Source organism: Aricia agestis, chromosome 18, assembly GCF_905147365.1.
Source record: "Aricia agestis chromosome 18, ilAriAges1.1, whole genome shotgun sequence".
Taxonomy (NCBI): Eukaryota; Metazoa; Arthropoda; class Insecta; order Lepidoptera; family Lycaenidae; genus Aricia; species Aricia agestis.
Window position 1 is genome coordinate 9107494 of NC_056423.1, and position 57866 is coordinate 9165359.

Here is a 57866-nt window from a genome sequence, read left to right on the forward strand (position 1 = left end):
AACTAAAAAGTATTAAATAATTTTTCCTATCTAATAGTGCCTTTTACCGAATTCGGCTAAACCTCAACTATTTCTGTACGAGCTCAATCTTCATAATTTTGAAGTCGGTGCCAGTTCCAAAAGTTTCAAATATTCTGTCAGAGAACTAAAGATTCAGCTATCTGGTACCGGAATTCGGAAAAAGGCACTATTAGATAGGAAAAATTATTTAATACTTTTTAGTTCATATTAATATAAGGATGTTATTATTGTTTTTACCTTGGAAGTCGGTTATAATTTTTTGTTAAAAATAATAATTGCATATTTTCAAGCTAAAAATTAGGTTTTTGTGACCAAAATATAAAAGTTAAAAAAATAAAAACATTGACATTTTGAGTTTGCCGGGAATGTTCAGAAAGAGTGATGTTGTGTTTTTGTATTATATTTTCCTAAAATTGTGTTATCTGGGTTTTTAATGTGTAAAATTGGTAGGATATTAACCATTAGATATATTTTGTTATCGTGCACAAGTGTAGGAAGTATTACCTCAATGCATTTGACAGTTCGCAGCTGTTTGACAAATGACAATTGACAATGACATTCGAATTTCGGTATGATTTTATGAATTTTTGATTTGAGCATGAGCACAAAATATTTGTAAAAACGTAACATAAATATATTTTTGAGTGTAATAATGTATTAGACAATAAATCTCCAGTGTAAAAACCCGATATGGCATTAAATTTAAGTCGTTACATATTGCGGAGGTCACGTACAACCTCTCGAAATTATTGCGAATATAAGTCGCTATACGAAAAACACGAAGCTGGTAAACAGCCGAAGAAAGTGTTCGGTCAAGAATACCCCGAGTGGAAGAAACCTTGGATCGAGCGGGAAGGGGAATGGAAAAGCAAGTTGTCTTTATTCGTCGAAAGAAGCCCTCCTATGGAGATTATGAATACTCTACAAAAAGCGCCGTACGTGACTACTGACGATGTGAAAGATTGGTGGAAAAGCATGCAGGTTATGCAGGAAATCAAGAACCAAGAGTTTCTACCGGAGAGAGTGGCGGCGTTAGGCTATAACCTGGCAGCTGTACATTTCTTTACATATCGTGGTTGTGCAGTGAGGTCAGTCTGTTATGACTTTAATAACCTAAACTAATTAATATTTTTACTTCTATTTTTCTATCAACTCAAGTATGTTAGACATTCTTGACAAAAATAGAAGTTAATTCTGTTTGTATTGCATTTGAATGTCCCCAGTAAAGGAAACTCCTTTACACACTCAAGAAGATTATATTTTATACATTTAATTCTTTTGTTGCAGACTCAAGGACAGCAATCACTGGATAATAGGGGACTTTAACACACTAAAACTACCAGATCAGTATACTGAGGGCTATAACGTAGAAGCAGTAGACTGTAGTAACTTTAATAACAAGGGCTTAAGGTATGAAGGCGTCAAAAACTTAACAGGACTGACATGTCTCAAATGGTTATCTTTGAGAAACAACAAGCATATAGACGTATGGTGCTTAGATCGGATCGCGGGACAGAATGGCAGATCGTTAGAATTTCTGAACATAACTGGATGTGACTTATGTGTGGGTGGCGTCCATGCCATTGCAAGAATGACAAATTTAAAAATGTTAGTCATAGATGACCCTGGAGACAATATGGACCTGCAAGTGGCCCTCGCTATGCTCGAAGAGGAAAACCCTGAACTGTTAATATGCATAGACAATGAACAAACTACTGAAGTGAGTAAAGAATAATTGTCCACATCTAGTGCAAATAGATAAATTATTTTATGTACATATTAGATTAAATGTATTTTCGTTTTTGAATATAATATCTTATTATTTCCAGTAAATATCTTATTATTAGGTAAGGGAGGTACAAAATAAAAAACACTTATTGTTTTCCTGGTTTTTATGTTTTAACATAAGTTCGTACAATGATTCAATATCCAACAGAATGACTATTACCGCATGGTAAATTGCGTCGGGGTTTATATTTTGTTAAAATATTTCTGGTGTTTGGTCCTTGACTTGGATTCTGTCAGGTTCTATTCATTGAATACTTAAATATAAGTCGTCCTTCTAAACAAAATATTTACATGTACCACATTGACTAAACAATTTAACTAATACCTTATTTAGAAGAAATAAATAACAAATATGAAATGCTCAATTTTATGTCCTTTTAATTTCTATCTTATATAATACCTTGTCTTAATCAACCTTTCAGTCAATATACCTATTTAAAGCTGAGTTGAGATTACCGCAGTAGACACCATACACCAGCAGGGCTAGCATAACAACAGTAGTCATGGGAAAGAATCGACACAATGACAGATTTTATCGACAAAATGGCGTATTTCCATTGTCTAATTAATTTCACTTTGTATATTCTTCTGTAGAAATAAATTGTTTCTATGCTGACAATGCTACGTCTGCACTGATGGCGAACTAATGGCGCGCGTGCCAGAAGTGGCACGCGTCATAAAATTTTGAGCATGCAACTGATCACAAAATTATTATAGTGATTTTTCTACAAAAGCGCCAAGTTAGGCTTGGGGTATTATATTTTTAAATCGCGTCAGGATTACAAAGAAAAATATTATTTGATGGCACGTCTATGACATCACTAAAGAATTCTTCAGTAAAGTAGCACATTGATAAGGAAAGGCTTGCCATAGCTGCACTATTTCTTTCAGGTCACAATTTCTATTCAATTTACAGCTTGGTATGGATCTCTGAGTATGTTATTTCTCTATTGATGCATATCAATAAAAATAATATATATTTTTAGTGTCAAGTGAATTCAGGCAAATGCTAGCTAGAGATTTAAAACCACATGACAATTTAATCTCACTAAGCGGAACCATAATATTGAAAATCTTGAAAATGGTGAAACAGGCCCTAAATCTTGATGTCTGTTTCACCACTTTCTGATAAAGTGCCGAATAGGCTATTCACAGCTTTTTTGAAAGATTCTCCATACTACATCTGACAAGTTAAGTGGTAGATAGCCTTATCAGGAAGTGATGAAACAGGCCCTAAAAATTGTATTTGAGTGTTTGTGCGTGATTTCTATTGCCATAGTCTCAACTTAGCATTACTCCTTAAAATATCAAGCTTTTAGACAATAAGGTACAAATATTTATGCATTAGACACCAAAATAAGTTTGAATATTTAAAAAATAAACCCTGGATTCTTATCAAAACTTTAACTGAAATTTCAAAATGTAATGGCTTAAAAAGACGAAATCAGATGATTTAATATTACAATAATTAATAATCATACTGTTCTTGTAATTAAAAATGTAAGATTTAAGTAAAAATCCTTAGGCTCTATACTCAAATCACAATCAGGAAGAAACCATTCAAATAAGCTGAATAAAACTGAACCTTAATGGTCTGAAAAATAAACAATTGATTAAAATACTAAATATATATTGATTCCAATAAAATAAATACAAGCTACTCAATATGATTCATTTTAATCACGATGACACAATCAAGACTTAAAATAAAATACAATCACTGATCTCGAATAAAATAAAACAGGGCGCCTAGCCAACACGTTTTTTTTATCTCTTCCTTATAGAATCCCCGATGTATGGAATTGACATAAGTGTAAGATAATATTATGTACTCGAAATTCGACTCATGTCGGTGATTAAGTAAAGAAGAGATAAAGAAAACATGTTGGCTAAGCCCCCTGTAGATTAAATCAATCGTTGTACTCACACTGGAATATAATATATTATATACAACTGAGTCTTAAAAACAACTTACTAATTTCTCTCCTAATAAACTTAAAATTTAAGCTTGATATAAGGAATAATGTAATTTAGGCATTTATAATAACGTTGCAATCTATAGTGACTATCCAACTGTAAAGTCATTGAACAGGTAAAAATTTAAGAAACACCTAACGCTTCTCTCTTTCCCTCGCGCACCAATTTAATGCTGTTAATACGGAACAGCAATACTGTCGTCTGTAGCATGTAGGCAATTTTTATCAAATATTTCTCATATTTGGTGGCTCGATTTAAACAAAAAAAAATCATAAAATATATTTCGCAGACGTATTTAAAAAAATCTCAGTTGTTAGGTACTTTAATTTGAGAAATTAATTATTTTTAGTACAAAGACCTATTTAGGTTACCACATCCCTTTCGTTCTTTGTATGGATTAAAGAGAAAGCATGACGTTATAGAAAGAAGACCACTATAGAAAGCACTTAATACTTCGTTAAATCGATCGTACTTTCGCCAGTCGATGTTTTTCGTTCGTGCGTGCGAAGACTCGGGGCTTAGCCGACGATATGAAAATGATAATAAAGTTACAAAGAGTTGTGGAAATTGAAGTGACACTATCACAAGTTATTTTTGTTTCAAAAACATACCCAACGCACTTGACTAATTAAAAAATGTTGGGTTGACATACTTCATAGCGGAATCGTATTCTTGTAACTTCGTTATCGCTTCGATATCGCCGAGCCCCTGTGATGTAGACAGTACTATGGTAACAAGACAACAACATGAATTGACTACGGTACGGCTCAGTGACTTAACTATAATGCTCCGACTATACGCGTCGAAATTACAAAGTTACGGGAATATTCACACCATCGAAATTAGAACTCTGCGCTAATAAAATAGATTTAAAAATCGAATGGCAATGCCAAAAATAATTGGATATGAAATTTTCAGCTTTATTATTCTGACACAGAGTTCTAATTAGAATGCTGTAAATTCTGTAACTCAGTATTTTCGGCGCGTATAGTCCTAAGCTAAGATTTAACAGTGCGAAAATATTTCTTACATTACTTTAATAAATTCTCTCGACTTCCCCACTCCTAAAGCAATTATTCTAAGCGCCAAAGAGATCAATAAAAATACATTATCTTTTGATATACAATCAGTTTTGTATTGGCCGAATTTTCAAGTACAAATACCTATTATTAGCATTCACTAAAATAAAAAAAAATTACTTTGAGAGCCGGGAAACTTAACTACGTAACTATGTACAGTGAGATTGTTAATATATAAATATGTAATTATCTAGTGTCGTTAATGATTTGAGCTGAATTATTATAGAACTGTTTACCTTTCGGTAGCGTCGAGCGTGGTCTAACACGCCGTAACTTCACACCGCAAAAACCAGAGTGAGGTTGGCAAGAAACGGAAGTAACCTTAAAGATTTCTCTAGTAAAGACTGATATTTGATTAATATTTTGTCAATGATCTAACACCATTTCTCACTAATTAATTAATAGCTAAAATATAAGAAAATTATAATGTTAAACCACGCTTGACGCCTCAACATGAAATACAACTTAACAGAAAAAAACTTAAGCTCCGTAACAAACTATCATTATGAACTTACGTTTAATCACAATAGATAAAACATGGCAACATCCCATTCGCTTATCTATTCGCTACAATATTAAATAATTAGATATTAATTTTTTATAAGACTTTTTTTAAACTTGTGGAAGACCAACATCACAACAAAAATAGAAAAACGATACAAATAAAGAAACTAAACGCACCAAATGTTAACCACCCCTGATGCAGGCGAGGGGCCTCTCTATTGCAATTCCCATATTTATAAATGCAGTCGCATTTCCACCATACCAGATGAGTAACTACCGTCAACTTGTTGCAATAAAGACAGGGAGTATGACAAAAAAAATATACTAGCTACGGTAAAATCAATAATGAATATTTGAGCAGATGATCTTCTATGTATAAAGGTTTAGACGAAAATTATTACTCGAGAAAAAAGTCTTTCTGTATATAGACAAATTTGCTTTGATTGGGGAGTCCCCCATACATGAGATGATTTTTATCTTGGATATGACAATTATATTTTTCTTAAACCTCAATAGCAGTAGAGCATGTGCTAAAAATATTTCTACTCGTAGTTGACGCCACACAATAATATGTAATTTTTTGTAAAAAATGTTGATAGATTTTATCCCAAATCTTACATTGCAAGTTTCATTTGTCCACTCCCTGTTTTTAAGAGAACGAGTCTTAAAAAAATATAAATTACATGAGATCGTGCCTATATGAGTAAAGTGCTTATTTTAGTTACTACCAACTTGATGAATGAAATAAATACGGCCAGACGTCACCGACCAAAGGCTTCGAATGAAATTAGTAATTTTAATATTATAAATATTAATATTATTTCAATGTTACTTAAATATGTTCTTCTGCACCTTTGTGTTATAAAACATTGACAACTAAGTCATAAGTATAAATGTTACTATTAAATTAAAAAGTGTGTATATTTTACACAAATTATCGTAAGCAAAATGAAAATTGTATTTGTATACTACAGAACTGTTACAGTATAAAATGTATATGTTATAGTAGACATTCACTATAGAAAAAATAATTGAATACCTAAAGAAGCGAATAATTGTTATTTACACAGTCGCACGTCAGTAACACGATTTTTTATTTATTTTTTAATATTTTATTAACTTAAAATATTAATGTTGATTAATTAATTAAAATAACCAATTAATGTAGGCGTATAACTAGCGTAAATGCTCGAGGCATTTTTATGAATCTCAAAATAAAAATTCAAACTACCCCCAAAATCTAGTCTACGGCGCAAGAAAGAAACGGATCTAATATACCCAGCTATTGCAAATGTTACTTTCGTAAGATGGCGTTGCCCCTAGCAAGAACAGATTTGAGTAAACGTAACTATATAAAATGGCGAATAATTTCATCTCCGCCAAATTATAATTTGCGTTTAACTCAATCCATCACAGGAACACGAGAATATTGCAAATGTAATCTCAGAATACAACAAGATGTTAATAAGTAATAACTTTGTCTTATAACGATACAACGTGCAGACATCGATTTTTAAAACTTAATGACTTATTACCCAGAAGTACACGCCAAAATCTTTTCGTGTGAAGTCAGCCAGTCGTTCACAGCTAACTTCACACGAACGAGACATTTAAAATTAATTTCGTAAATATGTATAAAACCACAGATAAGCTTATAGTACTCTCGTACTTTCGATAACATCAATACTCAAGCCATTCTGAATCCTAACTCAGTACATGAAAGCTTAAATTGAACTAACCCAGCGCGTACGTTGCGTACACGCAAACGCGTACGCAGCGTATACGTAAACACGTAACGTATACGCAAACGCGTACCAACAAACATGAACACAGCTTCTTATGTTTTAACGTCTAAAACACCCTCAACTTACATGATATATCACTTGATACAACCATAAGCAAGTTTCTGTATTGTCCGTCAACAATTTCCATATCACTCGCGTACTACGATGGATATGGTGTAGCCGCATCGCTAACTGGCTGTGGATGTCGGCTGCAACACCGCCGACACTAAAGGTGAACTCACATCTGGAAATAAAAAAATATTTACTTAGCAGGAAACGGGCATAGAAATTTTTGCCAAGTTAACAAACGCGTGTCATCAAAGTTATAGAATAAAAAGTATATATTTTTTTTTAATGTCGCAAATGCCTTACAGCCCTTCTGAGGAGTCCTAATAATATGCGCTGCAGATTGCAATAAAAATAGTAGTAAAGTTACCTCAGGAAAATTGATTATTTAAAAATATCGAATTCGTTGGAAATCGAAGTTATCATCTCGAGAAGACTCCTATATTTATAGATTTCTTGTCGACTCAACAGTGTCCACAGAGTCATTCTTAATGACAAACGTTTCCTTTGAAGCATCCGACATTTTTGTCATATATGCGCAAAAAGCATGCCGGTATGTGAGAAATGTCACGACTCACGCATATCTTCTTAGAGGGCGCTTAGACAATCAATTTTATTGTGTAATATCACGTATTGCGTTATGCCTAATATCATTGACCGTCTAGTGGCGCATCCACACATGCCGCCGGCTTGTACCGCCGGGTTTGCCGCAGGCTTTCAGATTACCTTGCCATCGAAGCCGGCGGTATGTGTGCTTAGCCGGCGGCAGGGCCGCCTACCGTGGCAATCGCGCGCCTTCAATTTAATTGATCGTCTAGCTGGGGGCCCACATATGCACAAAAAGCATGGCAGTGTGTGAGAACTGTCACGCATGTCTTAGAACGCATACGATAATGTGTCAAAATAACTCACTGGTGGGCGTGTTGACGTCGGAGTGCGGAGTGAGGTTGGACTGCGCCATCATCTTCTGCCGCACCTCGCGGATCTTCAGCTGCAGGGACGTCTTCGTCGGGAATATGTCCGTGTGCGCCGCCTGAAAATGGCATTGGATATTTTATGACGAGAGAGCGCCACTTATGATCTATTCACAACGGACCAGCCCCACGAAGGCCACGTTTCCACTGACGCGGAGCGGAGCGGAGAGGAGCTTACCGGTGCCGAATTGACCAATCACCATGCTCGAAATCTTCGCTGTCATTCCGCTGGAATAGCACGATTGGTCAATTCGGGCACCGCTAAGCTCCTCTCCACTCCGCTCCACGTCAGTGGAAACGTAGCCTTATATACCAGACCACGGAGCTAATACAAAGACGAGCTGGCCTAAGCAACTATGCACTGTGATTTTCAACTAGGTCCTGACGTCATCATTGTGGGCGGGCTTAAGTCAGTACACTTTCAGCTTTTATTATGATATTACTTTTAAATTTTAATCGTAACAAAATATCCAGGGCATATTACGTCCCATAATATTCAAGACAAAATGACATCTTATGTAAGATAGTTGAACTACGTAGTAACATCAACATCGACCTAAACTAGGGGCAGCTCATGCCTCCCCCCTAGCTGAAATCCTGGGTACGCCCTTGACTAGGCTATTTTGATATAATTTGACATAGGCATTTGGCATGTTTCATAATCCGCTATCAAAATCAAATAAAAAATCACAATATTTCTATTCAGAATGAATTTTATAAAAAAAATCTGAACGTTAAATCTATATAATTGAAGTCTACCAATATTACATTGTGGCAGAACACCCAGCACCACAATTCTGCATCACGCTATCGATGTTACTGAGAGATCATAATTATAATTCAACGTCTGAAATTACATCAGTACACTTCAGCCTAACTGAGCATGGCTGTCTCGCTCGATCGGAATATCTTCCTTAGCAATATATAACTGATGTATTGTTAAAATAAAAAAAGCCTCCGTCACAATAGACATAACTTCTGTCTACTCTGCCTCCGTGGTCCAGTGGTTTTGAGCGCGGCTCTTGACCCGGAGGTCGTGAGTTCGATTCCCGCGTTGGAAACATGTTATTTCCAACTTCGGTTAGAACAATGCAGGCTGATCACCTGATTGTCTGACAAGATCATTCATGTGCTTCGGATGGGCATGTAAAAAGTCGGTCCTGCGCCTGATCCCTCGCTAGTCGTGTAGGACATCCGTCCCACTGGGCTACGAGAGTAAAGGAATAGAGTGCTCTTATGTACTGCGCACACACTTGAGCACTATAAAATGAATCCTGGGTAACTGGCCTGGTTTCATTAAAACTGGCCACCGTCACCGAAACCGGTGTGGGAGTTATTGGAACGAAGTTCTTAATCGCGCGTTGCGAAAGGGGGTTAGACGGAAAAAGTTGTGACGACACTTTTTTATTATTACCTGCATAGTAGGGGCAGAGGGCGTTGATAGCATTCCTGGGCCTCAACTAGATGGCGTGTTTGAGAATAAACAGCGACATCTACCGGACGTTTAAATAGATTTTATTACAATTCCACAAAAGTGCCGTTAGTATTCCTGGGCGTCAACTGATGATGAGATGAGATGAGATGGCGTTTTCTTTATAAATTCGTTCCATCCGGGTGTCCCTTGACACTTCTCAAGTTTTTTTTAAGTTCAAGTTTTATTACCTGGAAGTGCGTAGTCGCCTGCGTGGTGGGGAACATGCCGTGGTCCTGGAACAGCTTGAGCACCAGCTGGCGGCGCTGCTCCAGCACGCGGCGGTGGCCGGCCTCGGCGCGCGCGCCCGTCGCGGCCGAGCACGGCGTACGCGGTGACACCTCGTCCGCGCCCTCCGCAGCTAAAAATATGTTAAAATATTAATATCACTAAGCTGTTGAGCTTGTTTATTTTTTCATATAATGAGACACTTTTCTCGCTACCACATTGTAGATGTGGGAAAAGTGTATATTATTTGTGTACGCGATACCGCGTGAGGACGCGTACACGTTTTCAATGAGCCAAATGCAAGCATCTTGCCGGCATCTCTCCCACCGCGCCCCTCTCGGCGATGCTGGCGCCACTTCTCATCAAGCGCCCTAGGGCGCACCATCAACGTTTTTACAAACGTAATAACTTATTTTCTGCAATTTACATCAAATACAGACCACAATACAAGTTATTTGTAATTAAAACAAACAATTTGGACTGTGACTAACCTTCGCCTGCATCCAAAAATATTAAGGGCCTGTTTCACCACTTTCTGATAAAGTGCCTAATAGGCTATTAATAACTTTTTTGACAGATTCTCCATACTTGATCTGTCAAGTTAATTGGTGGATAGCCTTATCAGGAAGTGGTGAAATAGACCCTAAGTCTGTAATACAGGGTCCTTCCGAATCGACAACACAAACAAGCCACGCCCGGCTTGCTGGCACCGCCCACTACACACACTCACCAGAGTAAATAGACTTAAGGGGGCGACTAACCCTAAAGTGTCGATTTTGTAATTAATTTTTATACTTAAAAATAAGCTCCGAATTGTTTCATTTTGTAAAATAAGATAGTACATTTCATTTTCGAGAATTCGATCTGAGCAAAAATACGATATCTTAAAATTTTCTCGATAGAAAAAAATCACAAATAATCACAATATCTAATTGCTAGATGATGCTAGATGATTTAATTTTCACGAATTTTTCATTTATTGCCATAACCGTGCATTGAACTAAGTTAATATTTCAACACATTGTATAAAATTCTATCATTGAGAGATCGACCTAGCGGATTTTTAAAATGTTGTATATTTATCGAGTTATTGAGAAAAAACTAATTTGGCGATGAATCCGCGTCGTTCTTTTTCACCTGGCATATGAAAAACGGGCGTGAGTATGAAGAGAGGACGATGTTTGATTTTTGAGGTTAGTAGCCCTCTTAACGAGAAGGCCTACTCAGAAGAGATCTCGAAATTTATACGCGCGCCGTATTACTCAGCATTGTTAGACCATAAAGTTAATATACCTAGCGGAATAGAGAAACAAAGGCCTGAGCAAGAGAGATGTCACTATCAGTAACACTGCGTGGTAAAAAGAGACGTGTGATACATGACAGCAGCACTCTTTTTTTGACGTCTAGTCGGCACGTGCCGCACGTTGACAATTTAATCTCATAGAATTCATGTTCCATCGTGCTTGTGTAAGTGTATACGTACACATATTTTTCACACAGTTGAAAACCAAATTCGGTTTCGTTTGACAACCGAGATTGTTGCTCTATTCCGCTAGGTATATTAACTTTATGTGTTAGACATGTCGAAAGAGACACTCGCGCCCAACTCGCGTATTGTTTGAAGTCGAGATACTCCTCAGTTCTGTCTACTGTGCACTCACCGCGGAAGTTGTCGACGTTGAAGTCCGGGCCGAAGAAGGTGTTGCCGACGAGCTTGGTGGTCGCGTGCGGTGTGCCGTACGAGTGGGGTGTCGGCATGCTCGGCTCACTGTCCCCGCCCACCACAACGGACGTCTGTTCGTCGTCTGAAATTATATGCAATTGTATAAGACTACGTAGTTTGAAGTAAAATGAAATAATGGATATTTATGGAGGATTATCTATATAATTTTTTTTCACTGATAGATATGTAAATGAATAGCTAAAGGAAGAAATGCCAAAAAAATGCAATTTATCTTAAAAAATAGATTTTTCTTGTTTAAGGTTTTTGGTTGCATATTAGTATTAAAGGGCTTTAAATGTTGCCTAATTCAACAATCTTCGTAGTAACTCATAACCTTCGCAACTATAGCATCCTCGCTCATCAATATGAGCCAAGACCACATATTTGTAGGCCTGTACGTACCCGATGCCGATCTTGTGTCTCTTTTGCACGTAGAGCGCGCTCTACGGCAATAGTTTTAAATAATATTCGTAGTAACTCAAAACGAGCCTTCATCACTTTCACATCAACTTGAACATCAGCCAAAACCATATCCCTATATGACTGTAGCCCTAGACCAGGGTTTCTCAAACTTTCGGCTCCACGAACCCCTGTTTATTTCCAGGCGACAGCGAACGTAAAGGAAGGTAACAAAATATTATCATTATAAAGTGCCAAAAGAGTGCCGCGCGTGCCTGCCAGTTATCAAGCCACCATTAGCGCGCGTTCAGACATGTCACGTTCGCATTTTCTGCACGTTTTTTGCTCGCGCGGATTCAGCACATGTGAAATTGCTATGAATTATGAATACGCGCGAGTAGAAAACGCGCAAGTCTGAACGCGCGCTTTCTGAAATCTTGACGCGTACCCCCTGCCGTCGAATAGCGAACCCCTAGGGGTTCGCGTACCTCACTTTGAGAAACCCTGCCCTAGACGATCAATTTTATTGTGCAATATTATTGAACATCGCGCGCCTTTCAATCTTATTGCCAAATAAATTGTACAATAAAATAATGTTCAATATTATTATAGGTTTACGTACCCATGCCGATCTTGTGTCTCTTTCGCACGTAGAGCGGGCTCTGCGGCACGACCATGGCACTGGGGCTGCACGCCTCCGGCTTGAACTGCGGCAGCGTGCTGAACTTCGCCTCGAAGTTCACCGTCTCGAGCACCCTGTTTATAAATTATTGTTTTAATGCAATGTTATTTTTTTCATTTAATGTTACAAAATTGGATTTTAAGTTAGTGCTTAGTTGTAAGCTATAGTTATTAAAATAAATTAATAAACTGTTATGTATAACCTACGAATAATAACAACTAAGGAAGAGAAACTGTGTCAAAAAATTTGTTCAGATTCTACAAAATGTGACCCGAATAAATGCATACTTTATGCAAAAAGAGGCCCGAATACATGCAAGAATTTTGTGTAATTATAAAAGTGACAATCATTGTCAACGGCTTTATTTTGTCAATTTGAATGTAGTGTTTCGTAGCTAATAAATAGCTATTGCCGTATTATTTTAGTGTGCGAAAAGAACCTTGAGAACCAAATTCAAAACGATTGAAGTATGGAAGTTAAGTTTCTTTAGTTTTTATTATTCGTAGTTTAGTTAAACACTAAACGTTCCTTCCGCGTAGACAGTGAATTCCGAAGGGAACCGTATAATATATTTTCGCACTAATGTAACCTATATCTTTCACCGAGATCAACTTAGTATCCGTGATAAATTAAATAAAAATAGGTCCAGTAGTTCGTGAGATTAGCGCCTCGAAACAAACTTGTCTTGACATGGCCTGAGCAAATAACGTAGGTCCGCCATCAGCTTATGAATAAATTTTATCGATGGTGATATTCATAGGCAGATGGCACCTACGTAATTTGGTCATGTTATGTCAAACCAAGCCGACAGATGACGACTTGCATTAAATTGACATAATCCGACCAAATGACGACGTAGGTCTGTCTACTGACCATGAATCAATTTCTTCGATGGTACTTACTTGTCGCGTCCATCTTCATTGCCCTTTTTAAAGAGGCTCTTCTTTAGCGACGGGCTAGGTAGATTCTCGAGTTTCTTTGGCGAGTTCACCGCTTCTGGCGTTTCATGGGTGCGATCATGGGTTACGGGCGTCCGATCGTGGGACACGGGAGTCCTGTCATGGGATACCGACGTCCTGTCATGGGACACGGGCGTCCGATCGTGTGTTACAGGCGTCCGATCGTGGGACACGGGCGTCCGATCATGGGTCACAAGCGTCCGATCGTGGGTCACTGGCGTCCTGTCGTGGGACACGGGCGGCCGGTCGTGAGTCATAGGTCTCTCATAGGTTATTGTTGGGGCCTCGGAGCGGGGCACTTGCTGGTCGTTAGCGCCCGATGATCCGGTTGACATGCCTGTAAACATGTATAGTATAAAGAAAAACTAAAAAAAACATGCTTTTTTCATCTATTTTTTTTTCAAAAATTTTAACAAATTATTGCATTGTCAATATGCAAAGTTTCGAATTAATTAGGCCACTAATTATCGATAGGTAAAGATCGTGCTCAAAGATTCCGTTACATACATGTACAGCCCAAGCTAATAAAATGAAGTTTTATTCACACGTACTAAAATATTTAAGAAATATTTTCGAATTCTACGCTGCGTAAATTATATTGTATATTTTTTTTATACGGGCTTTGGCCCACCACACATTCCCACCACTGTATCTCCTGTGTCGCCAGGTCACACGGTCGCCGGTCGTGTCGGTCTTCCGTCCCACTGAGTTATAAGAGTAAATGAATAGAGAGTGCTCTTGTGTACTGCGCACACGCTTGGGTACTATAAAATTACTCCTACGTAGCTGGGCTGGTTTCAATGAAACCGGCCACCGTCACCGAAACCGGTGTGGGAGCTATTATTATATTATATATATGTTATTTCCGCTCTTACAACTTTCGTCATTCGTTTAAGTCAGCAATTTGTCGCTGCGGTGTAACAAGCATTCATACAAAATAATACACACACTTCCTTTGGGTTTCAACTTTCAGCACAAATTTTTACTTAACGGTGTCAAATAAATTCATACCTACTTCCATGCTTAATATTATAAATGCGAAAGTGTGTCTGTCTGTCTATCTGTGAAGAGTGTGTAATGCTCTAACCGCTGAACCGATTTTGCTGAAATTTGGTATGGGGTATACTTTCATTCCAGAAAAATGTACGGTTACCGCGCGATAAATGAAATCTGGCGCAACAGGCGCGTCTAGTTGCGGGCGTCATCTAGTTTTTATAGAAATTGTGGTATATTATACAATGTATAGTATATTATACACATACATAGCTCACCTCGACTCAACCTCTTCTGTAGCGGCGCGCGGCCGAGCTGCGCGGGCGTCGGCGCTAAAGGGAACGGACGAGTCTCCTCCATAGGCACATCCCATTGTCTATAAACATATAATTAAAAATACTTATTTATTTTAAAAAAACTTACTATAGTTTGTGCGTACTAAGATGATATGGGTGACAGTTTTCATGTTCCTTGCTACGGGTTTTTTTTACAAGAAACCAAAAAATTCAAAATGTAATAAATTATATCCCATCTACAAAAACAAATGTTTCTTATAATTGTAAATGAATAAAAATGAAAAGATGCTAAATGCTAACTTATTAATAAATATTATAAATATTAACTGTGAAATAGGAGTAAGTATAAAATTATTGTTACGAAAGCATTTGAAAAATGTCATATGCATGAAACGGAACTTATGTCAATAGAGATTGCCTCTGTTGAATCGAAATCAAATCGATAAAAAGGGGCGGCCATCTTAAATCGCCGGCACCACTGAAATGTCAGTACGAAATCGATAATTTCGATTGCAATTCCTTTACGAAGTGATTCGATATTTTTAAACTATCTATTAATTTTTGTTAGGTAACTTCCCTACTATTGTCAATTTTAATGTGTCATGCATATCATCATAATGCGCACAAACTATAGACATCCAACTGCCACGGGAAAAACATTGTACAGCTGTATGTTAACTGTGGAACATTTTTTAATTAATAAGAGGTTTATAGTGGAGAAGACGCAGTATTTTTATAATGCCTTTAATTAAAATGATGCAAACTTATAGAGTCCCAAACTGACTGTTTAAATTTTGAAGCGAAAATGATCCACGTTTGTTCCATTATCATCAACAAATCATAACATTGCAGTAGCAGGATATATTACTGCAATGTTATGACGCTAGAGAGCAGCACCAGCACAGTCAGTTTATTGACTTTGTTTACAAAAGGACATTTGACAACGTATCTTTGAATATTCTGATACGACCATAAAGTTAATATACCTAGCGGAATAGAGCAACAATCTCGAGCTGTCAAACAAAACCGAAATTGGTTTCATCTGTGTGCAAAAATATGTGTACGTATACACTTACACAAGCATAATTGAACATGATTTCTATGAGATTAAGTTGTCAACGTGCGGCACGTGCCGACTGGACGTCAAAAAAGAGTGCTGCTGTCATGTATCACAAGTCTCTTTTTACCACGCAGTGTTACTGATAGTGACATCTCTCTTGCCCAGGCCTTTGTTTCTCTATTTCGCTAGGTACCTATATTAACTTTATGGATACGACGTGCGCAACACGTCGAATTATTAACTGTATATTTAATTCCCTATTTGCCTTATTTCATGTTCTTTCTGGGTTGTTATCGAAAATGATGGGATATAAATAAATATTATATTATATTATAATTATGTATCTTCCCTGTTTACGATACACGTACAGTACTCCCAAATTAATAATGCGCATGCAAATCTTCGCTAATTGTCGTAATCACGAAAACACTCGAATCTTTGAAACGTAAGAGCCCCAAAAAATGCACTTGCATTTTGCACCTTGTTCAAAGGAAATAGAAGTAAATATCATATAGCCGGTGGCTGTCCCCTATCGCAGATCCGTCAATAAGCGCTATAACTCACCGGGAAGCCATCGCGGCGTTACCATGGTAACGTCCAAGCAACGTCAGGCGCCTCTACGTCCCTGCAAAGAGCTGTTTTTCTTAAAGTTAAGTTTAAAACAGCGCTTGCAGCGACATCTTCCGATGCTCGGGCATTACGACCGTTGCCGAAAAATTACGAAAATTTCTATGCGCATTATCACTTTGGGAACACTGTATAGTTAATTCTGCCGCACTTACATGTTCGGCTTGGTTTGTGCGCTGTTCTGCGACACTATGACGGACGGCGGCGCGCTCTGCACGCTCGCGTTCTGACTTACTTTTATCACCTCCGATTCTGAAATAAATAGTAAACATTGTCACACAATCTAGAATAAGCTTTAACAAAGTGGAGCCGGTGCTAAAAATAAAACACATATTATGCAAATCAATTAGAATTTTATATTTATCGCCATTTACGAAATTTAAGTTTGCGTTCTCGCAACGTCGGGGCCACGTTACCAAAGAAATCATGGCCGCAACTGACCCAACCGCCAATCATCATAGCAAGTTGTCACAGGAGGTTCAACAGAACTTCCTTTTTTCATCGTCAAACAGTTGTAACATCGCGTACGATGACGCAAACATTAATGTGTAAAAGAAGGCAGTGATGTACCGGAACAATTTAGCTATGCTTAGGTATCTATTCTTACAATGATTAATGAGGGATGTTTGGCGCTATGTAGCCGTAGCGTCTATGGTAATTAGTGTCCAATTGACACTACTTTGTGTCAAACAGCTGTCATAGATGACTAAATAGCTTCCACATATTGTGACGATATGGCTGTCTGACACGTCATTTGACACGAAAGACGCTACCGTCCCTCTCGTGGCAAATGATATACCGACTACCCTCATCAATAGCTGGTGTGTATGTGCGTGTGTGTACGTGCTGGTACGCGTGTGCGTATACGTGCATACGTACGTGCGTACGCAAGTACGCAACTTGCGTGCGTGTTTCACCTGAGTGCGAAAACGGCACCAACAGCCGCTGCAGCTGTACGTAGTGTAGAGGCGGGTCGGCGGGGCAGTCACCGGCCTGGCTCGCCTTGATCAGTAAGTAGCCCTGCGCGTCCATCGACAGGGTGATCGGACCTGCATATTACACCGTAGATTAATCCAGCGTCGTAACATACGCCGCGCACAACTTTTAGATCGCACGGAAAAACTGTAGAAATTGGAGCATTTGTATGCATATAATAATATTATTTTTCAATAACGATTATTGTATTCGCTTATGACAGCAATCTACCAATAACAATCAGTGTGACGGATCTACCAATAGCTAGCGACTTACGTGCGCGCGCACCTGTCCGGTCACTAACCCCTCTAACGCCTCTAGTCCACCGACGCTTTCGCATGCGACAGCGAAAACTGACAGTAAACTGTCAGTAGTATGGCAAAATTTCGCATACGATTTGTCTCGCTCTAACATTAGCTTAAATGAATTAGTTGCGTCCTTGTCGGTATTGGTTCGCAAGGAACTGCGAAATTGTCGTTACACCGCAAGTGTTTCGCTAGCGTTAATCGAATACCTCTTTCATTTTCACTATGCTATCTTGAATAGCTCCGAATAAATCTAAACCAATTTCTTCTTTTTGTTTAGTAAATAAAATTTCAATTTTTCTTATGTAACATAATTTCTTTCCCTTTTTATTGTTTAAAGTTTAACCCATAATGATCAATGAAACTTATTGTATTGTCTCTGATTTCAAGAAATATGATTTAAATTACTTTATTTATCATAACTATAGTTTGTGCGTTCTAAGATGATATGGGTGACATTTTTCATATTCCTTACTACGGTATTTTTTTACAAGAAAACAAAAATCAAAATGTAATAAATTATATTCCATCTACAAAAACAAATGTTTCCTATAATTGTAAATGAATAAAAATGAACTGTTGCTAAATGCTAACTTATTAATATAAAATTAACTGTGAAATAGGAGTATAAAACTATTGTTACGAAAACATTTGAAAAATGTCAGATGCATGAAACGGAACTTATGTCAATAGAGATTGACTCCATGGGCGTACCCAGGTTCTGGGCCAGGGGGGGAGCAAATTACGCAGATTCTGGGCCAGCGGGGGGGGCAAATCATATTTTCAATAAGCTAGGTGTTTATAAAGAATAAAAAATTAATAATTTTTAGTTGTAAAAATATTGTATTGCAAACAAATGGCAAAAATTCGTTTTATTATTTTTATAGATGAAAGTACTAGATAATATACTTAGTAGGGACGTCAACATTATCAAGGGGGGGGCAGCTGCCCTACTATAACTACTATACTATTGGGAGATCTCTATAGTTTAGTATACTCTATACTAAACTATAGAGATCTCCCAATGGTTGAAATTTTATTATTGTCAAAATATTGACTATTATTTTTTAGACATAATTCCTGCTACAGTGTCAGATTACTTAAAAAGTCAAATGATGACAGAAATTAAAAAATAAGAAAATGCCTCATTATTACACGGTCAGTCGACCGTGTAATAATGAGGCATTTTCTTATTTTTTAATTTGAATGTCAAGCAGTTTTCATTTTAGTAACTAGATGGCGTATGGGTAGACAACTATCGGTAATACCAAGCAATACCAAGTAATACCAGCAATTATTTGCTACAAAACTTGGCAAAAGAATGTAAAACTTGATTGACATTTCAATTTGAAAAAGATGCAATAATATTCCAATGAATAGGATAATAAAGTTATTATAACGATGAATAGGATATTTACAGTTATTCACACCAAATGTCACAGGAATTATACATTTTGGTTTTGACAACATCTTAGCTGCACTTGTGCAAGATAACGGATATTTAATGGCTAATATTTTACCAATAATTAATGATTAAACGAACTTACTTGTACGTGAACTTCTATCATAATTATACGATGTGTTTCGTCCGAAGAGATTAGTATCTAAATATTATTTTCTAAAACACAATGTAAGTATCGCGTTAAGTGATACCACCTCGCACTATAGTTGAAAGCTGCTGTCAACACCACAGAAAAAAAAATCGTTATCCCCCACTCCAAACTCAACTTTCCCCAGACTGGAGGCCCGGCTTCATTTAGTTGAGATAAACAATAATTATTGTGATATTTCTTATACTCATGTAAGGGCTGTATTGGGTGGGTGGGTATCACTAATATCTTCGGACGAAACACTTCGTATAATTATGATAGAACTTCACGTACAAGTAAGTTCGTTTAATCATTAATTATACTCGTGTTTCGTCCTCAAGATTAGTATCTAAATATTATTTTCTAAAACACAATGTAGATGTTTAGAGCTAAAATTCTAAGAGCTAATTATAACAACTTCTTATACTTTAAGTTCAAATTAAAGTTAGATATTATAAATCTTATTTAATCAGTGAACACAAAGACTTAGCTAGAGCAATATTATGATTTTCTACTATTGGTCTGTCATAGAATTTAGCGAAGGTAGTGGAATTGCCGCTCCATCCTGCAGTTTGCCTGATGGCGTCGAGGTTAACACCTAGCTTTTTTGCCATCGAGGTAGAAGCATGGCGAGTGCTATGTGATGAGAAGATAGATACGTCAATTCCACTATCTTTCAAAGTTGATTTTATCCAGCGGCTAATAGTTTGGCTGGAAACCGTTTTATGAGGTTTGCGAATACTAATAAACAGTTCTTTGGACTTTCTCAGATATTTTGTTTTCTCTATATAAACTTTAAGAGTGTCAGCTGGACAAATTTCGGGGCGTTCATCAAAAAACGGTAAATACAAAATTGGTTGCTTTGTACCTATTTTAGAAGACTTTATAAAATTTAAATTATGCCTTGTCGGTGCAGGTTTTACCTGTTTTTGTTGTTCTGCTTTCAGGTCCGAACTTGACTTCGAAACTGCTTTAGCAGTTTTTAACATTTCGGCTAAATTTTCGCCAAATAGATAACTGTCAATCTTTGTCAAATCTAGATGGTCTTTTAAATTCTTTTTAACGAAGTTTAAGGCTAAATTTCGCCTATTAGACATTTTTTATTATTTAATATTAAATTTTAATTTAATTTAAACGTGAAATCAAATGAGATGCGAAGTGGTTGAGCACTAAAATGCTAATGAAGCCGGGCCTCCAGTCTCGGGAAAGTTGAGTTTGGAGTGGGGGATAACGATTTTTTTTTCTGTGGTGTTGACAGCAGCTTTCAACTATAGTGCGAGGTGGTATCACTTAACGCGATACTTACATTGTGTTTTAGAAAATAATATTTAGATACTAATCTTGAGGACGAAACACGAGTATAATGAACATCAAAAACCCAAATAACACAATTTGGAAAAAATTATAAAAACCACACCAACAATAAAAAGTAGAAGAAGTGTCAAAGTAACATGCCCGCCAAAACTCTTTCAGTTGTCAGTTTTCAGTTTGATAAAAACTACATCTATTTTCAATTTCACAACAGACTTTAACCATAAAAACAATAAAAGAGTACAATTCGTGTGTATAGGCTTGTCAATCAAAATCTCCTAGTGTGTGTGTTCAGTGTTGTAGTGTGTGTAATGTTTTATTTATTAAAAAATTGATGTTAAAAGCATAATTTCAAATTTTTTTTAATTCGAAATTTTGAAGAAAACGACAGAAATAATCTATATAGATAAAATTCTATCCAATTCGAGAAAAAAGAAAAAAAAAACAAACTGTGCCAAAAAACACGATTTAAAACAACCTAAATCTCACATTATATTACTCGCCGCAAGGCTAATGTGAGATTTAGATTGTTCTGAATCGTGTTTTTTGGCACAATTTGCTTTACTTTTTTTTCTTTTTTCTCGAATTGGATAGAATTCTATCTATAGATTATTTCTGTCGTTTTCTTTTTATGAATTACAGCTCCAAGTTGCCGAAATTAACAGCAATTCTTTGCCCATTTCCTCTAAAATTTTGCCGAGTTACATATTTTTTTACTCAACTATTTCATATTAAAGTGGTAGAAAGTAATTCCAACATTGTATAGACGACTTTCTCAACAGTACATTGTATTTTTTTCATACCGTTAAGACGTCAATACAATCCATAAACAGGTGATATTCTAAACCTTTTACAGCAAAAATCACAAGACTGTCGCGGGTTTGAGTTGGATTATTTAAAAATACTTAAAAAAAACAAAAATCTAGCTCCAACATTAGATTATTATTGAAATGATCTTATATGCTGTGCATTAAAACTTATAGAAATACTGTATTTTAACTGTTAAATCACGTCTGTTAATCAGCGAAATCGGCAAAATTTCGTATACGGACTCTTAATATATAGATAGATGGAGTTACATATTAAAAACTCACCTGATGTATTATCCGATATATTTTGCTTGACAAGGGTGACACTCTTCAACAGATTCGGTTGATGATTCTGTTGCGTACCGCTCGATATGACCTGCAGCATTCCCCCTGAGTTAGGCGACGGGCTGTTGATGATTGACGCTATGGCACTGTCCAACGCCGCTTGCGTCACCGGATTGGGAGTACCCAGAGATATACCTTTGGAATATAATATACAAATGTAAAGAACAGTAACAAACACGAATTAAAAATTGTACTAATCGATAACCATACTAATATTATAAATGCGAAAGTGTGTCTGTCTGTCTGTCCCGCCCAAACCGCTGAACCATTTTGATGAGATTTGGTATGGATATACTATTGAGACCCGGAAAAATGTACGGTTATGAAAAATGTAAGTTTGTTAACCGCGTGGGAACGCGGTTAACAAACTTTGAAAAAAATTAAAAAAGAAAACAAAAATAAAAGAAAAAGAATATTATTCTTTTTCTTTTATTTTTGTTTTTCTTAAAGCAAAAAACAATCCCTAATAAGTAATAACGTTAGGAGGACAGGAAAAAAAATACCTTGCACGCTACTCGTCAGACTTTGCGTGCTTGGCGTGTGCGTTACGTGCGTGTGTGCGTGCGACAACGCATGGTGCGGCGAGCTCGGCACTTGTAAGTTCTGCTTGTTTATAGACGTAAACGCAGTCCACTGTCTGTGATTATCACCTGTAATTACATTAAAAACATATTTACTGTATTAACATTTATGTATAAACTTTACTGTTAACATTCAAGAGATGGAAGAGACGTGGAAAATGGAAATATTATAATTTATATTCACGTACAAAATTTCTACAAAGTTTTATATGGTCAAGATTTTTTAACTCGTATAATTTTTAATCTTAATTTGCATTGCATTTCTTTGAAGGACATGAACTCATTTAAAACAAGTAATTTATCAATTTAAATACTGTGACATATTTGAATTGGTGTTTTTCTTGTATTAAAAAGAAATACTTGCTTCACAGAAAGTCCACGTATATTATTTTTACCAATTTATTTATGTTTCGTTTAAATAAAATTTAAACAGGATAAGGCAGTGCTAAGTAATATTAAGCCCCAATTTCACTAACGACTGTTAAAGTTAACGCTCGCATTAGTATTACGTTACCTCTTTCGTTTTTTTTATGAATGAAAGAGAAGACATGACATTTTAACAAGCTGTTAACACTAACAGACGTTGGTGAAATTGGGGCTTATAAATATAAATAGTTACCAGAGTCAGCGTGCGTTGACTTGAAGGCGCCGCCCGTAGGTTGGAACACCTTCGACCCGCCGGGACTCGAAGCCGTGATGCCACCGAGCAGATTGTCCGAGGAGCCAGCCCTGGACGCAGAAAAAAAAGTACCTAGTTAATGTTAATGAAAAATATTAAAGAACTTAGAACTGATAAGTGCATTTGTTGAATAATTATTTATTCAACAAATGCACTTATCAATATAAAAAGTAGATGTTCTCCGATTCTCATCCCTAGCTGATATGCTCGCTATGATTCACGAAAATCGGTCGAGCCGTTTTAGAGTTCAATTACGCACACCGTGACACGAGAATTTTATATATTAGACTAGCTGATGCCCGCAACTTCGTCCGCGTGAATGTATGTTATTAAAATCGAGATTTAGAAAATTGAACACCCATCTACGACTATTTTATTTGGATCTATATTACACACGAAATTTTTAATTTACATCAACAGACCCAGGAAACTTGAACCTCAGATACTTATCGTTTTGAAAAATCCTTTCTTCGAAGACCGCTTGGTGTGGACAGGGGATGGGGCCACGGGACAGGGGAAAGGAACATGTGACGGAGATAGAGGATAGACTATAGAAGACGGGATTTAATGTAGGCATCTATCCCTCTTTAACCTACCTCTTATTCTCAGATTCATAATCTACAATTAAACCACAATTTCGAGGAGTTTCTTCAATTCCATTACTTATCAAGTCACCGTTTTTAGGGTTCCGTACCCAAAGGGTAAAAACGACCGGGACCCTATTACTAAGACTTCGTTGTCTGTCCGTCTGTCTGTCTCCAGGCTGAATCTCAAGAACCGTTATAGCTGGAGTTCTGATTTTTTTACAGATTATGTATATCTGTTGCCGCTATAAACACAAATACTGAAAACAAAATAAAATCAATATTTAAGGGGGGATCTCCCATACAACAAACATGATTTTTTTGGTCTTTTTTTGCTCGATATCAATAATGACAACAGGCAGGCAGTTGAAATTTTCACAGAATCCGTAATTATATGTGTACTTTAATAATTAATAATAAAATTAGAATATAAATAAAATTTAAGGGGGGCTCCCATACAAAAACACAACTTTTGGCCTATTTTTTCTCTATAACGGTACGGAACCCCTCGTGCGCGAGTCCGACTCGCACTTGGCCGATTTTATTGTAAACATGGTATAAATTTTGAATTTAGAATTTTGAAAATCTGACCACAAACAGCAAAGTAAACATTAACTCCTCCTTTTTTGAAAGTCGGTTAAAAAAAAGTATCTAAGATGTTGACCAGGGATGTAAGAAATCATCATGCCAAATTTCATTGAAATCGGTCCAGCGGATTCAGAGATTAGCCTGTACAAACAGACAAACCGACAAACAAACAAAAATTTCAAAAACAGTTAAAATGTGTTCTATTACTCTTCTACTATGCCCCTGACTCGTTGATTTTATTATAAGTATAGATAGATTAAGGGGGACGCACCTCGCTTTAATCGGCTTGGGTCGGCGGCGCTGGTCGTGATGTGTCAAGTAGTCCCGCTCCAACCCGTCGTCAGAGTCCGCCACGCGCTCGCCACACTTCAGATCGATCTCGGCCGCTTCTTCCATCGGCTGGGTAATCTGTGGACGAAACAATTTATTTTTAAAATTAGTGGTGTGCGGGCTCGTGGTCGTCGTTGTGCAGCGACGTGATGGCGGTGCCGTATTCAGTATAAACATTGGGAATACGTACTCTTACCATGTGGTCGTCGTCGCTGAGCTCGTGGGCGTCGTGATGTGCGTCGTGGTCAGCGGGCTCGTGGTGCAGCGACGTGATGGCGGTGCCGCATTCAGTATAATACTCATTGGGAATACCTACTTTTACCATGTGGTCGTCGTCGCTGAGCTCGTGGGCGTCGTGGTCAGCAGGCTCGTGGTCGCGATCACAATGCCGCATTCAGTATAATACTCATTGGATATACGTACTCTTACCATGTGGTCGTCGTCGCTGAGCTCGTGGGCGTCGTGATTTGCGTCGTGGTCAGCGGGCTCGTGGTGCGGCGACGCGCTCACGTACGGCGGCGCGCTAGATGGCGGCTCGCCCGCGTTTATGCCGCCCTCGGACGGTGTACGAGGACTCTGGACATAGACGATATATTTGAAATGAAATTGCAGATAACTACAATAAATTAATACTACAAATATACAAAGTATACAGACGAAGATGTAACCTTTTTCTTTTTGGAAACAGATTTAAAAGAAAATTAAACGCATGTACGCTACATATTTTATGTTAGACGAATGAGCTTAAGTCAATGATGAAATACTCAAAGCAGATATGTTACTACCGCGCACGTTGTGAAGATTCAAATACGGCCCAATTGGGCCGTCTGTTGTTTAGTCTGCATCGAGCGCAGTCACGAACGTGCCGCGTCTTGTCTTACCTACATAAATTGAAAATGACGTCGTGCGCGTTTCGAAAATGTGCCAATTATGACTCAAAAAAAAAACAAAACACATGGAATCTCTTACCATATGTCTTGATTGCAATAAATACCTCGATTATTTACATTTTCAATAATTTTTTCGAACAATCTGAAAAAAATCGAATTTTCGTCATAGCTCAGGCGAAGAAAGAGACAGCGATACGATTCGATGTTTAAAAATAGAACTGTATCTTTTATGCAAATGGTTTTTCGTATCTTTTGTTTCACTTATCTGTCAAATTTGTCAATGTTTGCAATTTTGAATTTGAAAATTGTTCGGAAGAGATTTAAGCCGGAAAATAGTATGGACGTAACAGATCTGTATAAGTAGACCATCATTGGCTTAAGTAAAAAAATCAGTGAGTACAAGATAACAAATCCTCTGAGCGACAATGACAAGACATGCAAATTAGCTATCTGTTGTATCTTATTAGAAGACTAGCGATCCGCCCCGGCGTCGCACGGGTATAAAATATATAGCCACTGAAAAAATGATTAAAATCGATAGCCTATGATCCTTCACGTGGTCTACTTCTTATCTGTGCCAAATAACATAAAAATTGCTCCAGTAGTTCGCGAGATAATCCCTTTCCAATAATTTCCCCCGTTTTTTCTACATTTTCCTCTATTTCTTCGCTCCTATTAGTCTTAGCGTGATAAAACATAACCTATAGCCTTCCTCGATAAATGGGCTATCTAACACTGATAGAATCATCAAAATCCGTTGCGTAGTTTTAAAGATTAAAGGGAACAAAGGGACATGAGTGGAAAAAAAGCTACTTTGTTTTATAATATGTATAAATAATAAGCACGTACATACATACAAGCAGTTTCTCGACACATGAATGACATTCTCAATACATAATAATTTTTACTTGTTGGTTATTACGTATTACTTCGTTTCTTACCTGTGGCATGGAGCCCGTCGGATCTCGACTGCTGGAAGATTTTCGTCTGTCTTTGTTACACCACTTCCATTCAGGATGTGCTTTAAAGTGGGCTTCCTTCACCTGATCATAAATTTTAACACAAGACTTTATTTAGTGCGTAAAAACAAGTCAGTATTACAACACAATATAGTACTGCACTTTACCGTACAATATTTTAAGGTAAGTCAAATATAGCTCTGTCTAGGACCAAAAAAGATTATACTAGATAAATGTGTAACAAGATCGCAGTACCTCAAAGTTTCGTTCATACTATTTTATTCTTTTGGTCAACCAGTAAAATTACTTCTTTATATAGTAAGTAAGTTAAGACATTAAGTTCGCTTTTGTATCTTTATGTGCATTGAGTTTTTAAATAAATAAATATGCCCATTGCCCAATGTTTCCGTAATTGATTCTACACAATTAAATCGACTCTTACCTCAGTAGCCAGTTCATTATACTTCTGTTTCTCCTCAGGTTTAAGCGCGTACCACCACTCGCCTAGTATCTTACTGACAGTTCTATTGTCCTGGTTGGGATGCATCCGGTGCACCATCTGGCGGTGCCGCTTCGAGAATATCATGAACGCGTTCATGGGCCGACGGATGCGACGCTCCTTCTGTGAGAGAATACACGTGTTGTTTTGTTTAAACGTGTACAGGATATACTTTTTTTTATGATATAAGGGGGCAAACGAGCAAACGGGTCACCTGATGGAAAGCAACTTCCGTCGCCCATGGACACTCGCAGCATCAGAAGAGCTGCAGGTGCGTTGCCGGCCTTTTAATAGGGAATAGGGTAATATGAGAGGGTAGGGAAGGGAAGGGAATAGGGGAGGGTATGGAAGGGAATAGGGTAGGGGATTGGGCCTCCGGTAAACTCACTCACTCGGCGAAACACAGCGCAAGCGCTGTTTCACGCCGGTTTTCTGTGACCATTCGTGCCGAAGCATGGCTCTCCCACGTACACTTATTATTACTTACTTTAGGGTGTGTATTATGTGTGCAGCGCTGCCACACAGAAAAGTATATACGAAGCAACTTTGTTTTGCTGCTCCCTGTATTCCAGTGCCGCCTGAATTTATACCACGGCTTGTGAGTTGTGATTAACACCTCCGTGGTCCGGTGGTTCAGGTCATGGCTCTTGACTCGGAGGTCGTGGGTTCGATTCCCGCGTTGGAAACATGTTATTTCCAAGTTTGGTTAGGACAATGCAGGCTGATCATCTGATTGTCTGACAAGTAAGATGATCCATGCGTCGGATGGGCATGTATAAAGTCGGTCCTGCGCCTGACCTCTCGCCAGTCGTGTCGCTCTTCCGTCCCACTGCGTTATGAGAGTAAAAGGAATAGAAAGTGCTCTTGTGTATTGAGCACACACTTGGGCACTATAAAATTACTCCTGCGTAACTGGCCTGGTTTCAATGAAACCGGCCACCGTGACCGAAACCGGTGTGGGAGTTATTATTATTATTATTACGTCACACAAGCTTATTCTGGCTTTATAGTTAATTCTATGCTGCTAAGTTTAACGGCTGCCGTTCTCTGTTTTAAATATGTCTACATAGTGTCTACATAGTGATGACGTGGTCTAAATGCATCTGACAGTATTCATCGACGTACCTTATCCTGACCCTGTGGCTGGTTCTGCACCGCCGCCTGCGTTTGTCGGCTGTTGTCACCGCCGCTAGTGTCCTCCGTTTCGAATACTTCGTCGTCCTCGTCCGCGCACATAGATGTCACGGGATCTGAATCATAACGATTACATCCTACTATTACGATTATTGGAAACAAGTTTATTTTATAGATTTAAATTAAACAACAATGGATAAAAGAGCAATTTACAATTCGTGTGTTAATTGTATTTTATGAATAAAGTTGATCGATATTGAGCATTCAACTTATTTAGAATATACCCCGCATGCGGGGTATGCGGCGTATGCGGCGCAACAGAGTTCCGAGCGTAATTCAGTAAGAAACAAAGACACTTACCGCTCCCCTCAGTCTTGATGTCTTTGATATGCGCCGGGTGATGCGGCTTTTGCGGGGTATGCGGTGTATATCACTCACCGTTCGCCTCAGTCTTGATGTCCTCCGCCTTGATATGCGCCGGGTGGTGTGGCGTATGCGGTGTATGCGGCGTATGCGGGGTATGCGGCGTTTGCGGGGTTCGCGGTGTGCGAGGGGACGGCGGCGCGGGCGGCGACGCGGCGCGCAGGAGCGGCACTAGCGACTGCCACGGAAAAACCGCCGACGGCATGCTGCTTGAAACTGAAACGAGTTAAAACTGTTATTTAAGAGCAGGCTGCCAAATTTTTTCAAATTTTGCGGAAGACGATTGACTTAAATGAAATTGAGATTTATTTAATCATTGTATATTTATCTTACATTAGCCTAACGGAAAACACGATTCACTTATTTTGACTCGATAGTTATATTTTTCGAAATTATTAATATTTCTCGACTTTTCAACAAATATCTGTTACACTCATTGAGTTACTATCGTTAAATAACTTGCACTAGTACAATCACACACTTCATAAAATAATAGCTAAAGGAAATATTTGTATTGTATTTAATTTTTAAGTAATCATCAAAAACATTTTTAAGAAAAGTGACACGAAGCTCACCGGGCCATCTTGTTGCAAATAAAAACAATACGCCATTTTGATTTTAAATTTTGATATACCCTGCAATGTCACTCTCACAGTTAACACGGTTGTAACGACACCTCTTATGTTAAAATTCATAAAGTCGCTAAGCCGTTTTTTTTTTGTTTTAAAAATTATCACTACTAGTCTGCCATTACCAATGCTAAAAGGTTATTGTACCATCAGAGAATTTGTTTGATTTTAATGAAATAAGGGGACAAACGAGCCAACAGGTCATGGAAAGCAACTTCCGTCGCCCATGGACACTCGCAGTTACGCCAGTATTATAGTACTCTGTGCTCGCAGCATCAGAAGAGCTGCAGGTGCGTTGCCGGCCTATTAAAAGGGGCTATTCCCTATTACCCTATGGTAATAGGGGAGGGTAGGGAAGGGAATAGGGGAAGGTAGGGAAGGAACAGGAGAGGGTAGGGGAGGGAAAAGAATAGAGGATTGGGCCTCCGGTAAACTCGATCACTCGGCGAAACACAGCGCAAGCGCTGTTTCACGCGGGTTTTTGGACCCGGGTGGTGGACCTACCTAATTAAGTGGGGTCATGTCAAGCTTGACATAACGCGACCAAATAACGAAAGTTCTTACCAATAATGGCGGTGTGTGACGTGGGCGGTGGCAGCACAGGAAGCAATTGGTTTGGACGCACTATTACTGCACTGTTGATGCTGTTCACTTGTTGCTGTTGTTGTTGTTGCTGTTGTTGCTGGTGCTGTTGTTGCTGTTGTTGCTGTTGTTGCTGTTGTTGCTGTTGTTGTTGGTGTTGCTGTTGCTGTAAATTAATTTATAGCACTTAAAGATCGTTAATTTATTTCATCAATGCTTTTTTTAAAATATTTTGCTTTCACCAATAACACAAAGACTAAGCGAGATCGCAGAATATTTAAATAACAATCTACAGTACTCCCAAATTAATAATGCGCACGGAAATCTTCGCTATTTGTCGTAATCACGAAAACACCCGAATCTATGAAACTTGCATTTTGCACCTTGTTCAAAAGAAATAGAAGTAAATATCATATAGCCGGTGGCTGTCCGCTGTCGCTAACTCACCGTGAAGCCATAGCGGCATTACCATGGTAACATCCAAGCAACGTCAGGCGCCTCTACGTCGCTGCAAAGCGCTGTTTTTCTTAAAGTTAAGTAACAGCGCTTGCAGCGACGTCTTCCGACGCTCGGGAAATACAATCGTTGCCGAAAAATTACTTTATTTATGATATAAATAATATGGAATATATTAAATAGTCCTTTTTGTTTGTCTAATTGGTACTTATAGGAAATAGTCTATGGTCTATCCATGTGGTGTTTTTTTAACGGAAATAGGAAACTATTCTTAGCATGAGATTAGACGACGTGGTATAATATTACTGCTAGATTACCGTATAATATTATCTATATATATAAAAATGGATTTTCAAATGTGTTAGTCGCGCTAAAACTCGAAAACAGCTGAACGGATTGGGCTGATTTTAGTCTTAAAATATTCGTAGAAATCCAGGGTAGGTTTTAAAGTGACACGAAGTTCACCGGGACAGCTAGTGTGTATAATAAAAATAATTTGAATTTGACATACATGGTCTCCATTATCCATCATCCTGTGTTCCGGTTCCGGTTCGTTATTGTTAATGATGTGATGGTTGATTTGGTGTTTAATTGGTTCTATCTGCGAAAGCTGAAAGTTATAAAAATACGTCGTAGTTATATAGTTAAATGGGACGTTTATATTCAGCGACTGCCGCTGCTCTTCGCGCTGCCGGCAACATTGCCCTGAATACTTCTGTGGCGCTAATGACGCAAGTGAGTGTTTACATTCATTTGCCGCGTAGGGCAGCGGTACGACGGGTGGCAGCGCGAGTGACTATTTACATCCTCGCGCTGCCCAGTGCCCACTTCCCTGCCCAAGTCCCGATAGGGTTGAATGTAAACGGCCCGTAAGGGTGCGTTTCCACTAAAGCGGAGCGGAGCTTAGCGGTGCCCGAATTGACCAATCGTGCTATTCCAGCGGAATTACAGCGAAGCGGAGCGAAGATTTCGAGCATGGTGATTGGTCAATTCGGCACCGCTAAGCTCCTCTCCGCTCCGCTCCGCGTCAGTGGAAACGCGGCCTAAGTTTAGTATCATTGTATAGCGTATGGTCTGCATATTCCATCACTACGACACAGGGAATCGCAGCGTGCATAACACTGATATAATAATTTTAGGATATTAATTTTATGTAACAACAAAGATTTTACCTTTTCTGTGGGTTCATTCTTGATGAGAACTAATTTCTTCTCCAGAGTATTCTGCGGTATCACGTAGAAGCGCTTCACTGCGTCTTTCGCGTCCGCGTCCACGAAGGACACGAATCGCGCCACCGGCTTGGTCCTCTCCTCTGGGGGGTCGACTCTGGGAGGGTCAATCCGAGGTGGGTCCACTCTGGGTGGGTCCGGCAATCGGGGGGGTTCCGGCGAGGCGGAATACTCCGCTCTACTCGCAAAATTCTCGTAGTCCATTCCGTTGCGAAAGTCGCCGTTGCGTATAACTAGATCGTGGGGCTCGTTGGGGCGGGGGAAGGTCGGCGCGTTCGTGCCGTTGCGACTGTCGGCCTGCGAAGGGTTTACTTCTGGGTGTTATTGTATTGTCACGAGCGCCGATGTGTAGGTGCGTTAACGCGTATACAATGTGGAGGGGCTGCGAATTGCTGTCGCTAATTCGACATACAAGGTGTAACAAAACAAAGTAATAATATTTTAGGGTATGTATAGAAATGTGTTAAAGTAGCGTCGCTGTAAGAGTTAAGTGCTTAAAAAAAAGAGAAGGTTTCTCAATTCGACCATATATTATATGTTATGTTTGTTCGCGGATAACTTTGTCGTTTATAAACCGTTCAAAGGTTACTTATTTATTACTCAGGTAAAATCTATCTGGTAAATCAGCCCTTACATTGAAAGTAAACAACACACTATACTAGTATATTATATTTTATTCTTATTATCATAATATTTTTTATTACAATTATTTTTAACCGACTTCCAAACAGGAGGAGTCTAGACGTTCAGCTCTGGATATATTTTTTATGTATGTTCAACGATTACTCCGCCGTTTATGAATCGATTTTCAAAATTTTTCTTCTGTTGTACATTGTATTGTTTCGAGTAGGTATCATGTTCACAAAAGTGGTGGTCTGGTGATGGAAACCATGAGAAATCGAGGTGACTCCTTGATATTCAAATGGGAACATATGGTCCCAGAAAACGTTCAAAATCTTTCGATTAATAACCTTCTTGGGATTCCAACCAACACGCCCAATTAATTTCAGCCATTTTCCTCTTATTAGAGGATCTTGAGGGAATCTGTAAAACAAATGATTATGATATATAAATATAAACCTTCCTCTAGTTTTAGAGTCACTCTATATTATAGTAGTTATATTATAATAGCTATATTATACTATACTATATTATATTAGTTAAAATAAGATAATATGTCCTTTTTAGTCCAGCCGCACATTATCCGAATTTCTGATAACAAAAATTCGGACGCCCCGCCCCGCTCATACATTTTGACACGTCAGAAATTCTTTTAGTATGATGGGTCTACAACAAAATGTATGAACAGAGTGCGTTCCGCCGGGCGTCTGAATTTTTCTGATCAGAAATTTCGGATAATGTGCGGCCGGGTTTAAGGTGATAAATATAAAGGTAAATGATTTTTATTTTAGTTTTATGTTATTGTAAAATATCGATAAGCATATCGATAAATTTGATTCAAGCACTAGCGTATATGTAAAAAAATTTGATTAAAAATGTTTCTTCAAAATTTGTGTAATATAAGAACAATAGTACCTTTAGTTACGCAAAATATGAAAGTAAAAGGGAGAATTCACAATATTTTATTAGAAATAGAGAACTAAAGACGGAATATAGCAAAAATAAACACATCGTAGCAATTAGGACATGAGGATTACTTACCTGTGAAATGTATATTTTTCAGGATTATTCATATGATTTACACTGCAAATACTTACAGCACAAGTCACAATTTTTAAATATAATAATATTTATTCAAAATAACAAACAAATTGAACAATATATTGGAAATACCGAAAGGGCATAAAAACGACTGACGACTTTTGACGACCTGTCAAATGAAAGTGGTTACAATTTTCATTAGACTGCCTCTCTCTTTTCATCTTGTTATAATTCCATAAAGGATTTTCTTCTCTCTCGCACTCTTTGTTGGTCTTTAGCATTATAGGTTTATGTAAATAACTCTTTTATCGCTACTTCTTTCACAAACTCCATAAAAGGGACACATACACACCCTAAAACAGGGGTTCCCAATCTTTTTCAGCCTGCGACGCACTTACAAGTCAATATTTTGACACGGGCGGCGCCCTTCTCTAGACTCTACATTGTAATTTTTTTTATAAAAACAAATTTTCCTCTTTTTTACTTAAAAGTGGCCCCGTGCGAGTTTCTTACGCCGGTTCTCCTCGCCTTCTGCTTTGAATATTTGCTTCAAATTTATTCAGAAATAAAACAATTTTTATTTTATATTTTATTTATTTTCTACCTATCTTTTACAAAAAGAAACATAAATAAACACCTTTAATGATTATGGTTAGGCTAAGCAAGTAATTAATATTAGGTAAACAACTATTTAGATAATCATCGGCCTGTTTTGTATTATTCAAAATATTATAATTTTATTTTATAATATTTGTGGTTATGGATAATGATGGAGGATCGACTCACGGCGGCGCCCCTCTTGCCTTTCCACGGCGCACCAGGGCGCCGCGGCGCACAGTTTGGGAACCCCTGCCCTAAAGTATTATCACATTGTTTCATTACTGGCCATACCATAAGTGAAGTTCACTTCTGATTTTCCATTTCATGAATCCTAGTACACGCGTCAACGGAACTTTACACGCCAGCGCCCGTGCTCGCATAAGGCTGTTATGTCATGTCATGTGTGTGGTAAATACCTGATACTGGTAGGTGGGGCCGGGTGACACTCGGATGACAGATGTGGCGACTCCGCCCACTGGTGATGACACCCTACCCGGCCGCAGTAACTCGGGCCTAAATGAAAAAATAATATTAGCACAATTATTTAAAAGGTTGCAAACATCTGTAAATATAATGCACGTTTTTTTTGTTACAGAAATTTGAACACACTATGTTTAGCATAACCGTCGAAAACAAAATTAAATTAGCAGAGAAAATCTGCTAGGTTATCCCTAACACCTTCTATACTTTTAGTGGCTTAGCAAAGCACAAAAAAAATAATAGGTGGACTTAAAGTAATACATACTTCGTTTCATAACTAGACATAGTTCTATTAGTCCGCGCACAACTTCTCGTTAAAAACGACTTATACACCTTTTCCCACTTTGCTAGTCATATAAATAATAATTAATAACACACCAACAAAGGCCAGTCTCACCTGACGAGGTGGTGCGTGTAGTGCGGGTGGTGTGGCCGCGGCGGCTGCGGCGAGGAGATCGGCACGAACACGTTCTGCCGCAGCACCGGCGAAGCCGCGCCCACCGGCGACGCGCCCGGGCTGCCGGACCGCGAGCTGCCCAGCGACACTGCAAAATGACATTTTATTAAATAAATATAAAGTAAACTAAAAATATTAATAAAGTAAGAAAAAATCTAGATACTAAGTATATTATAAAGCGGAAGAGTTTGTTTGTTTGTTTGAACGCGCTAGTCTCAGGAACTGGTTCGATTTGAAAAATTCTTTCAGTGTTAGATAGCCCATTTGATAGGCTATGCTATGATAAAATATATGCTATATTTTATTACGCTAAGACTAATAGGAGCGAAGAAATAGAGGAAAATGTGGAAAAAACGGGAGAAATTATTTGAAAGGGCTTATCTCACAAACTACTGGAGCAATTTTTCTGTTATTTAATGGTACAGATAAGAAGTAGACAAAATGAAGGACCATAGGCTATTTTTTGTGAACTAATAATTTGTCTGTGAAATATCAAATTTACGCGGGCGAAGCGGAACGTCTAGTATTATTATGGATGCGAAAGTGTATCTGTCTTCACGCTTAACACTGAACAGATTTAGATGAAATTTATTTGTTATAGACATACTGTGAAGGACGGGTCCTTTGCCGTCCTTCAAGGTATGTCTTCATAGAATAGATTTATCACAACAAAAAATATAGTGCGGTATGAAATACCATAACCATGACTACTTTCTAATTTAAATTTAGTTTGTTATTATTTTTAGCAATATTCCGCGAAAACATGTTTTCGCGGAATATATGGATTTCCGTAAAGTAACGCCTGATTCCATTAACTACTTTCTAATTCTATGTATACAAAGTCTGCTTATGCCGTTTGGCATATTGGAAAAATCACTTGACAAACACATACAGTTGATCTTGAAAATTTGATTACTGTGTAAATTATGATTATTACTTATTAGTAAGAGGGTAAGCACTTACCCAGCATATTAGCAGCCTCAGTCTCCTCGGAATCGTATCGTGCGGTGACGCGATAGTTGGGCGGGGTCGTGTCCGACTCGCGCGACGTCTCGTCACCCTCCACCCCCGTGCCGTTCGACGAGAGCGATTTACTGCTACTTCTGGAAAATATTATACTCGATAAGCTACTACTAGCAAGCCACGATAAGCTTTTACAAGAACGAAGCGAGTCTACAGCGCCCCCTAGTCAGCGGTTACATCTGGGGCATTAATAATAAGCGTAACTTGATCCCTGCAACAAATGACAAGTTGCAACACCGGACTCGACGCCTGTGCATTTATAATTTCGACAGATGGCAGCAGCTGTGACGGCGGACAGAAAGAGACAGCGATACATCTGTCTCGCTCACCTCTGCTGCGGCGTGTGCGTGTTGCCCTGCGCGAGCGGCGTGTTGGACGACCTCGTGATGCCGCGCAGCGACAGATGTCGGGAACAGAAGCCGCGCCGCTGGCTCTCCTTGGTGCAGCCGTCTTTGCTGCAGAGCCGCCGCCACTGCTTGCCGTTGAACTTCTTTTTGATGCCCGTAGGCGTGGAAACCACATCTCCTTTCTTGTATTTGTGCGGTGTTGCCGCTTGAGATCTAAGAAAAAAGCAATCATATCACATAGAGAAAAAACATTTATCACAATTACATTAAGACACATTATAATAAGGTAAGTACTGAGAATAACAAGCCTCCCATCTATAGTACACTTTGAAAATAAGTGCAGAATAATGAATCCAAAAACCAATCAAACTTATTTAGGCGCGTTGACAATGTTTTTAAGGTCACAACAATAACGTCATGACAGGACTGTCAAGAGTTTAAATGCTCTTTTAAAAGCTGTAATCGCTGTTTTTCAACCCATAAAAATATATGGTGAGGAAGAAAGAGAGCAATTTGAAGTAGGGTAGGCTTACCTAGGAGTGGGCGCTTGAGATCTGGGTGTGAGACTGCCCTCTATGAGGCTCGAGGTGCTGCCTCGACTCTGCAAACTGCTGCGCTTGCTGTTCCCGCAATCTGAAAACAGGTAAGCTATTAGTAATTAGACGATATTATAACTATTAACACTATATCTAAATATTAACTTAGCAAAAAACTAACTAACTTTAAATTCATAGTCTCAAGAGTGGTTAATAATAATTTTTTATATATTTGTTGTATCGAGGGTCTAAAATTTGGAGTACGGCTACACAAAAGTAAAGGGGGTTTAAAAACAATACATTTAACTTTAAAGCTAAATAAAATCGGCCAAGTGCGAGTCGGACTCGCGCACAAAGGGTTACAGTTACCGATAGAGAGCAAGAAAAGGCTAAAACTTGTGTTTTTTGTATGGGAGCCCCCCTTAAATTTTAATGTTATTTTAATATTATTACTTATTAAATATTGAAGCACACATATTATATAAACAAAAGAATGTGTGAAAAATTAAAGTGCCTACCTCTTGCCATTATTGATATAGAGCCAAAAGGCTGAAAAAATCAAGTTTGTTGTATGGGAGCCCTTAAATATTAATTTTATTTTGTTTTCAGTATTTGTTGTTATAGCGGCAACAGATATACACAATCTGTGAAAATTTCAGAAGTCTAGCTATAGCGGTTCTTGAGATACAGCCTGGAGACAGACAGACGGAAAGACAATGAAGTCTTAGTAATAGGGTCCCGTTTTTATCCTTTGGGTACGCCGTACGGAACCCTAAAAATCAACAAACCCAATTTCATAGACACTAGAGCTATACCAAAATAGAACTTCATCACTTAAACATCGAAACCCACTCTACCGCTTTTTAACAAAGAATAAAAATAGTCAGATAGACTTTAAATAGAAATAGTTTGTCTATTCTTATTTTATAGTTTAAGTACGGCTTGATATTTAATCTATGCTTGTTTGAGCAAAAATAGAACATCAAAAGAATACCAATTATTAGAAATGGCAAAGTTTATGTTATTCTGCGTCTTATGTATTGAAATTAAACTTGAGCCATGGCTATTTGATAGATCTTTTTTTAAAAATAAACTGCTTTCGAGGGTTAGAATTGTAGCTGAAGCTGCGGTCTTATCTATATGAGTAGTACTTCAATAGGGCAAATGACAAAAATAACTAGTTTATATTGTTCTATCGTGTATCATAAAACAGCGTTTATGACCCGCTTCTCTGATAGTATTTATCAAGTTTTGTTTATTTTCTTCCATTTATCTATAACTTGACTTAAATGTAAACTCTTTTTATCATATTTTGACTGTGAATATAACGACACATCCTTCCAGCTTCCATCATAATATTTTGTTGAGTTTTAAGACAATCAAGCACGTAAATAGAGCTATTCGCTACACAAACTTCGAGACTCGCCGAACAATACAACTACAACATAAAGATTGTGATTTGTAAATCAGTGAAAACTCCCCCGCCCCGCCCCGCCCCGCCCACCTTACTTACAACTTAGCACCATCGAGGAAATTGATTCCGAGGCAGTGGACAGACCAACGTCATTTCGAAGCTTGTAATTTGTAAATCAGTGAAAACCCCCCGCCCTGCCCCGCCCACCTTACAACTTAGCACCATCGAGGAAATTGATTCCGAGGCAGTGGACGGACCAACGTCATTTCGTCAGATCATGTCAAGTCAATGTTAATTGTGATCTGTCGGCTGGTTTTGACGTAACGCGACCAAACTGCGTTGGTCACGGATGGGGTCCCTTTTCTCTGATAACTACGCCACTGCAGCGTCACTCACCCATATGCGAGGCGTCGGTGAACATGATGTCCTCAGCGGGCAGGTCGTCGTCGCTATAGTCATCAAAGGGGCGAGAACCATTGGACAACGCGCCCACCGCCACGCCCCCCGTATTAGCCCCGCCCACAAGAGGCGACGACGTCGCGAACTGTAACATAGAAATAATGAAAAACTACACAGCCATTTACAGTCATCACATTATTGGAATATTTTCAATTAAATATTAGGAATTCCATTAATAAGATATTCTGCAGTGTAAATAACAATAATCGGGTGTTTTACGCTATTTCATCAAAAATGGTGATCGCACAAGTTCTATACAAGGTTGGGCCCAGTCAGGTGCACCAATGTCATACACAGTATATTTTATGTGACGCGTCTTCGTTCGTACTCACTATGCACTACGTTCGCTGCAGTGTACGCACTCCGTACGCAACATATTTATTTATTTATATTCTCCCTTACTAATAAACGCTGTATAAGCTTTGAATAGCTATAAAGTGTTTTGTCTTCCTCAATCCAATTAAAAATGTCACTTGTGTGACAGGAACAAAACACTGTATAACTATTCAAAGCTTATACAACGTTTATTAGTAAGGGGGATGCAGTATACTCACGGCGTGCGTGGGGGCGTGGTGCGCTCGCATGTGCTGCATCAGCGGCGCAGGCGCATGCGTGCCGGCGTCCTCCAGCTCATCGGCCCACGGCGGCTGCAGCAGCCGGATATCAGCTCGCTTCACCTCTATCATCTCCTTGCCTATAATCTCGCCGTCCGTCACCTGAAAGTGGATGAGCATGTTTTTATTTTGCAGCTATTGTGTACACATGTAACAACATTAATATAGGTCGTCAAAAAAGAGTAGCCTTAATCATCAATCATCATAAAATATTGAAAAATTATAAAATGTGTCAGAATGATAATATTTGAAGTGTACAAACGTTTTGAGTGGAAATACGAGTCGAAAGAAACCACCATTCAATACTGATGACGATTTAAAAAATTTGTTCAGCGTCTACCCTTTTTTGACAGACTGTACATACAGTAACTTTATTTGCAATATAACCAACCACCATTTTTGACTCAGTTGCTCTACTGAGGTATGGTTTTTCGATGACTAAATAAATGCTTAAGCCTACGAATAATAAAAACTAAGGAATCGTAACACCCATACTATTACCGTTTTAAATTTGGTTCCTTTTGATCTGTCATGTAACGTCAGCCTAGTACCGCTCAAGGTCACCTAAATATTGCAAATGTATTGGAATGTGTAGGTACCTAAGGTACACTTTTTTGACAAGTATTTTGGAGCATGTTTTTTGACGGAGTTACTTTTCCTTAGTTTTTATTATTCATAGGCTTCAGCTTAGAACAAACCTACGCGTCAGTGACGGAGCGTCAAGTTGCGTCAAGTTGTCAAATGTGTTTTATGTATACAAAACACACATTTGACAACTTGACGTTCCGTCACTGACGCGTAGGTTAAGTCTCAGCTTTAAACAAGAGATTTTTTTAATTATCCGGGTAATAAGATTTAAAAGTGATAAAAGATAATATGAATAACATAATATAAACATTGAACAGTAAAACATTCATAGTGTAATAGGAGACTATGACAACTATTCACTTACATAAATAGATCTACGTCATAATCCATACTAATATTATAAATGCGAAAGTGTGTGTCTGTCTGTCTGTTACCTCTTTACGCTCAAACCACTGAAGCGATTTTAATTAAATTAAGTATAATATACTTTGAGTCCCGCGAAAAGACACAAGATACTCGCAAAAAAATATACAGACATAATATAACCTCCTCCTTTTTGGAAGTCGGTTAAAAATGTACGGTTACCGCGCGATAAACGACTTTCAGCATAACAGAGCGGGCGCCATCTAGTAACAAATACGACATGGAAATACCACACCACTTTGCAATAACCATTTTTAGGGTTCCGTACCCAAAGGGTAAAAACGGGACTCTATTACTAAGACTTCGTCGTCTGTCCGTCTGTCCGTCCGTCTGTCTGTCCAGTCTGTCTCCAGTCTGTATCTCAAGAACGGCTATAGCTAGACTTTTGAAAGACAGAATGTGTATATCTATTATCACTATAACAACAAATAATAAAAACAAATTAAAATTTAAGGGGGGTTCCCATACAAAAAACGTGATTTTTTGCTATTTTTGCTCGATATCAATAATGGTCATAGCTGCACTTGACCATTTTTGCAAAATCTTTAATTATATTTTTACTTTAATAATTCATAATTAATTTAAAATATAATAAATATTTTAGTGGGGCTCCCATACAAAAATCACCGTTTTTGGGCTATTTTTGCTCTATAACTCTTCGTGCGCGAGTCCGACTCGTACTTGGCCGATTTTTTATAGAATAATTCGTTTAGCCTTATGTTGTCTTAAAAAATGTTTTATTGTCGGAGAAACCGTCGCATTTTATTATTACAGGTATAATTTTCCTTTAACTAAATTGCTGTAGAATGTACTTTATTGCATAACTGTATTGACATAGGTCATTTACTATCTATATTCTATGCTGTTAATAATCTTATACTTATGTTAAGACTTAACTGCTTAAACAGCGTAAAACATATTATCAAGCGAAAGTTTAAAAAATATTAGAAAAGTCTATTAATCAACTGATTTTTGTTGGCATGGTAATCACATTAATATTTTAACTTTTAAGTCTATCTGTTACCTTTTGACGAACTGATTCTAATCAAATTTAGCATAGACATTTTGGGCGCGAGGATAGGCTACTCTTAACTTAACTGCAGAAAAAATACGATACAGGTTTTTTTTAAATTGACGATTACCAAAATGAAACCTTTCCCTGAATACATTTGCCCTGAATCATGATTAATAAAAAGAATAAGAAATTCTCTCCAAGATGTACAGAGACCCAAGGACGACCGGTAACTAGTTATGAGAGGCCTCTAAATAATCGATTTTATGAGTCGCACGTGTATTCTATATCGATTGAAATGCAGGTGCCCCAAGCCCCAGTATTATAGAAACTAATATACCTGTATGGAACAAAACTAACTGATAATAATACTTTAGGGTGTATTATTATCAGTTACTTTTGTTACATACAGTATTACTACAATATTACTATACTGCGAAAGAGTTACTTTTGACTTCTAAGCTTCTAGACGAGAAATGCTTCAATGTCATGGGTTTGCCCATAGAGTAATTAGTAAAAGTTTTTCTTTCAGTGCTGCTACTTTCACACTTTAATCTATATAAGTAATATTATTATGTATAAGGGACCATACACACCCTAAAGTATTATGGATTTGTTTTGTTACAGCCTGTAGATATAATATCAACTACACTTTCAATTTTAAATGTACTGGTATTTGTTTTACTATGGACCGTTGGTGGTTTATTTGTTGAGAAAAGTAGTGAAATAATTATCTTCATTTGCAGACACACGGAAAACACAAATATAACATAGTTCAAAATAATATCCGGTTATTATGGTAGCAACTAGAATTATTGATAGTTATTTTTAGTTTTACTCTGATTTGGCCTACTGACTCAAGCATAATATTATGGTAAAAGCTACAAATAAATCTACTAAAGCAAGTTTTTTTTTTGCAGCAGATGGTTATCGCTAAAAGGTAAGGTCACGCGTAAGTTAAAGCTGGCTAGGCGAATTTAGATAATACTAGCTGTCCCGACAAACGTTGTTTTGCCATATAAAGTATTTTGCCCACATTATTTTATTGAAGTGAAGTGACTAAATAAGTATGGCACCATGGCAACGTCCATCGCTATCCCGTCGCACAAACAATGGTCGCCGTCAGTCTCGAGTTGTAATAATTTACTATTATTTTTTCAACAAATGCACAGTTTATCTATATAATAAAAAGTAGCCAGTAGCCGATTCTCAGACGTAGGTACTGAATATGCATATAAAATTTGGTAAAACTTAGTTAAGCCGTTTTAGAGGAGTACGGTAACTAACATTGTGACACGAGAATTTTATATGTACATACATATAAGATAAGAAGATGTTACCTACATACAATAGCGTGTTATCGTCTGATCCCTTACCAATGCCTTTGGTTATTGATCAGACGGATTGTTCCGTCTGATCAACAACCAAAGGCTCACCAATTTGCCGAGCGACCTTATAAACTTGTGCGCGACCTGGCAATCAGCTCACAAGACTCACCTTAACTCTAATCCGTATTGGCGAGCTGAGCACTTCGAAGACCAGCCCCGCCACGAACACATTCTGGACTTCCCTGTTTGGATCCGTTGTCCTGACCACACAGGGCGAGCCAATTAGGAGATGTATTAGCTGGGGACTAGCATCACTGATGACGTCATACTTGTTCGCACCGAATACGTCACTATACTCAATCGGATCGTTCTCTTGGCCGTCCAACTCCACTATGACCTTGCAGCCGTCCGCCTGGCGTATGACTCCAGGTATGTATAGCCCGCGCTGCTTCGCCAGTATCCTGTGCTCGCGCCACTCGGACAGATCGATGTTTGGGTACGACATGTAGGGTTTCAGCTCTTGCGGCGACGTTCGGTGGATGATCGGCGAGGGTTGGAGCACCGGGGTGTATTGAGCATATTCCACTACAGGCGCTATGTTGATGCAGTTCCGTTCTGGACGTTCGGGGATGGTGTTCATGGAGTTGCGTTCGATCTCCTCCAATTCTGACGGGTCGAACTTTCGCTTCTTGGGTAGGTTGCGGACCGGCTGCGTCTGCTGGCCGTTGCTGCTGGCGGTGCCAGGGTTGGTGGGGTTCGCCATGGTGGTCTGAGCCAGGCTCACCGTCCCAACACTGCTGATCACAGAAGCCGGTATCTGCGAACATTATTTCACGTTATAGGCTAAGCTCCAGTGATATAATTTACTATTAGAGAAGAATAGGCAGGACCTACGTAGATCCAACCAACTAAATGTCGTGGTTCCGTCAACTGCCTATGAATCAATTTCTTCTATGCCACATCCTCATTACGCTAGTGTAATTCTAGAATGTATAGGGGTAAAACTTATTTTATTCAATAAAACATTATTTAAATCTGTTTGACACCTTAGTTCCTCTATTAGAGGAATGCATGAATCATTTCGTTCGCTCGTAGGCAAACTGATAATTTTTTGTGAATGATGTAAACATCATTCCGAGTATTATGTTTGAAGCAAATAATGCGTTATGCGTCCGTCGAATGACATAGCGCCTATTTATATTATTTTTTACCTGCAAATTCAAAATGTATTTAAATGATTGTAGAATTGAAATTTTTGTTGGAACCTATTAATTTTAAAATGCTACCTATTAAAAGAAAACAAGTTGATGATAAAGAATTCTATTGAATGATATTTCAATTTGCTACCTAGTATAGTCCGGTCGCACAACAGAATCTTGGCCATTGACTATTTGCTTGTCTTTTTTACAACAATAATGACGACTATCTAGAAATTTACAAAATCATCAATATAAAATGTGTATGTTACTAACAATCACTAAAGGAAATCAGACCAGAAAAACTGGATTCCTATTTCTATGAGAGGAACTACCAGTAATGAATTTATTATACAATTTTGTATAGATTTTCGTGTAACTTCCTGTAATATCTTCCTTTTAGTATGTATTATCAATTCTAGTTATGACAGTCATAATGCTACAATATAACTGCAAGCTCACGATTAGGGACATATTTATACATTTTCCTTTTAAGATAACTAGAGATCGCCCAATGGTCGAAATTCGACCTTAGTTTCAAGGACATTAGAACTACTACCTATATTTTGTAAAAAATATATATATTGACTTTATCATATTTTTTTCAACTCTTGTCTCTGGGACTCAGCTGATCTCAGACTGGCCGTGTAGGCATTGTCTAATAGTATCTCAGATTAAAAATAAGGGTTCCGTTTCTTGCCATTTGGCTACGGAAACCTAAAAAACTATAATCCATTTTCAATTTGTCATCTTATTGTCAACGACTTCAACCATAAAAGAGTAAAATTCGTATGTATAGGCTTGTCACTCAAAAATCTGTCATTTTCCTTGTGTGTGTGTTGTAATGTTTTATTTGTTAAAAAAATGTATGATAAAAGCATAATTTCAAAATAATATTAGCTCGATGCACTCCTTCACCATATAAACTATAACTGTGCAAAATTTCATTCACCTACGTTTCCCCATTTTTCGTCAAAAGGGATACAAAGTTTTTGGCTCACGTATTAATATATAGAGATTTAATATATTATAATTATGGATATGTCTGTGACTACGATTCTTTTTACGTTCAGATATTTTTTGGTGTCCAAGTACAAAGGCTTAACTACTAGGCAAAGTTGAACAACTCGATGAATTTTACTATACACATCTTGGTTGTAAGGACTAAGGGTGATCTACCGCACTAGGCAACACTACACTGCAGGCTGCAGCCAAGGGACGCTATTCGTCACGGCTAAAATATATTCTTCGCATAAAATCGTTGGAAGTAAGGCGCAAAGTAACTGTCGTTTTGATTCACTTAGCTCCTCTGTGTGTGAATCAAAGTGTGTTACGTCATCGATGCGCTGCAGTGTAGTGTCGTCCTATGCGGTTCCGCCGTGAAAATGTAGTACAGTGGGGTATGTACCTGGTCGTCGATGTCGGTGTCATGGTGTGCGAGGGGCCGGTAGAGCGGCTGGAGCGAGTGGAGCGGCTGCGAGGGGCCGCCCGCTGGAGCGCGCTGCATCACAGCCCGCGCTACTCACTCATTGTACCTCCTCCTGGAAAACCAGAGACAAACGCTGTAATTCAAAGACAAATTCAACTTTTTTTTTCAAAAAGAAATGCCGTTCTTTACGCGGGGGATTGGGGACTCCTGCCGCGGATATGAACATCTCGCTGCGCCCGAAAGGTAGTAAAGGGACGTATTAGCCCTAATCACTAAAACTCAACATCAACAAGTCCTTGACAAAGCCACGGAAACATCAAGACCTCTGCGACTCCGGCGGTAGATATAAAGAAAGTCTCCTCTTAGAAATGCAATAGGTACGGCAGCTATGCGACTGCCAACGACCACGGTCGTTTTTTTTAACGTTATGGGTAAGGCCTTTTTCATTCATATATAGGTTACTTAAAGTAGAGTGCTTAAAAATAGCAATACATATTACTAGCGGCTCGCCCCGGCTTCGCACGGGTGGACATTGATTTTAAATTTATTCTTAGCGGCATCGTGGGTATCGCAGACATCGTGAATATCGCAGACACAATAGATCTTCAATAATTGTTATGCTGGCAGCCGGCTGCCGCTATTGGAGATTTATAGTTATAGAAATTAATTATAATAGCAATCAAAAATAATAGTCATTCAAAACGTAATGAATTAATGAAGCACTATAATATTATCCCATCAATGAAGCGGCACCCGGCTGTCGCATAACTATTATATTATAAATCTATTGTGTCTGCTATTCCCATGATCGAGGTAATAATAATTAATATTTACGTGGACTCTCCGGGCGAGCACACCTGCGCGGCGCGCCTTGACGACGCCCAATTCGCAACGTACAGCAGAAATCGTAATATTTTAATTTCGCCATAACATTAAAACCAAACGTCCAATTTTAATCATTCAAAGACCAAATATTATCTACATTAACTGTATTACTTAGTAATGAAATAATTTATTTTGATAAGAATTAATGCCATGAGTAAAATAAAGGCATTTAAATGTAGTCCAAAAACATTTCAAAATTTTTTAATAAAAAAATGGTTGTTGTGCCTCACTCAACATAGATAGGTATAGTGTGTCGCGGACTTTTTTGTAGATATTTAAAAGATCTACAATTACTTAGAACATTTTATGGTTCTATCTTTTATAGTTTAGGCAGCGTACGCGAAAAAAGTAACATTTCTGGTTGATTTTTTACACCTTGCGTCCGAAAATCCCAAATATCTTACGGAACCCTATTTTTTTCCAAAATAAAATTTAGCCTATGTTCAGCAGAATTAATGTAGGATTCCAATGGTAAAAGAATCTTTCAAATCGGTCCAGTAGTTTCGGAGCCTATTCAAGACAAACAAACAATCAAATCTTTCCTCTTTATAATAGTAGTGTAGATATTATGATATATATAACTCTTGATGATTCTTGATTGATTTTTTCAGAATATTTTATCCCGTTGTCCTGCCTAGTGCCTTTACTATGTTTGCGTAGAATTGATACCTACAGCTAGTACTACATCTATTTTATATTATTATGTTATAATTGTAAAATATAATACATATCGTTCGAGAATCGAGAATGCAATACATATTATAATAGAGACAAAAAGTCTCTATCCTTCTGAAAATAGCATAGCAGGCTGACTATTTTAGGACCAAATCAATAACTGCGCACCTTTCTTAACATTTCTGCAGACAAAGGCAGATATACAATTTTAGGCCGAAAACCTTAGTTGCTACTTCATTTTTAACACGCTTTTATAAGCTTGGGAGTTGGGCTGTATGTATATGTAACGCAATCTATAAGCACGATTTTTACCTATCTCCAGTAGCTTTCGATCGAATTCGAAACAATTCGAAACTTTGCATACGTATTGAGAGTCATCAAAACCTTTTTTTTTTTTTGAGGAGAGAAAATGCATTACGCATCCCCCGCATAAGGGGCAGGGGTATGTCGGACTCCCTCCGCAGAGGTTTACCGACTAAACGCCCCCCCCCCCCCCCCCATGCCCTCATCAGCGCTACACGCGGAGGCGCAGGATCGCTACGCATTCTACCGCGTCCTCCGCAGGAGTCATCGAAACCTGTGGCCTGCTGACGCGGGCGTGACGAGAGGAGCATTAGCAGTTGCCTCTGCCAATGAGCATATTTAGGAATTGCGCTAGGGATGCATCCACAGAAATAAATAAAGATAGAACAGCGACGCGCGTGCGTTGCTAAGGAATCGCTTGTGTCAATTTCTGCTTTGCTTTTAGTTAGAACAAATAAGTTACCCGTGGAAAGAAATACCTCCTTTTGAACGAATCACTTTCGTGCTTCTATTTTTACAATTAGACAATAGACACTGCACAATGAGGCAGTTTTGCACAACCGCTTCGGTGTAATCAAGTCGAGACGTGCGCGCTGAGTCGCTGACTGAATGAACGTTCAACGAATCTTGCAGTATACTGCAAGATACACGCGTACTCCACCCGCTTAGCCGTTCTATCTTGATTTATTTCTGTGGATGCATCACATAAGTGATAAGCCATACATGTAGAAATGCGAAATATAGTTAAAGCCAGCGACAACCAGACTTTCGTAATTTTATAAAAGCTGAAAATTTACCAGTAGCTCTACCATGAGTTTAAAGCTAAGTATAGTGTTTATCGATACTCGATACCGACTACGTAAATATTTAATATGGCAAATTTTACAGCGCCTCTAGGCGGTTACTTGCGGAACTAAAATCGCTTTAAACTCATGGTAGAGCTACTGTTTATGAGCCCTATAGAGGTTTCTTACCTCTATATTATATAACTTTTTGACGAAGTATAAGCTCTATTAATTAAATAGATAAATTCCTGTCAGAAAACCTCAAAAACTAGCACTGGTTACTCTGCATACTACATAGGTCGTCGACCTTGTCATATATTGCTGATTGTGGTGAAATTTTGATACGAGTAAGTATAATAATTTGATAAGTGATAACTGATAAGGGAAAGAAAGTACTTTTACCTGTCACTAAAATAGGAAACGCAAAAGGAAAATACAAAATAAAACCCGCGAGAAACAAAACTTTAAGTCAAACTCTTCATATACAGTGTGTAACAAAAATAAGTGATAATACTTTAGGGTGTGTACGTGTTCCTTGTAGAGACTTCACTGTGAAAGTAGCAGCTCTGAAAGATGAAAATTTTTTTTCACTTTTGTCCATGGCCCTTGCCCGAGAGTCACGAGTTTCCCCATACAAAAGTGAAAAAAAAAATGTCTTTCAGCGCTGCGACTTTCACAGTGAACTAAAGTTAATTAGTACCTAAATTCATTGGCTGCCCAAAAAAAGTTAGCGCGACGAACTGGAGGCATACGGCTGGCTAATGTTGGCGCAGGAGGAGACAATGAAGAACCCTGGGAGAGGCCTTAGCCCAGCCGTGGGATAGCATAGGCTAACTCAGCCTTTCCCAAAGTGGGCGATATCGCCCCCTTGTGGTCGCTGAAAGGGGGCGCTGTGGGGCCCAGAAAAAAATGGGGGCGTTGTGTAGAGGCATGCATTTTAAATTGAAACAATGGGGGCGCTAAAATATAAATTGTTCTTAAAGTGGGCGGTAGTAGCTACGATGCCACAGACAGACAGACAGACAGACCGACAGACAGACACGTCAAACTTATAACAACCCTCTTTTTTGTCGGGGGTTAAAAAATAAAAAAATAAAAATATGTCCTCCTCCTTTTCGGAAGTCGGTTGAAAAGTAGCCTAAGTTACTCCTTAATACATCTGCCAATAAAAGTCCCGTCAAAATCGGTCCAGCCATTTCGGAGATTAGCCAGAACAAACAAACAGACATACAGACAGACAAAAATTCTAAAAATTGTTATTTTGGTATATGTACCGTCTAAATATTCATATATGCATGTAGTAAAAAAATGGTTATTTTAATATTACAAACAGACACTCCAATTTTATTTATACTCCAATTTTATTTATATTTGTAGATGTATAGATAAATAATTGTCAAAAGTATTAAATTATGTGCCTCGTTATTTAGATTGTAGCAATTGTAGCTTAAAACATGATGATTTGATGAAGAGAACTACGTCTAGAATTAGACTATAGCTTCTAATTTGTAAATTCTCAAAATTGCTAAGTACGACTTGGAAATGAAATATTCCTCAAATGCGCCCTACCCTACCCTGCCCTACTGGACGAATACAAGCGATTACAAGGACAGGAATAATGCCCTATGATTGCCCATGCCTAAAGCCTAATTAATCACGACGATGGTGATTGTTATTGACTAAGTAAGCAGTTAGGTATAAAAAGTAGGTATTTCTGAATGGTACGTCTATTTTAATTGTATGGTAACAATTTTTTCCGCACGAAGCACATAAGTTCAAGGTTGAGAGATTTTTTGCCGGCTAAACTAGATCGGCACTTCATACTACATAGTTTTTAAACTATTTAGTACTCCTTGATATTATAAATTGAAAAGTATGTCTGTCTGTTACTTATTCACGCTGAACTTTGGATGGAATTTTGTAAGATGATACTTTGGATGTACTAATAACTAAATTAGTAGATTCATAATGTTACTTCTTCACTCCGATGAAGCGATTTCGATGCAATTTAATATTTAGTATGATGAAGTCCCGTGAAAAAACATAAGGCGACGAAGCCAATTCGTTTTTCCGTATTTTTGGCAATATCGATTGTACAGTGTAAAAAATATAAGTGTAAATTTAAGAAAAGGGTATAATGGGATTGACATATCTTCGGATAAAAATTCCTAATTAAACATAGATTTAAAAAAACATAAGGCGACTCTCGTGCGATTTAAATTAAATTATTTTTTTTGCGCAAACGTAGTTAAGGAGGGCAACATCTACGAAACCATAATATTACAAAAGGTAACTGATTTGCTGCTGATGCTGTCTGCGACTCAGTCAAAAGGAAATCTCGTGGGAACCGTACCTTTTCCGCGATTAAAGTTCGAAGTAAATAGCGTGTGGAACCTAAGATAAAGAAAGGGACGTGGTTACTGATGCGGAAACTAAGGTTGCACTCTATGGAGCCTAAAAAAATAAAAAAAGGTCCAATGTCATCAACTACTGTTAGAGTTAATGCTCGAATTAGTATCACGTTACCTCTTTCCTTTTTCATATGGATGAAAGAGAAGACATGACATTTTAACAAGCTGTTAACAGTTAACACACAGACGTTGATGAAATTGGGACTAAGCCTCCACCGAAGTAGAGCTAATATGCCAGAATATGTATTGAATATCGAATAAAATTGCTGTGCTGAATGAGATGATGAGGCGATTCTGTTGGTTCTTACTGTACACATTGGGCCAAAGCATGAGGCCAAAATGTAGATCAGTGTTCCGCAAACTTTTTGTGTTCAAGTTACAGCTTGATAAATGAAAATTTTTGGAGGTATACCTACCACAAATTAACCTACAATCCCCAAGCGGCATGGCGGACGGCTGCCGCATAACGATTAAAAATCTATTGTGTCTGCGATACCCACGATGGAGGTATTAATCAGTGTGTCCGGAGGTGCTCTGTTCCCAATTCTCAGGTCAAATGACATTTTTCTGGCACACCAAATATCGCTTCCAACTTAGAGCGTTTTCACATTATCCGATCCGATATCGGTGTTGGACCGCGGACGCCGATCCGATATCGGGGTAAGTAAAATGTATGAAATATGTACAGCTGACAATCATATTGTCCGGCCCAATATCGGATATCCGTTCATACATTTTACTTACCCCGATATCGGATCGGCGTCTGACACCGATATCGGATCGGATATAATATTTTTTTTCCCCTTTCAACATCTGCAATCGGCTAGTTATAACCATAATCAAGTATGATCGGATAATGTGAAAACGCTCTTATGGCCAACTAGGTCTCTACATGTAATGCGGGCTTTAGGGAGATCGCAGACGACAGACTTTTTGTGCGATCGAGTCTGCGGCGCCCATACAGTCGGCACGGCGCGCGCGCGGCCGCGCCAAGCCGACTGTATGGGCGCCGCAGACTCTATCGCACAAAAAGTGTGTCGTCTGCGATCTCCCTTAGAAACAAATGTGTTTCAACAACAATCAAACAAATGTGTTTCAACAACAATCAAACAATTGTGTGCGAGGAATGCCTCGCACCCCAACTTAGCTCAGCTAAGGCCGAAACGCACCCTAGTAGCCAGCAGAGTAGACAAATTACGTAGCCTCTAGCCAGAGTCGGCGGACAGACGACTCTGGCTAGACAGGTGAAAAGTGTTTCGAATTTGGTATCATTTGAGATGATTTCAGAATCCGGAGGCATGTGTTATGAGTGTTTTTAATATTAAATTTGCCACCAGGTGCCGCTTTGTAGCCTCAGGGTCTATCATAGATTATCAGCGTCTATCAAGAATATTATATCAAAAACTCTTATTGAATATCAACCGTCTGGCTTTTATGGAAGCGTGACAACCCTAAGTTCTATGCTGCACTTTAAAATTTGTCATCTTTAAAACATCAATATTATCTTTCTGTCTCTCTTCTACATATATGAAGAACGATAGAAAAATGACACGACCGTCTCTATCCATCCATGCAAGTACCTATGTCTTAAGCAGCCTCTACACGTTGGCCGTGTTTGCCGAAAAGAAGGGGACGGCGCTATACCAGACGCAAATAATTCAATCTCTTTTTTTAGTATAGCGCCGTCCTCTTCTGTTCGGCAAACACGGCCAACGTGTAGAGGCTGCTTTAATAACATGTTGTTTGGTAAATTAGTAGCATTATCTATACTTAATATTAAAGTATGTCTTTCTGTCTGTCTGTTACCTCTTCACGCCCAAACCGCAGAACCGATTTTGCTATAATTTGGTATAAAGATACTTTAAGTCCCGGGAAAAGACATGTAGTCACTTTTCATCCCGGAAAAATGTACGGTTTGCGTGCGATAAACGAATTTTGACGCAATGGAGTTGCGGACGTCATCTAGTCATAATATTAAGTACTTAACTTATACTTATACTTATAAAAGAAAATTTTCCAGTAACAAACAAAGAAACCCACAGGACACCGTGCAATATAATTTATTCAAACCTGTTTTATCATGCTCTGACATGTCTATCATTGTTCCCTGTGACCTTGATACAGTCTGACCTACCCATGCATTAGGTTATTACTCATGCTACAAAATTGACTTGATCAATATTTTTCCATCATACATCATAGATTTTAGCTTTTAGAACAAGGCATCATAGATTTTAGAAGAAAATTATCCTGATTAAAAAATATATTTTTTAAAGAATTTAGTAATGGATTACAAAATAGAATGATTTTGTCTTTTTAACCCATCAAGCCCCATTAGCTCACCGGTGAGCAAGACAATAGAATAACAATAGATTTCCAACAATCCACGATTGAAGGATTAAAATGATGAAATCGACGCCCCCACCGAATAATCGGACAATCGTGAAAATGAAAATATTCAGGAGAGCCGAAAAACTGATTTTTGTTAGTAACTCCGTCAAAAAAAAGCATCAAAGACTTTTTATATCTCAAATGAAAGCTAATTTTTTTGCCTATCTTGCTATCTTAATATTTAATTACCACCGAAGGTTTTTATTTAATAAAGCAAAACGCAACTTATAGTTCTGGAGTAGGTCAAGCTCCGAACATTATTGTCTATTGCATGATTATTCGGGTAATTTTGCGTTTCGACTTCAATAAAATGTACATATAACATCTCATTGCAATATTCTTCGGGGAAATTGTTTGGGATAAGAATATTGGTAAACACCTATTACTTTACTATTCGGTGATTAAAAAATATTGTACACTTTATAATTATAGTCATTGTCGTTTATTCCAATAATTTTCTACTATAGGTAAAATAAAAATAATATTAATTTTTATTTTTATACATTCATTATTTGATGACATAAATGACATTCTTGCAATCGAAACAGCTCTTGGTTAAAAAAAACACTCTGGAGACTGGCTCTATCATTTTAGTAGTACTTATTATCATTGCAGTTAATTAAAATGTTAATCATAACCCTCATCGCCACCGGAGTATCAGAGTTGGTGTCACAATAATCAATATCTTATTATGTTCTAATAAAATGAATGATAATGGAAGGAAATTGCTTTAGACAGTCTTCCGAGAGCATCATAGGCCTTTCTTATATGACGGTGATTTAATCGTCGACTTCTGTCTACATCATAATACAGTTCAATGTAATCAGGATCAAAACTATGTTAAAAACTTTTTAAGTTACAATACAATACAATATTTACACAACACACTATAACAGCACATCTTATAGTAGCTAGCAATCGCATTCCTAATTAAATACTGAATTGGGTCCCATTAGGATCTGCAGGACAACTTCCACGAATAATGTTTGACTGTCTGACAGCTGCTTGCAGGCGTGAAACTGTAACAAGTGCTGTCGTGACAGTTTTAAGCACTTCTTAGGAGTCTTTGCGAAAGAACTCTAAATACGTTCTCGTTAATTTGTAACAGATCTCGCTGCTTATCGGCCACGATTAGTTTATTTTGTAGCAAGTATTACCCATACATCCTTGTTTGTGAGAAAACCCGCATGTGGATTACAAAAATCGAAACAGATTATGATTATATCTCCTGAAAACTGAAGAAGACGGATTCCTTTAATAGCCGTAAAGTATAAAATAAAAATATGAGCAATGTACCTAATTTAACGAATATTAGGAAGGACTTTACCACTTGATGTCTTCCAAAACGACGACGTTCTTACGTCTATGACGATTTAAGACATCCAAAAAACCTAGCCAGGGACAGTCAGACATTCTTATTTTTTTAATGAAGAAAGTCTGACAATTCCTGACTCTTCGGTCCTGTCTTCTGCGATGACTGATCTCATGCTTGTCTGAGACTGAAGGTTGGAGGTGAGTGGACTGAGATGATCACCGCGATATGATGGTCGTCCGACTCAGATTCTACAAGTTGTCCAAAATAAAACCCAATCAATATGCCTTTATGCCCCAAAGGTGCACCGAAGACGCCCTCTATAGGTTATTGAACCACATCAGAAAGAAGAGAGAGAAGGAGAAAATTTCTGTTGTGGTATCGCTGGACACAGAGGGGGCCTTCGACAATGCTTGGTGGCCAGCTGTAAAGGTTCGGTTAGCTGAAGTTAGGTGTCTGGGGAACCTAAGGCGGGTGATCAGCGGCTAACTGAGTGGAAGGAGTGTGAAAGTGAGATGCGCAGGAGTGGAAGTGTGCAGTAGGCAGCAATTTATTTACCCGAATAGTCATGCAATAGTCGTTTATCGTCAATTCGTTTTGACATATTTTTTCGCAATAGCCTATTGCCCAGTTTTTGGTGTAAAATACAATTTTAAGTATTGTTATGGAATAAACACATAATTTTTTATATCTTTGTAAATATCCATAGAAAAATTCTGAAAAAAATTCACATGATGTATTTTGACTTGTAGATGCCAAAAATCGCATAACAGCAAAAACCCCACAATAGCACATTGTCTGATTATTCGGTGGGGGCGTCGAAATGGAAATTAGACCAACAAAGATAAAACAAATACATAATAATATATAATTCCTACACTTCAATTCAATTTAATGTTTTTTTATTCGAAATGTTTTATCCCTCAATACAAAAAAGGGGTTCTAGGGCGGTTTTAGTGTCACGCGGACCGTCGGTATGGATATCTCATCAGTCACCTGTAATTAAGCTATAAGGAGCATTTCAGAGTAATACGGATGGGTCCACATACGTATTACTCCTTAAAGCTTCATACAAATTCATACACACATATAACCAGCGTTGCCAGACGTTTTGGCGGGACGTCCCGATTTTTTTCATTAAAATTAAAGGTCCCGTGCGGGACAGGCTCAGTTTTCAGGGAAAGCCCGAACATACGTGCAGCGTGCTGAGAAAGAAAGGAGCGCAATGAAGCTAAGAGTGTGGGAGGTAGAGGAGTGGATTTTCTTTGACTACTTTTGCTATCTGTCTCCACTGACCTCCTTATACATTGTATAATGATGGAGGTCAGTGATTGTCCCGTAAACGTTATTTAAAGCAAATCAAAAGAACTTTCGATTTTATACTTTTTTTTACTTTGTCCTGCTTTTGACTGAAGAATCCCGAATTTTCACTCAAAAAGTTCCAAAGTCCGTCTTGGCATAAAAAAATCTGGCAACACTACATGTAACACACTTTGGATTTTTTTATGAACAAGGTTTAAGTTTGATGTAATAAGACCTCATAGCAGATGGCTTCCATGAATAATTTAAAGGAAGTAAGGCCCAGTGAACCATAAAAAACAAGTTGCTATGTGACCTAAAACTTTCATTCACTCGGAGTATACTGTGTTGCCATACATGTCTCCACAATGATCCAAATATTAGACAATATTGTATGTATGGTAGTAATACCTATAACTACTGAGTAAATGTGTTATAACTGCAAGTGGTTGCAACACTATAGAGGATTTTAATACAAGAGATTATAGAGGATTTTAATATATACTTAGTATATATTATATAAATATTGTATACATTTAAGGAGATTTTATAGGTAAACAGTTTGCTATTTAAACAGTTTTACGCCTAACTAAAATTCTCAGACGCTAGTACAACCGACTTATCATATATTACAATACTACAATACAATGTAATATTGTATAAATTTTACTTAATTAATAGGTATCATCATCCTTTTAATGAAAAGTTAAATAAATTTTTGCACACCTTACGGGCTGGACCTAAAGAGAATGGGTGTGTCCATGTTACATTTTGAATGATCTCCTCCACACCCATATTATCTTCGCATTGTGTGCAGAATTGAACACAGTTATAATAATAGTATTTCATACTCTTATCAGTCCTTTTACTCTGGCCAAAACTGTATAATTTCTATGTTTACAATTCTGACCTTGAATTTTATTAAGTCTTAAGATTATCCAATACATAAACAATACGAGAATATTGGCTGTGTTGTCAAATTAGGGATCAGCTTGGAGACATTTATGTAGCAATTTAGCAAATGAAATATGATTTTTCTATGATAATATATTGATATTTAATATGATTTCCATAATCTTAACATAACGTAAATTAATACTTACAGCATTTCATCCAAAGTTAGAGGTATACTGAGTATTTTATAAACATTTCATATCACCAAGCTGTCAGTGCAACTCCCATAATCAGCTGATAAGCTAGATATAGACCAGGCAGCACGGCCGGTGGGCGCATGCTTAGTTCTCGTACGAAATCAATTCGCTCGCGTCTCAACCACGTCGAAACGGCATGTGCACCGAGTGTAAATTATGACTAATGATAAATGATAAAAGTGTAAGGCCGCGCCGTAACCCGGGCCACGGCTGCGCTGCACGATGCACAAAATCGAATATCATTACATATTTACTGATGCACGATCATCGTGGCCAGTGGCCACATACATGCGCAGTCCTTACGCTATACTCGCTCATCGCAGAGTTATCAACTCACCGTTGGCTCCCATTGTCGCATACACGCACTATGTAAACATCCACACATAATAAAACAAAATGGAAGTCCGCCGTGTCCGAACCGAACTGAAATTTTAACGACCCGACCACCTCTCCAGTTGTAAAACGTCGGTACTATTGTATCGTAGTATTTTAACTGCACTCTCCACCGAATTATTATGGGTGTTCACTGCACAAGATTCGTTCACGATCACAAAGAAATGTCAATCGATCCGAGGAAAGGCGATTATTTATAATTTTTTAACTATTTGCACACTTTTTATGGTCCACTTGAAAATAATAATCATTTCACGTTTGACATCCCGAGACAAAACACCCACACCAAAAAATTCTACATGGCAACTGGCCTAGCCTAGTAGCCCATCATAATTTCCACTCGAATGTGTTCCCGTTTCGCTCGCTCACCATTCATCTAATTATTTCTTAATACGAGCGATAGAGATAGAAATACATAAATATTTCTTACGTATGAATAGAATCAGTGTTGTGAAGTATCCCTCCCCTGCGCTGCCCTAAAACCGAGTTGAATGGACCCGAGACGCGTTCAACCATTGGATCGATGCGTGTCACGTGGTATTAAAATGTTGCGCCTCTCTGAGTAAGCGGGAAAATTTAAATCTAGTCCATTGAAATGTTATCGACAAGAGCTGACGACCAAAATCGGTTCATGTAGGTTCAGCTGTATTAAATCTGTGTTAAGTACTTCTCTGAACAACCTTTTATAATAATCTGCGTGCTGGCAGGCCGTGGGTGGTGGGTGTAGGAGTAGTGGGGTGGGGAAAAAATGAAACAAAATGTAGGTTCAGCTGTATTAAACTCCGTTGGCTACTTCTCTGAACAACCCTTTCTGATAATCTGCGTGCTGGGAGGCCGTGGGTGGTGGGTGTGTGAGTGTTTGCTTCTAGAGATTTACAGCGATGCCTCATCAACGGGATGGGGGGCCGCCTGTCGTGGTGAACGCGCTAGTGGTCAGGGCCCCCGCTACCATATATTATGCAATGTGTGCCATGCACACGGGCGCCATCCTCTAGGGGCGCCAAATTGCCATCTTTAGGGGCGCCAACACTAAGGTTCCAAAAAATTTGCCTAAAGGGGCGCCAAAATCCTTTTTTTTTGCACACAGGCGCCAGTAGTATGTGGACTGACAGTCTGACAAGGAACGTTCTATGCATATAAATTATCTCGAAATTTTAGCCGCCTT

At 38.2% G+C, this 57866-nt stretch overlaps 2 protein-coding genes across 7 annotated transcripts; one reads left to right on the forward strand and one right to left on the reverse strand.

Moving 5' to 3' along the window:
* The first annotated feature begins 632 nt into the window (after nucleotides 1–632).
* LOC121735789 (distal membrane-arm assembly complex protein 2) lies at nucleotides 633–2181 on the forward strand. Its single transcript, XM_042126748.1, has 3 exons — nucleotides 633–1109; nucleotides 1309–1741; nucleotides 1910–2181. The coding sequence occupies exons 1-3, from the start codon at nucleotides 712–714 to the stop codon at nucleotides 1922–1924; spliced, it is 846 nt and encodes a 281-aa protein (XP_041982682.1). The 5' UTR covers nucleotides 633–711; the 3' UTR covers nucleotides 1925–2181.
* Nucleotides 2182–3464: 1283 nt separating this feature from the next.
* On the reverse strand, nucleotides 3465–57043 carry LOC121735784 (putative transcription factor capicua). Of its 6 annotated transcripts, none has more exons than XM_042126733.1 (32): nucleotides 56646–57043; nucleotides 45076–45208; nucleotides 42641–43288; nucleotides 39061–39222; nucleotides 38444–38591; nucleotides 36631–36730; nucleotides 36080–36310; nucleotides 35691–35830; nucleotides 34668–34815; nucleotides 34207–34303; nucleotides 31472–31825; nucleotides 30811–30909; nucleotides 29826–30003; nucleotides 28648–28848; nucleotides 28201–28325; nucleotides 27019–27198; nucleotides 26559–26660; nucleotides 25195–25303; nucleotides 24924–24961; nucleotides 24669–24805; nucleotides 23166–23275; nucleotides 22469–22615; nucleotides 21906–22100; nucleotides 17549–17680; nucleotides 16787–16883; nucleotides 14927–15024; nucleotides 13599–13992; nucleotides 12637–12770; nucleotides 11554–11697; nucleotides 9856–10025; nucleotides 8132–8252; nucleotides 3465–7397 (listed from the first exon to the last, which is right to left on the reverse strand). In XM_042126733.1, exons 2-32 carry the CDS (start codon nucleotides 45172–45174, stop codon nucleotides 7342–7344), a joined length of 5094 nt encoding a protein of 1697 aa, XP_041982667.1. In that variant the 5' UTR covers nucleotides 45175–45208; nucleotides 56646–57043; the 3' UTR covers nucleotides 3465–7341. The 6 variants fall into 6 exon arrangements, with proteins under 6 accessions (XP_041982667.1, XP_041982664.1, XP_041982668.1 ...); XM_042126730.1 differs by having other exon boundaries at nucleotides 24918–24961; XM_042126734.1 differs by lacking the exon at nucleotides 24924–24961 and having other exon boundaries at nucleotides 25151–25303; nucleotides 29826–29985.
* Nucleotides 57044–57866: the final 823 nt, after the last annotated feature.

What these genes read in the sequence shown, in the direction of transcription:
- LOC121735789 (XM_042126748.1), top strand. Translation starts at nt 712, where the DNA reads ATGGCATTAAATTTAAGTCGTTACATATTGCGGAGGTCACGTACAACC. An exon ending in TATCGTGGTTGTGCAGTGAG is followed by an intron (nt 1,110 to 1,308) that starts GTCAGTCTGTTA and finishes CTTTTGTTGCAG; the next exon opens with ACTCAAGGACAGCAATCACT.
- LOC121735784 (XM_042126730.1), bottom strand. Translation starts at nt 45,174, where the DNA reads ATGCAGCGCGCTCCAGCGGGCGGCCCCTCGCAGCCGCTCCACTCGCTC. An exon ending in TACACGCACCACCTCGTCAG is followed by an intron (nt 34,304 to 34,667) that starts GTGAGACTGGCC and finishes TTTTTCATTTAG; the next exon opens with GCCCGAGTTACTGCGGCCGG. An exon ending in GTCACACACCGCCATTATTG is followed by an intron (nt 28,849 to 29,825) that starts GTAAGAACTTTC and finishes AACTCGTTTCAG; the next exon opens with TTTCAAGCAGCATGCCGTCG.